We start from the raw sequence: 70,990 nt of genomic DNA on the forward strand, positions 1-70,990 counted from the left end.
GCTTTATCAGAGTTAACTCCAACTGTTTTATTTACATTTTTTCTTTTTCCTTTAATTTTTAATTTATTTATTGTTATATTTAAAAAACTTTTACGAAAATTTTATACTATTGTTAACTGTTTTTTGTTAACTATTAATTTTCTCAGTAAATATTTTACTTTACTATATACATAATAAGTGAGTGACTAATTATAGTTGCTGTTATGATATTCACTGTTTTATTATTCTTTCATTCTTTTTTATTATTATTATTATATAATTTTATTGTTTCTTATTACTATTTTAAATATTATCATAATTATTGTACTAGTATTAAACTTATTTTAGTTGCTATAATTGTTAATACTTTTTTTTACTATTCATTTAATATATTATTGTATCTTTAAATTCATTTTATTACTAATACCATTCTAGTTACCATGATTACCATTACTATTTATTACTGTATTATTATTATTTAGTTATTACTAATACCATTGTTATTGATTAGATATGAATCATCTCGAACTCACTGTTGACGGTCCTGAGTTAACGCTCGCCGTGCTTCCCAGGTCTCAACAAATTGTTCTCTGCCAGGTTCTATTGGCTATTTTTACTAGAAAGATATACATAACTTTGCTTTACTGTTTATATTATTTATATATTTATATTAATGACACCATTGTCTATTATATTTATTATTATTATCAGAGATGGGATCTCGCTTGCATGCGGACTACATGGATTCGGTTTTACGAGTGGCAATGAAGGGCTGCGAAGATTTCTATTCGGTGCTTTTTTTGGCACAATATACTTAATTGTATCTACTTTCTTCCCTCCTTGTGCCAAAGTCACGTGGCTTTGGCAGTTTCCATTACTTTTTTTTTTTTGGCACAAAATCTTACGGTTGCCAAGTTTTTATATAGTCACTTTTTATTATTATTAATTAACTTCATATAATATATTTATTTTTTATTTTATTTGGTTTTAAGTAAAACTTGATATTAATGAAAAAAATATTTTGTTAATACTACTTTTTATTTAGAATTTTAGTTTTTTTAGCTGAGAAATATTATTATACTTATATTATACCTCTATTATAATTTTTTTATTACTTTTGTTTACTTTTAAAAAAACATTTATTAGTGTTATTATATTAATAATTGCTATTATATATTATTAAATGAATTACTTTTATATAAAACTTTACTTTAAAAAATTTTATTATTAATATAATTATAATTGTTATTTTATTTTGTTATTTGCTTCTTATAACATTATTTATTTAGTAAAAAGCTATTAATATTATTCAAATATCACAAAATATACGTAAAAATTTACTTTAATAATTATAAAGAATATATATAAAAAGTAAAAAAAAACACAGCATGGGAATTCCTGAGTACAATTTTATAATTATTTTTAATTTATTTTTTGCATGAATTTATTAATTACTTATTTTTTATATTGGCTATTAACTTTTTATACTTATTTAATTTATTTTTTCTGGAACATAAAAGTTTATAGAAAATACTTATAAATAATCAATTTTTTATAAATGTTAATAATAAATATTATTAACTTTTTATACTTTAAATGTTTTTAATATAAATTTATTTTTATTATGAGTTTTATAATAATTTTTATTTATTTATTATTAACTTTTATATATTTAATTATGCAATAAATTATTTTATATTAATTAGAAGTAAAAAAAATAGTTTATTATAATTATTTTCTAATGTATATTATATAAATTCTTTACTTTTTAAGTTTTATAATACCAGTATATTTTTAATTATTGTAATAATTCGTATAGAATAGTAATGAAAAAAAAAGTTATGATTATATTATTTGAATGAATTATTATTTTTTAATTTTTTTATATTAATTTCTATTTTATAAGTTTTTGAATATTTATATTATTATTAACTTTAGAAAAAAAAAGGTGGTTATAATCAGAACTATAGATAAGCATATATTTAGTAAAAAAAAGTTAATAATAGTAATGAATTTTATATAATGAGGTTTCATTATATATTTTGATATAAACATTTTTATTTTTTTATATCTAAAAATGTTTATTAAATTTAACTTTTTTTATTTTTTTTTATACAGCATTAATGAATTCAGGAAAGTTTCAATATTTACTTCTTATTTTAATATTTATATTTTTTTGTCGATGTTCTAATATATGTTATTTTTTAAAAAAATATATATATTTTTACTTTACATTAAAATTTTTATTTTAGATTAAGTCTTCTTTATTATATTTTATTTATAAATATATTGAAAAACATTATGAAACTCATATTTTATTGTTATTTATTTTTTTTATAGTTTTTATATTGTCCTACACACTTTTCTAATTATATACTATTATTTGATATTTATGTAGTTTATTATATTTTTTAACGTTTATAGTAATATATATAATATATTTGAAACATATTTTATTACTTTTAATAAAAATGTATAATAATAAAATAAAATAACTTTTATATTAGATAAAACTATAAATACGACTTTTAATAAACTATTATAAATCAACACTAAAATAAAAATTATGTATTAATTTTGTTTTTAAGGACTTTTTAATATGTTACAAAAGTTTTATTATAATAAAACTTCTGAGTACAACTTAATATAAAAAAGTTTACAAATAATTTTTTTATCTTTTTTATTATTGTAAAAGTAGTTTTTCAAAAGTATATAGAAACTCTAGTTATTATATTTATAAAATTCAGATTTTGAATTATTTATATGTTCTTTATTTATATTTTTATATAATATACTTTTATGTAGATTTATATTATGAAAATTTGTCATTTTTATATCGAAGCAAAAACTTGTTTAGTAATTTTGCTAAATTATATTTTTTTTATTAAAGAATAGAAAAAAACTCGGTTAATGAATTTTTAGAAAGGCACCAAATTAATATTATTTTTTTTGTGAAGAATAGGAAAAAACTCGTTTCGTAAATTTTAGAATTTCACTAATTGACTTTTTTAATTTTTTTAAAATTTTAATTTTTAAAAAGCTTCTCTATAAATTTATAATAACTTTTATAGGAGCTTATTATTGTTTTTTATATATAATATTTATTTTAGTTAATATTCATCAGAACTTCTTTCATAAAAGAACTTTTAAATAAAAAATAGCTTATGACTCAAAAGTTTTTGACAGATCTATTCGATTTCTAACTGAATTATCCATTTTATAAATTTTTTTTAGATTTATGAATTCAACTTTTTTATTTAATAATAAAGTCGTATCTTTAAAATTTATAAATTTTTAAAGATGCGTTTTACAAAAAAGTTTTAATCTGGATTTTTTTTTAATTTTTTTATAAAGGAAGTTAAAAATTAATATTTTTCAAGTTTACCTTTGGAAATTATAATTATACTAAAAATAATATGATAATATCTTTAGAAGCTAAATAATGTTAGGCTCTTAAAAAATATATTTATATTATTATAATACACAACTTATTACTTATTAAAAGAAATTAGATTTCTAAAAAATCCCATAAAATGCTTATTTACATCGTTTATAAAATAATAAAATTTATATTTAATTAATAACTTTTTTTTAAATTTATGTATTTTTAATTATTTTTAAAGAAACTTGAATTTAAATATATTTGTTTAAAATAAACTTACAAAATAGGTAAACTTGAATTTATAAAATTTTTAAATTTTATTTACTTTAATTCTATAGAATCCACGACTCATTTTATTTTTTTTTTTTTTAATATAATGATTTTGTTTTTCTAAATTCTAATTTTTATTAAAAAATATAATTTTCAGAAGTTAAAATTTCTAATAGCTTATTTACTTTAAGTTTTGTAAAATTATAATTATTTTTAATTTTTTTAAAAAAAAAGATTTTAAATTTATATTAATTAAATTATTTTTAGAAAACATTTAAAATTTTTAACAGATGACCTAATTTTTATTATTTTTAATTCAATAATGCAAAATTACTGTATTGCTCTTTATTAAGATTTTTTAATAATAAATAGTTATTTATTTGCGCAGCTTTTGAAGGAGCTCGTTAGAAATCGAACTGAATTTTTAGCTCAGACTATTTGCTCGTGAATAATCCTACAATAAAAATAAATTTTTTTAAATGATTTTATTTATCGTACACTTTTGTTTGGAATAAAAGAATGCAATATTTTTTTAAGAATTGCTCTTAAAATTTTACATTATACATTATAAAGACTTCTGTTATTCGTGAGTTTTTAAGTAAAAATTCCAAGTAATTTAGTTAATAAAGAAAAGAAAACTTTTTTAAGAAGACTGCAATTTTTTGTAAAGTATGATTCTCCTCTATATTTTGCATTTTGTAATTTTAAAAAATATATTGAAAAAAAAAAACCTTTTTATATTTTTACACAAGGAATTTTACAAGAAGAAAGGAATCAAACAAAAAATTTAGTTACTTATTAACTTCTATTTTGCTGTATTATTTATCTTTTCGCAGAATATTTGTAGGAGACTCGGTACCAGAAATTCTCCTCGGATACTTATAATAGTCGAGTAATTAAGTTGAGCGCAAGTAAAAGTAATTTAAACAAAATCCGGTTTTTATTGTGAAGTATAAAATAATTCAGTCCAAAAGGGAATTTTATCGTGCATGTGCTGATTACGTTAACCGCAGGTAGATGGAGGGGGGGCGGAATTCTGTTTTTCTTTCCAAAGCTTTGGGAAAATCACCCAATGTATATTGTTTTTACACATTAATAAAGTACGAGTAAAAATGAATAAATATTTAAAATTTTGTTTTTAATGCAAAGCAATATGTAAATTATCGAATGAATTTTGACTCTAGTTTAAATAAGTATTAATAAAAGTGAATAAAGAAAAAAATTCTGTTTTTATTGCGAAGCTTAAAGTAATCCAGCGATAGCTTAGAGTAATTAATCGATTGAGGGAAAACTATTTTTGAAGCGAGTATAACCAAATAGCCCGCATATAGTATAAAACTTCCCTATGGTATATGTTAGAAAAAACTACAAAATGTATTTTTTAACATATAGAATGGAAAGTTTGTAGTTTTCTTTGTAACAAAAGTTTGTTTAGCACAATAATGTTTTTAGTATTTTCTATAGCGTACAAATGTTAACCTGCATATACAGTGTATGATTTTGTTTTTTTATTACTCTTTTTGTCCCTATATATAAAAATTTTTTAAAGTTTCAAAAAAGTTATCAAGGTCTTGCTTCCTGATTAAGATTTTAATTGTTGTTCATATTATTAGTCTTTGTTAAACTCTAACTATTATCATCATTGTTAGAGGCAGAACAATGAGCGCGAAAATTGGATAACAAAAATATTTGAGTGCTCCTTAAAAACTAATCAGAGCTATACCAATTAATTAGTTAGTTTGGCTTCAACTTTTTAAGTAACTTAATTTTTTTTTTTTTATATTTGAACATAATAAATTAGGTTAATAAAAGGCAATGTAATAATATTAACTAAAAAAGTATACATCAGTCTCTCCTAAACCAAGTGTTTACGAAAAAATTGTTTTACAATCCTTCGAATTACTATATAAAACTAGCCCTTTATTAGTTTACCTGACTCCAACATTTCAAATAAATTTAAATATTTAATTCTATTTTTTGTACACACTCTATTATATAGATACAGTATCTATTTTAATTTCAGAAGCATGTTATGATGTTAGCTTTATAATAAACTTTTATCGGTAAGCAAAAAAATTCTTTTTATAAAACAATATCTTCAAAAAAATTTTGTACAACCGACGAAATAATATAAAAACTAAAATGAGAGCGACGTTTTTAAATTAAAGGTTTCTACTTTTCAATAGATCCTATTTTATAATTAGATACATACTATATTGAACAAAGCAAAGGTCATGTAATAACACTAGCTTTAAAGCATACAGTTATTTTTAAGTTAAAAAAAAAATTCGAACAAAAACATATAAGTTGTATCACAATTCGATCAATTACTATAAAATGGGGGTCACCGCAGACATCGAGATATTTTTTAAGGGAAAGGACAACCGCAAGGAAGTTGGCGTAGAGAAAATGAACAAGTAATGAGTTGCTTCACGATCGTCAAGGATATCTAAATAGGCTTGATTATTACGGGGATTTTAATCGCTTTCACTTCCTTGCTTTTCAAAAAGGTTTTTCTTTTTTATTTTGAAACTACTTTGCTTAACCTTGACAATATCAGCGGCTTTATACTTTTTTACGTAGAAGACGTAACCCCTTTCATCCTATAGCTAGTAAGTTATAACTATTATATAAGTATTTTAAAGTAGATGACATGATATCACGTAAGATTTAATATTTTCGTTTATTCGTAAAGTATAATTATAGCATTTTTTATATATATAAAAGAATTTAGATTCCATCGTTTTTAACGTCTACGATAAAAACATATTTTTTTAATATATTTATAAGTTACGATTACAGTTGAGAAATTGCTTCAAATCAGCGAATTACGTGATCTAGAAAAGTGTGCTTTCCTTTATATAAATGAAAGAGTAAAAAAACCTCAAAAAGCTGAAACTAATTTAATTATTTTAACTTTAGGTGAGACCTCTGAGCTAAGTTTTTCTGATTATCCAAGCCAGGAAGAAGCGGATAGGGATCTTAATAGGTACATAACGGGAAAGAGCTTGTTTATAATGACCAAAGCTCCCCCCACTTTGAATCCAGTAACTTCTAAAGAGCAACGAAGAAGCTCTTTACAAATATTTATCCGGTTTAGAAACACCAGAAAAAGAAACTCAAATAGAGCGTATTCTAAAAATATTAGCGTTACTCCATTTTTAGATATTGTACTTAAGCTTGCATTAAAGCACAATATTGATCCAACTTTATTCCAACCCAAATTTGTCTTAATAGCTTCTAAGAATCATATTCGTATATTTACGTATGCATTTATCGGTGGACCGGTATGTGGCCCCGTTTTAAATAAATATACGCTGTTTTGCTTGCGCCTGAAGACTTATGCGTACGACCATAAAGTGCACTCTGTAGAAAAAGAGGTAAAAAAAGATAGCCCGGGAAATAATAAAATTACATATTTCATAAGTTATGAAATTTTCGGCACTTCGGAGGCCTCCATGGCTGCCCTACATGGAAAGGATCATAGTGCGATCCAAGCTGAACTTTATTCTAAATAACAATGTGGGCATTATAAAATGTCTAAAGAGAGACTTGATTTCCACTTTCTTTTTTTAACTTTTCTTTTGCTCTAATATAAAAAGATATTAAAAAGCAGTTATAGTTTTTCACTGGTTTTGATAAGCATTCTTTCCTTTCTGATATAAGTTAAGCCCTTAATAAATTTAAAGGTTTTGCACCTGTTTTATTTAAACTTCTGAAGCACTTAGTTTTAACTCTAGTAAATATACGCAGTATATTTATTGCTGAAAATTAAGTTAATTCTTTCGTAACCAATTTTTTTAATACGCTAATGCTTAAAACTGCTGGTGAAAAAGGGTAAATTATAACAAAATTAATTTGTTCTGGCTATTAAACTCACTAAGTTATGTTGACTCGCTCTTTCTTTACGTTTGAAATTTGCTTTTATTTTAAGGCGGCAGAACATAGTAAGTGCTATTATAATATTGTTCGCTCATTTTGTATATTACCAATTTTACATACCACCGTGTTAGGTTACACCTTGCAGCCAACATGGCAAATGCATAGCTTTTTGGCACCTTCTCCAATACACTAAATATTTATAGTATTTGGGGTAGTGTTTTGAAAACAAGAATTTAACTAGCCATTATTTATGCCAGTATTCTTACACTTGAGGCTTTAACTAAGGGTCTCTGATTAATTTATTAGTTAAATGATATTCTAAGCCCCTTGACTTTTAACTCGTTGCTCAATACAATAACCGGCTATTAAAAGAATGTCAACTAGAACAAAATTGAAAACAAAAGATCAATTAAAAAATCGAAGACTTTGCATTTAACACTTAAACATCAATTTATTCGAAATGAAAATTGAAGTTATATGGAATCACTGGGCACAGGTTCAACAAATTTTCCTACAAGTTATTATAATAACTAAAAAATCAGAAAAAATAAATAAATTGTAACCTGGACGTGAAACCTTCTTACCCTTAAAAATAGATGAAGTAGTTTCCCCGTGCAAATCAAAAAATCTGCCCGCGTCATACTTTGGTTTCTTTAAAACTTTAACTTTTCTTATATAAACGTCTTTTAGAGGATAAATCCCTTGCGCCAGCTTGGTTATATCGCCACAAATATCACCAGTGATCAACTTATTCCATAGTTCCTTAAAATCGGTGATAGTCGCCTCTTTAGCCATTTGCTCCATCATAATTTTCCGAATAGCCCGAACTTGAGAGGTTTGAGCGTAAGAGGTCTTTTTTTGCTGATCCTTAGCCTTCTTGGTGAACCCAATGCAAAACATCCTCAGATAATAGTTGTCGGTAGTCTTTACATCAACGTGGGCTTCTATCAAAGTCTGCCATTTTTTAACAAGTGAGCGAAGCTTGTCTGTAGTTAAGTTCATTCCATGATAGTTAAGAAGACAAGTACTTCCTTGAACTTCCTCGCAGATCAGCTTAATTTTTCTATAAGATAAGTCCTCATTATTCTGTAAGTCTGCAAGACAAACTTCGTAAACACGTCCTTTAAGATCATCAGAGGCAATACCTTCCAATAAACATATTATATTAAAAACAAAAAAAAAAACAATAAAAAGAATACGTTTTCCTTGAGATTTTGTTACGAGTGTTTTACCCACAAATCTGTTAGAAAAAAGAGTGGGCGCCCTAATATTATACCACTCTTTGTGGAGAAACGGATCAAACCTAGATGTGTGTAAAATTTTACTCAATATTATAAAGATTGTTAAAAAGCTATACAAATTTAAAAGGTAAAGTAAAAAAAAAGGTCAAAAATCTTAGAATTTGAGGGGTTAATACAATTCTGAAGAAAGTAAAATTCAAAATAATGTAGATAATTGGGAAAATAAGGTAAAAAGTTAAATAATCGCATTACGTCTTTTTTCCTTTTCCCTTTTTCCCTAACTTTTTATTTTTCCCAACGACCATAACGCAGAAGGAGAAGAAAAGACTTAAAACAACTCAAACCTTAAAACCAGTTTTTGAAGCATACCTTATACCTAATGAACACACATGTTAAGTACTAAACCCCCATGTCGCTTAATTATTATATTAGTGGCCCACTAAACTAAATTTGCAAAAGAGAGTTAATATAATATAAGCCTTTTGTGTGAATAACTTCCATAACTGTTGACTATATAGAGCTTATATGTGAAAAGCAAAACTTAAGATAAGTTAAGTAAAAATTTTAAATTAAAAAACAATGGGAATATTTTTTTTACTGTATTCACGAGGGCAAAATGTTCTTTTTTTATTTTATGGTTTTCTAGTGGTAGGTGTGGTACTCCCAAGGAGATTTTTACTTATGATATAAACTTTTAACTTGCTAAATTTAAAATCATATAGCCTAAAACATCTTCTATACCCTATTACATTATTTTTTATTATTATAAATCAGTTTTCCGGATTTAAGACCTGTAAAAGTCAGCAGATTAGATGCGTAAAGCCAATCATACCGTGTCTACTTTAGGTTTTGGGTCGATTTCCACAGAAGCGACTCTTTTTTTTTTGGTTTTCAATGGCTGCATACGTAACCTGTGAAAATTAACATTTGAGAAAACCGTCGACTAAGTTTTAAAATATAGACCTGCTGCCTTTACAACATGCTAAAGTCATAATCACCTCTGCGATCGCTGACAGTAGGAATTTCTCCTCTCGCCTCCACTATTCGGAACCTATGAGGGCAACGTGCCCTTGCCAGCCAAACCTTACATGCCTGTCGCCATATACGTTGACGCTACAACGAGTTACTCATCGTCGAAGTCGCCAGACCTATGGTAACAAAATTCTGCTGCGCTCTCCTGGCCCCTTGACAACGGGTGCCGTATATGGTAAGTTGCTATAAATTTGGGGGACAGAGAGAAGCGTTCCATGGTTGGCACCCTTTACCTTCTGTAACAACGAATAGAAAACCCCTACCATACCAGCTCCGCCACTTAACCACGGTGTAATAGTGATTGAAAGCGAAGAGGATAAGTTGGCAATCTCCGCCAGCCACTACAGCTCAATGCGAACCTCTAACCTGAGCTACCTATTGGGGTGAAGGCAAGAGCTCATGAACCTTCAACCGTTGGCGACGGACTTTTTAAACCGAGCACAGCTGATGAAGTCCCACTGCATTTACGCGTCAGAAGGTAATTGACCCCAATGGCATAACTAATGAAATTTGAGAAAGTGCCGCCTATAGCGATTATTCACCTTTTCTGTTTTGCAATTTCTGCAATGTGGCGATAGTTGTGCTGCTACCCAAGATTCTTTTAAATAAAAACACATATACGTAAAATAGAAGTACAGCACAGAATTAATAATCTAAATGTAAACCAATTATCGACATCATAAACTTAACAGTCTCTAAACCATTTTTAGGAAGGAGTTAAATTAATAAAATATTATTATGACAAATGGTAATTATCGACCTCGACATATCTTCTAAATGAAACCGAATTAAATATGTTTAACCAAAGAATTTTGAATTTAATTTTAACAAACATAAAAAAAATGAAATTGCTTTTTTAATCTATTTTAAGGATTTATATAAATGGTTTGGTTACCTATAATAACATAATTCCGTTCCTCTTGTTCTCACCCTCCTCGTCATTGGAATTATGAAACTCTGCGTGCATCACTAGGTCCTCGCAGCTATCGCCCCATTAGCCTAAGTTCAGCAGCTGGCAAAACTGTGTAGGATGTTTTTACTCCGCCGAACGAGGGTTGTAGAAACAAAAGTAGTGCTACCGGAATGTCATATGAATTTCGATAAAGGAACTCGACTACACAACAACCTTTTTTTTTGGCTTTGTTGATTGGACAACTTGAATCTCAAACATTGGAAAAGCCTTTGTCCGCGTAGGGCACGACTTCCTATAAAAGTATACGCGGTGTACCCCGTTGGACTCTGAAAGCTTTTATCGTCGTTTCCATATGGGCGGGCCTTCCAGTGAGAATGGGCCTCCTACCAACATCTAATGTTCCGCAAGTCTCATTGCTCTCCTCCCTGCTCTTCGCACTCGACATGCAAAAAATTCCTTCCTCTAAAAACCCCCCCACGCCCGCGACCCACTTACGCCGATGACACCGCAGTTTACGCGTCCTTAGTCCCTCAATATTACGGCGACATACCTATAACGTTATTTAGAAACACTTGCCAACTGGTGTCGGCAGTGGGAAGAAACTTTCCTTGTAGAAGAAAACATAGCAGTTCTTATTTTAAGATGCACTGCGCTACCCTTTAGAGTATGAAGATCCTATGGAATTCCCAGGCCGAATAACACGACTAACTTGGCAGCAACGCGGCTAAGGTCGAAGCTTGCGACCCACGCGATCTACCCGCTTCTGCACGCAATAAGAATAATGTATCTGCGCAATTAACTAAAGTGCGCTTGCGCCTTCTAATGGTCTCTACGCATTTGTTTCTTGACCGTACAATAAACTGTCGACGAATATAATATGCGTACGCAATAAAATAAGTTTCTGCGACTAATGACAGTAAGCAATGACACGTTGCACGAGCACGTGAAGCTGGAAAACTTCAAAATTTCGATCGAACAACTAAAAAAACAAAATTGTGATTTAATTTAAGAGAACAAAGTAACAATAATCTAAAATCACAAATTACAATAGGTGGAGGTATTAAAATAAAGGTGTGCGCGCGTGTGTGCGTGTATTGAGGGGGGGGGGGCTCTGTTTTTTCCGCACCTCCCAGACCCGTTTAAACATTTCAGATTTGAACACATTGGCTCTCAAAGCCTCAATAGATTCTTTTAGCATACAATTTTTTAATGATGAGAGTTGCGAGCTCTGCTTAAAGAGTAAAATGCATGGGCAGAAAGTAAGTGAAAGGAGTGAAACTCACAACCAAATGTTGTTAGGCAGCCAGAATATGTTGGAATACTATCTGCGAAGAATAAAGAAGAAATTAAACAACTTATAATTCGCTAGACTAAGCAACACAACAAACTTATTAGCAGAGTCATACCTACTGCCCTCCTCGAGAAAGTACGCAACGATAAAGAAGCGAATTCGTAAACAGTAGGCTATGCCAGGATTCTTAACAATAAGGTTTACGACTATCCACAGTGCTAAAGGATCCACTTTAGTATATGTTGTTGGAGTTAACTTTGATAAATCACGTAATCATTCCACGTGGTGCATATAACATAGTTTATTATACCACCTCTGTCCACTTTTTTTTCATGTGCTAGCACGTGTTTCTACATCTATCCCACAACTTGTACATTTTGTATTTCTTCCCCTGAAGTTATAAATATTCACCCTCTATGAGATGAAAAAATTATCGGACCTCTTCTTTTCTCCGTCATACGTTAAGCAAAAGAAGTATTCGATACAACGTACTGTGTTTTAAAAAAATCTGAACTACCTTTTAAACACTGCAGTAGAGCTTTACGTGACGCAGTGTTCACAGTATTTTTTTTATTTAATATAAAAGTAAAAATTTAAAACTCAAGGGGTCTGGGAGGGCCTATTGGAACTATTAATGTCTAAATAAGAGGTGCGACTACCAGAGGATTTAATCTGTGAAACCACCAAAAGTTCTTAGCTACTATGAATTTTGAAATCTTAACATATAAACCGGTTAACGATTTCGATCTAGATATGTCAAGTATATACCCTTATATTCCTATTTAACTGCCAAAAGGTGACATATACGTACAACACAACGCTCTGCCACCTTACCTTTACCCTACCTGAAAGAAATATAGATTAGAATGAAAAAACAACGATTAAAGAAGTATTAATATGTAATTGATCAATTTTCAGCTAATAGTATAAACAAATTTAAAAAAAAAAAAAACCAAAAAACCTATGGAAATGGCACCTTATGACATACCTGATTCGCTAAATTAATTTCAGGACGGGTATACCATTTGAACTAACACTAAAAGAGTTTAAGCAAAGATCAGAAAAAATCTGACGTCCTACTGTACTCTAAGGTGTTCATTTAAGCCAAAAAACAAAGATAAGCTACCAACAAAATACTAACATAAAAAAATAAGACCTTAAACAGACCAATACAAGAATTTACTGATAATTTTTCTAAAAATTAAATACCACTAACTAACCTTTACGGGTGCGATGATCTCCACAGAAGGAATTAAATAGAAATTTCGCAGTATTTGATGAACCAGCTCATTACTGAAGCTTGACGGTTTCGAGGTAATTAAAATGGCTGACAAACTCTTTAATGAAAAGGTTAACCATCATAGAAGGTTAAAAAAAATAATGTGTAAGCTACAGCCATGAGAATATTATAGTAAACCCCTAGAGTGTATAATCAAGAAACTTTTCTCCTGTCCCTGCTCTATTACTTTTTTTTTGGCTTTTACCTGAAATATCCAACATCCGTAATATTCCTAAATAATTAGCCGATATAACTACTGCATTCTTTCACAAAGCTACAAAAACCCCTCTATGTTCATGTTCCACAAGTATTTCACCTAGACATGCACATTGCATCCCAAATTTTTTAGACAAGCCATTGAAAGAGCAAAAGAGGACTACGAAAACAATGGTTTAGCGTAAGATTTACCCTTCTTTTATTTAATCATTAAATTCTAAAGTTGTTTAATTTCTTTAAACCTTCAGCCGTAGTAATAGTTATTTATTGGATTTTATTATTCGCTTAAAATATTTTAGAGCCCATTCATTCTACGGTGGACCACGTTTTCTCCTAATTTAATTATATATTTTTTCCATTCTAATCCGCAGTCAAAGTAATTATAATTTTTAACTTGCCAATATCGCAACTCATGAACCAAAAAGGTCTAATCGTGGTTTTAAAAAATTTAGCTATTTATTTCTTTCAGAGCCAACCGCCTCACCAGCAAATTCTTTTGACCTTGCTGGCTGCTTACCTAACTAAGCAGGACTGCATTAAGATGGGAAAGGTATGTTAGCTTCCTATTTAATCCACCGCTCGAGCTAATCATTAGCTTAATTAAAAAAAGCTTGTACATTGCAAAATACAGCGAGTCTGTTCATTCTTTTGCGGTGTTTCAGTTTGACGAAACTCTGAGTGCGCTGAACGATAAAGTAGGACAAGCTTATCGTGGGAGGCAACGTCCCCTGCTTAGCAGGGTTCCATAGAAGTAGCCCCCCCCCCGCAGACAGCTGACTGAAAAGAGTCTCTTTATGCGCCAACGTGCTAATTATATACAAGCACCTTAACAATTATGAAAAGTTTTTTTTTTAGGAAGTGCAAATTTGCGTTATTTTAAAGAAATTCCTATATTCTCTCAGTATCTCTTGGAAAAGTAGGAAATTGCTACTTAAACATTTTTTATTTTGCCTGCATTGAGATAACTTTTAACCTAAAGTAGATTTAATTAGGGAGTAAAACTCTTAATTTGGTTATGAGAGGATGGGAATTTTTTTAATTTTTGATAACAAGAGCTCACTTGTTTGTAGCAAAGAAACCTTATAAAAGACAACAATTTAAGCTCCGCGAGGCAGTAGTCAATAAGTTTTACAGCGAGCTGGGCTTTCAATATTTTAGTAAACGTGGCATACACCGTATACTAGTCTATAAAAAATTACTTGTTAATTATAAGGAAAGCGCTTTGAAATTCATTTTTTTATAATCTAGTTATCATCTGTAGTTACTAGCGTAATTATTTTGCTTTCAATACTTTTAAATAGTGAGTTAATACTCAATGTTTCGTATTTAACTTATAAGCAGGCAGAGAATTTGTTATGTCACAAGTTTACTGAATTTTGTTCCTCAATAGCCGCTATTATGTGATGTATGTATAAATTTATACTTTAAAGTTAACAAGGAAAAGTTTTCGAAGCATAATCATCAAGAATGGCTTTTTTTAATAAACTGCACTTATAGTGGTACAAAACATATATGAAGAGAAATGGTAACAAAGTTTATGTTGGTTTTAAAAACAGCTATAATAGAGTTTAAAAGAATTCTAAAAGTTAAATTAAAGCCTCCTCGCTAACATTAATATTAATTAGCTGGAATTAAAAAGGGCTACAATAGCTACAAAAGGGCAATTAAACTATAAAAGTCTCCCAAGTTCTCAAGGAGCGCTAAAAAATATCTACGTCACATAAAAGTTTGAGCCAAAAAGATTTTAAAATCTGAAGATATATTCAGAGCATCACGTTTTTTAAAAAATTTTGAAGCAAACACAAAATGAATAGAAAAAAAATTCTTTTGCTACCTTTTAAGCTTTATCTTAATAAGTTGAGGGGTTACTTATGTCCATACTAGTACATAAGTCAATAGGTTATCCAGGACCCCATATGTAGCTAATTCGAGGGCTCTCGAAAAGTAAAGAGTAGGTTTTACTTAAATTATACCATCAGTGATAACCGCTTAAGAGACGAATATTAAAGTTTTAAAAGACCATCTATATTAATAAAAGACAAAGGTATACTGAAAAAACTTAAAGAATTAAGACAAGTAAGTATTCGCTTCTTTATTAAGTTTCTTTTTAAATTGTGATTTATTATTCAAAAATTAAATACCTTTAGCTTTAAAAAGTAGTAGAAAAGCAGAAAGAAAGGAAGTAAAAACAAAGAAAAGGGATCCTTTGAGATTTTTCAGCCCTATTACGCCAGCCGTTGCACCAGATGTAGCGGAAATTAAGGTACGACTGTTGATATTAAAAACTAATAAAAAGGCAAAGAAAAGTAGACTATTATAACAGCGAGACAGTACTACGCTATTATGCTTGACCGCAAAAGGATTTACGAAAAAAATATCTTGAGCCGTAGTAATTTAGCCGGAATTAGCTTTTCATATACTTTACTAACAAAAACCCTCAATTCGCCTTTCACTTCTCAGTACATATGCGTCGCAGTGTGGCACTCTGTTCATTCCTATCAGCCTCACTTAAGCTAAGCTTAAGAATTTATTTTTAATTAACTTAGCTATTTCCATATTTTTTTAACTATGGACTCGCTCTAAAGGTGTATCTAAGAGAGTTTCTATAGCAACTACTAGTGGAAAGAGAGAAAAAGTCTATTTTATTTAAAAATGAACAAACTTTGGTCATATTTTATGAAAGAAGTCACTCTTTGCATTTAATATAGTATAATACCTTTCTGAAAGTTAAATTTCTTTAAGAATTTTTATTCATTTTTAAAGACCATTAATATCTGTCAATACTAACCTTAAAAGCGTTCATTTAATTCACGATAAAGGCTGCCCGATAGATGAAAAGGTCACTTTCAACCTTACGTTAACACTACACAATATTTATGAGTGATAGAAAAGCTTGCTCAATAATGAATCCAAGTAAAAATTTAATAAAATTTAAGATTTTTTCTAATTTTTTTTATTTTCTAACTTGCATTTATATATCGAATTAAGTATAGAATAACGGAGAATAAGTGGTGGGGTTTCTATAAAAAATACCTACAATTATTTGGTTTCACTTTAAAAAACTTTTCTTTGCCAACCACCGAAACTGGAATTCATATAAATTGCAAATTCTGGTTATTATAAACCTGCTAAGACCTTAGCTCTAAGCATCAGTTAAGGTCCAGGTTAAGGTCCAACAGTAGGAATTCCACTATAAAGTTGAGCGATATAGTCTATTATTCATATTCATACTTTTAATTATTATTATTAATTTAAAGATGCGCAAACTGTTTATTTTATTAGTAATACTGAGTACATATATAGGTAGACCAAAAATACATGTAACCACTGCACTGTGTCTTCAACCTTATTTCCTTTATGGTTTTAAACAAAAGCGCTTATGTCACGTCACGACGGTGGAACACTTAACTAAGTTTTTGTATTCAGTGCGATGCGCAAACACATGCCGTAGCATACAAATTCAGCGCGAGGTCATCAGCCTCAGCAACGTCTTTGTCACACAAGCAGTGCTGCCATAGTCGACGGCACATTAAATGCCAACGCAACGGAACTACAGGTCAGGGCGGATGGAAGACACACACATCAGCGAGTAAAGCACCTCTATCTTGGCTTTGGCCTTTGTCACAACATATGCGCCTTGTTGTCTTCGCAACAGTTTGTTGTCACTTTTAGTTGAATATACTGATTGAAAGGTTCCAATGGCGTAATTTGCTTTTTTTGGTTTGTCTGAAAATACCTTTCTTTTCTTAGCATTAACCGCGGGCCCCATTGAAAACAACAGCTAGCTAGAGTTATTATAATAGCGTTGTACAAATGCTGCAATATTAATGAAGAATTCTTCGTCAAGGCATAGGGGTCGTTTCGTCGGTTTAGTGGACAATACGCGCGCGCCAATGTAATGTGATCCGTATAGCATGCACGCTGTGCTCAGCGGATACAGGCGACTGTGCGGTGCCGACACCACCACTCAGAGCTGAAGTCGGGGACGTTATGCGCTCATTTACTCTAAAAGCGATCGACTTTCTTGATGTTTTGAAAACGCCTCCCGAAGTTTTCATAAAGCTACAGTCATATATTGTTCGCTTTACAAAGCGTAAGAACTAGGCAGAAGATCCTGTCTTAGAAACGTCTGCAAGCGGCGCAGTAAACAGCCTTTTTATTTTTGCCTACTTGTGAAAGTATGAGAAGTGATTGGTGCACTCTTAAAGGTATCGTAAACTTTGCTCGGACTGTGTAAGGCCATGTCCAGGACTGGCTTTGCCTTCTCCAAACTTGAGCAAAACGAAAGCTACACCGTAAATCCAAACTATTCTGGCCCCTTAAAAATTTTCTTTATCTTAAAATTTGTCAATTTTATAATATATAAATCGATAACCCCTCTCAACTAGACTCAGTTAACATTATAGCTATTTATATATCAACCTAAGAAACGTTCTTTTGCAAAAGAAATCTTAGGGTTTTGTGCACTCTCAGGACCGCTTCTTGTCTCTGGTAATCAAAACAAAGGATCTAGTTCTTTTATAATTCCTGCAGCTGTTTTCCTTTATAATTTTAAAAATTGGTCACAATTTTCTTTGCTCTGCTAACTTACGCCTTATAACCCATTTACCAAAATTAACTTCCTTAAAATTTTATAGTATTACGCTCTTCTTGTGTGAGATTTCTTGCATGGTGACCCGTTAACATCATCCCTTTTCCTACTCTTGAGACACCAAACCTTATTTACAAACTGGAACAGGATAAGAATTTGAAGATCAATGGAAAGTGAAGTCTGTCCTTTGTATTACGAGAATCAAAAACAGAGCGATAAGCTTATTTTATAGAAGTAGAACATATTTGATAAAAGACATGGATTCTTTTAATTAATCAACTAAAAAATAGGGGTGAAATGACTTCCAACGAATATATATGCAAAAATGCACCTCTAAAGCGATAGAGATTTTAATTAGCGAAAAAAATAGGCATGGCACCACAGTTCGGAAAAATTCCTTATTACCAACTAACTGGAATCGGTTTTATAAGATTCTGATTTTACTATAGATTGTGATCCAGGGACATAGCAGCTCTTGTTACCTCCCAAGAAGAGTTTATATAAAGATATATATTGACCGCTGGCTATTTTTTAGTAAGTTTATTTTAAGTACCACCACGGATTTATGCTTGCTTGAATTAAAAATCAACCGGCGTGTTTTACATATTGGACGCTTGTATGTTTAACTATTTATACCAGTGAATGGGGTCCTTAGCCCAGTAAATTTTACTTTGCCGCCCCACATACTTCGTGGCTTTACCAAACTGAATTATATATGTATACATAATTTTTTTTGTATACAGCAGGGGGGAGGAGATTAACCTATAAGCCTTTAAATTGAAATCTTAGTTAAAGAAGCGCAAACAATAACATTATCATATTTGCTTAATACCTCTTTAAATTAACAGTTGTTTCACCCTGAAGACTTTGGCACTTATTTAAAATAGAACTTAAGTTTAGGTTATACTGTGAACGAAATCAAAGCTCCTTTGCTATTACACTATCTTGTGTACTTAAGACTAGACGACTATGTTCATTACTACTACTCGATTTCTGGAGGATTAGTTTGGTTAATGTAGGAAGGTTATTTTGTTCAAAATGAAGAACTTTAAGTTGGTTTTACTAGATTCAAACCTAGGCTTTTGTACTATGACTTCTATACGTAAGCGTTTCTACGCTTTAATAAAATGAATTAAACGAGGAATGGCCACAATCCCTCGAAGTTTTATTAGACCGTCTATAAGGACTGAAGTTAGTGTGGTAAACCATGTGCAGCAGCTTTTTAGTTCAAGTTTCTTTTTCGGCACACTTATGTATAATTTTAATGGTCAGTCATTAGCCAAATAATTGTAAAATTTTTAGTTAGCGTTTACTTATTTAAATCCAATGTGTATACATGTAACAATAATATATAAATCCATTGTATCAAGATTGAGTTGTCGTCGTAGCCTAAAGGTTGAGAGCATTGACGCAAAACTCGAGGCCGTAAGTTGGCTTCCCACCGACGTGGCACTCTTTCCTGGTCTTTAATAGATTGTAACAAGGGACACCTAACAACAAAATACAATTTATCACACCAAATATGTTTAAATCAAGTATTGTCAGATAGTCAACAACACCACGAATACTATACATCAAGGAATAGACAATAATAAAGTACCAATAAATTTATATAATAAAAAAAGATCATGAAACGAATAGAAACTAATAAACACGAGGGAAAGACAATCATAAAAACACAAATATTACAGAATTAAAATATACCAAATAAAGCTGTAATTTAACAAAGATACAGAACGGGAAAAAAAATTTTCAAATGCGAGACAATAATTTGATCCCTTTCTTTATATTGATACAAATTAAACAATTTAAATAAATTAACACAACCTTTTGTTAAGGTATGTGATTTTAAAACCTTCATATTTCTTGAGAGATTGCGTATGTAACCTTGCCCTCAGCCTCTTGCTATGCAACTACGCACGAAGCAAAATAAAAGAAAGGGTACAAGTAAACTAATATTCTTGAACATACTCAAATGGGATGCCACATTGACTGGTGCACACTTTAATAATATAATTACTTTTACCAAAAAAAACACAAAATAAGAAAAAAAAAACTAACTAATTGCAAGAATAATCCCACTACATGGAAATCTAAATACTTAAGAGACACCAAGGCCTCAATAGAAGTTAGGACGGACAAAGGGAGTGATTTCATGAATGGGATTTTTTAAAAAAGAATATGCTGAAACACTTCTTAGCTGTTTCTACTCAAGATACCATCTCTTATATGACACGATGTATAACTAAATTTTTGTTAGAATATAGAAGTGCGGTCACATAACACCATAACCGTTTATCACTAACTACATATACCACTTAGAATTTCGAAGAATAGAAACTTATAAACTAAGTGGCTGCAAGATTTAATATACGATAATAAATATAAAAAAAGGTTGATGATCGACTTGCGAAGTTAAAGCCGTCTTAATCTACCTGCTCCACTGATGAGAGTTTTAATACTTACTATACATGCAAATCAGATCTAGGGAAATCTCTTGCATTAAAAATAATTTATTATTAAAGGAAACTACGTTTTTAAGTCTACAGCTAACAACAACAATTACTGCATTACACGATGAACACAGAAGTACAATGTTGCTTATATGATCCAATTACAGTGCGCAGTAATAAAAATTTTTAAAAAAGGGTAGATTCCATGAACCTGAAAGTATGCTCTTTGCATTTATATTAATTTTAACTGGTAGCTTTAATCTATCAAGTTTATTTTAAAATTGTGTATGTATACTCATTTTAATTTAGTAAAAACACGATTTCAATCTTTCGTTTTTGTGGCATCTTTTCAGTGTGTAGGGAGGAACGAAGTATTGATATTAACTGTCTACGGGATAGTTTGCTGGGAGCTTAATGTCTAGAGGGCCTGTGTGTTATTGGAAGAGCCTAAAAGCTTATAGGAAATTTTAAACATTCAAGTGCAATAATACAGACAACTAAACACTTACGACCTAAACGCCGAACATATACACTGATAAGTGAATAAAAATGCAGAACTAACACAGTTAAACGCATAAATACACCTCGTCATTCCACACAAAAGGCACATACAGAAGATGATAATTTTCAAATTTTTAAAACAACAAAGGACAAAATTAACCCCTTCGAACAAGATTACAAAATTTAGAGAGGACAGTTTTACATTAAAATGAATTAAACACTAGCATTCTGGAAGACAGTTATTTAGACGGTGATCATATATCCTTTTTAAACAACATACGAAAGAAATACAATTATCATGGTACAAAAAATTTTGAATTTAACCTTTAACAATCCGAACAAAAAATAATAAGAATTTTAAGAAAAAAATTATACAGGCAAAGTTTTATAGAACAGACACCATAAAAATATACAGAAACTTCTACCTTCAGCGTTGAACACTGAAATTACCAACATATTGGCCGTAAAAAAGCATGGCCGACAATACTAGACCTGGCATTGCATAGGCTTGCCACCTTACTTGGGCGGCGCGCTTATATAAATAGTACTAGTAATATTTATATGAGCGCGCCGTTTTTATGCTTATAAGCAAAGTAAAACAATAAAAAGTATTGGGCTACTCTATTAAAACATTAGATTTAAAATTGGCCCCGTTAATTTAGACAAATTCATCGAGTGCTATACTGATCCATTTTGGGCTGGTAACTATGACTATCTTACCGCAATGGGGGGTATTATAGTAGCAAGCTAATAGATAAAAGTGGTATTTGAAATTATCTCGTGGTGTAATAATTGACGTTAAGCAAAATTATATATAAACAGACGATTAAAAAATTGCAAAAAGTTGGTCAGAGGATTATTATAACGACAATGAAGACAAGTAGCCTCCTTTAATAAAAACTGACAAGTGGAAGTTTTTATCATGTAAAACAAGAGCTACTAAGAAAAAAATGTGAGATAAAGCCCGGGGGTAATACAACCGACATTTTTACTGTCTGTACAAAAGCAAAGAAAATCCCTACTTAATTTACAAAAACAGACATTATAATATACGCGATTATATTAAAGAAATAAAAACCAAAAAAACATTTTAACGCAATAATACATAACAAAAACACAAATTTTATTAAATTAAAAAATGATCCGAAAGTAAATTAAATAAGTTAAAAATTTCAAACAATAAAAAAACTTGTCTATTATCTGTATAAAATTACAGTAAACCAAATTGAATAAAAATTAATCAAAAAAAAAATATCAGCTCGATTTTATGTATATGAAAATAATTATATCCTTTTATCAAAGATTAATGTACAGATCGAAAACATCCTCCCTTTCCAATGTAACAATATTCATGTACTATTTTACATGTATGTCTAGTATATCCTTATAGGTCTTATTTAAAATAAAATCTGTTAATATTGAAAATACTGACTAAACTTTATAACAGTGTTCTATATTACAGCTTGTATATGACATTATAAGTAGTTGCAGTGGACATTTTAATACTTAAAATTATATATAAAATAACTAGAGCATAAATTTAAAATTCACTATTATTATTTGTCGTCAAAAAATATTTAATTACAACAATAATTACTCAAAAAATTAAAAAAAAATTAAGTCACTGTTAAAAGCGTATAATTGTTTTATGACATGTTTTAGCCATTTTTTGGTTGTTTTCATTACAAGTTTAGATATTTCTTGAGGAATTACTAATATTTTAATTTTTTAATAAATAAGAATCGCTTCTTCTTTGTCCACTTATTATTTTAAAAACATGACATGTTATACAACTATACGTAGACTCCTGTAGAGTCTAACTTTTTTAACTGAATTTACGATAATAGCACAACATAAATTATCAGAATAAGAAAAAGGTAACGAGATGCGGAAAAAATATTCTAATTAATTAATAATAATCTTGACATAGAATTTCTTCTTTTAATTTTTGTATGTTGCAACTAACAGTGAAGACTACTGTTTTTCTCTTGGCATTATTGGGGAGGAAAGGAACCCAGTTCATAAGTTTTAACGCAAATTACCATTTTTTTTTTTTTGCAATTTTATGATTATTATTAATTATTTCATTGTTTAGTTGTTAGTATATAAGGTTCACGAAAAATAAACCGGTAGTCGTGTTAATTTTTTTGTGCTTTTTTTGTTTTAGTCACACCTGTATATATATATATTACTCTCTCTATATATATATTTATATAAATTTGTTAACAATTAATTTTAAAGGGTTTAAAGGTTTAAATACCCCAACAATTATGTGCTTTAATAAATAATGATTCGGGTTAATAGTAACCCTTTAGATCACTAATTAAGTTTAGTTTATTTGTTTGGTTTTGGATTGAGTTTTAATCAATTACTAAACCCTGCTGTCAGACAGAACAACAAAAAAGCAGAGAAGCGCGATATACGAAAGAAAATGGTCGATTTTCTATTAAGTGTAAATGTTTATATATGTGGTGCGCTAGTGCAATAATCATACATTTTTTAAATTAAATAACCTTAAAAATGTATCATAGCATTCTAGCAGAGTTGGTGCAGATTTTTAAAAGTAAAAGGTACAACTGTTTAGTCTTAGAACGGTGCATTAAATTTATAATTAGTTCGTGAGTTTGCAGGTCACTCTAGTTAACTTTTTATAACTTTAAATAGTTAAATTGTCTTCTATTATTTTGTGTCTATATTGTATTTGTTTCCTACTGTATTTCACAAGCATAGAATTGTGCATACATATAAGTTCTAACCATACTAGTAATCAAGCTATAATTAAATAACTTATAAAAGCCCATGTAAAACCCGGCCCTAAACTATACTGTTAAAATATATGCTTATAGAACAATAAGTACATATTTTATTAATAATTAAAAGATATAAAAAGACGTGTATAAAGGCCAAGATAGGAACGGTCTAATAAGGAGGCAAGCGAAAAAGACAATAGAAAAATAAAAGGAAAGACAATAAGGAGGAAAACAGGTTTCCCTTTTGTTACCCTTAATCTTTCTATACTATATTTTACAAAAGAAATAAAAATGCAAAATTCCTAGTTTAAGCAATCACTATGTCATCCTTATGTTTATGTGTCAAATAGTATGTCAATAGCAAAATTTAAAACTTAAAATATGATTGGTTGGTGGGGTTAATTTATTAAAATTTTTATATTATAGTCCAAATGCTTTTACTGATTTACCCCTTCACATCAAGCATAAACATTTTTTACAAAAGTAATAGCTTGAAACTTTTTTAAAATTAATTATACTGTTCACTCCCATGATTATTAGCTAAGCTTTTCCCTTTTACCTTAAAGTAAGGAGATTCCACTTTAATGTAGGGGGTAAATTAAAAATTGAAAAAGCGTTTATAATGTAAATATTAAATTAACGTATAGATAATAAATTGTGCCTACATTAATATAATAATTTTCACACAACGTTAAGCTTTTTCGTAGTATTCAGTCTTAATAAAGCTAGCCTAAGCACAATTTATTTTTCTAATTGCTTGGTGACCCCGAATAAAATTTAGCTTGAAGCGTTTCAAGAACTATAGCATATATCTTAGTAGCTAAAGAGGACAAGTTAGTATAAACCATATATCATTATTTCTGTTAACTGTGTCTAAATATACATAAATAACTTAAATAGCAATATAATGTAGGAAAAGAAAGTAAGCGGTGCCTTAAAGTAAAAGAGAACTATTCACTGCTATGCTATTCCTATCTTAAAAAAAATTAACGCACGAATGGTACAATCGTTAAAAATAGCTAAAAAGGTAACAGCAATAGAGAATAAAGTTATCCAAGGTGAAAGTTATTATAATTTGACTTTTACTACATTTATAAGACTGGGCAGCGGGGTCTCTTACATCAATGTATCCATAGTCATAACAAGTAACTCTCAACTTAATCTAGGTTAATTGTAAAATAGGTGACTTACAATCTTAAACATAAACATGAAAGTAAATATAACTATCAGACTCCAATTCAAGTAAAGCCTAGAACATAATACCTGATTGCACTTTTTATTTTAATAAGCTGTAAATAAATACTATTTTATTTGTGCTATGCTTGACCAGGAAGCAGACCTCAAGCCCCTGACACGTGAACTTTTTAAGGATTGTTACTAAAGATTCAAGTGTCAGTTAATTTCTTACGCCTGCCACTCCACCAATTTGTGCAGGATTATCCAATATGAGCCGTGAAGTAAATAAAGCGGAATTAACTGCAGAAGAATTGGCGAAGCTTGAGGAACAGGAGTTTCAGACTGGACCTTTTTCGATATTAACTTCGGCTGTTAAGACAAATTCTCAAGTTAAGGCTTTGCTTTCTAAGACTTAGTTTGTAGTAGACTTAATAATTTTTATGAAGGTTTTAATTAACTGTAGAAATAATAAAAAACTCCTGGCTAGAGTCAGAGCTTTTGATCGTCATTGTAATATGGTTAGTATATATGTAGTGCTATGATCTTTCCCTTATATAATTTATATAAAGGTCCTGGAAAATGTTCAGGAAATTTGGACTGAAACGCCTAAGAAATCTAAAGGTCAACGGCAGGGGAGGCCTGTTAATAAGTATAGGTATTTTTTTTTAATTTCTCTTTGGCGCTTCCTTTTATAGATATATTTTTTTATTTAACAAATAGACATATTAGTAAAATGTTTCTTCGAGGAGATTCAGTTATCATAGTTGTTCAAAATCCTGCCACTATCCCAGCCTAAACCTTTCATTGTTTAAGTTTAATAAAGACCAGCTTTTAATTTAAATTACTTAATGTATTTATAATTTTTTTTTTAACCAGTTTACTTTAAAAATGTAAAATGTATTATAATTTTTTGCTCCGTACTTATAGTAATTAGCCCCCTTATATTAAGAAGAGTTGTTCAGGAAACCCTATTTTAATTCAAGAATTTATAGGGTAAAAAGTTATTTTTTCGTTAAAAATAGAACCCTTTTGAAAGGCTTTAAAGAGTTAATTTATTTTTCGAAAGTTGTGCGATAGTTTTTCGTTGACTGTTTCGCAAAGTATTCTCGCACAATCGTCTGATACTTGTTTATTTCCGTTATATATTAAAGGGGTATCTGTTGCGACCATGTCTCTAATTACCTAAAAAAAAAATTATTTAATTAATAAAAATTCGCCTCAGTAAATTTATTAAAAAAACGCAGCAGTAAAGGTTAAGTTAAATACTATGAAATAATAGGTGTTTATAATTATGATAAAGATGTTTAAAAAATATATAATTTTAATAATTTTTTGACAGTAAACTAATTGGAAATTTGTACTTCAATACTGATATTAACCAAAATCACTTTATTAGTTCAAGTGAGGCCCAATTGTCGGTATCCAGCACCACTGGATAGTATCAAAAGAAATTTAGCATGTTCTAAAGAACGGCATATGACGTGTAGTATAAAAGGCTGCTGATTCGTATTGTAGTAAGCGGGCCGTGAAGGGTATAAAGTAAGTAACTTTAGGACCTGATATTTAAAGTGGGATCCTTCACAGTTACTTAAATTTTCAAATATAACTTTAAGTATGGTAGTTATTTCTGCACACTCGTGAGAAACGTAAATTCAACTTCCGGATTTGGTAAAATCTTTTTCCGCTTATTTAAATAGATTGTTCTTGTGAAACCGAAAAACAGTAAAAAATTAACTAACGTTTTACAGAGGAAACTTTTCTGTACCTCCCCGAATTAAAATCTAATTCGTTAATAGATTTTATATAGGGTATTTCTCTACCTAACCACATGATTTCTTCGATATTAGTACTCTCTCTGAATGTTTGGCTGTTACTAGAACACCATATACAAACTCGTCCGGAGCAAGAGGTGGTAACGAAATCTCCTTAAAAGTTTAGCCAAGTTATTAAATCTATTAAAAGGCGATCTAAACAACCCTTTCTACTAACGTCAGCAGTTTTTAAATTCGCCAAAATTATCTTTTTATCATTTATATTGAGAGTAACGCACCGACATCACAGTTGCCTTAATAGCAAAGCCAGAGCTCTCGCGGCCTTATAAAGTCCATGGAAAAGCATCGCTAAAGCTACCATGTGCGGTGATGCCTATAAGCATAAATGACAGTATACGAATATTTATAAAAATGTTGAGAACTTTACTAGACTGGAACACAAAATTTCTTAGATCACTGCCAACGAGTCTATTAGGGTGAGAGTGGCGTAATCAGCGGGAGAGATTTTTCCTATAACCCAAAATGAAAAACTTTTACTAATGGGGCACAGTTTTATTATTACTTTCCCTTTACAAAAATTTATGAAATACTACGGTCCCTAGGGTCTTTCAATATTATTCTCTAAGTGCAAGGATAACTTTTTTTGAATGTATATTACGTAAAGTAACTTAAAGAAAAGCGCATATGTTAGTGCATCTTCATAAACAAAACGTTTAAATAATCCCCTTAATTAGCTTATCGTCCTTTAATTTTCTACTACGCCAATATGGACGCCTACTCTAATAAGAGAAAAAATCATGCTTCAAGTCCTTTATAATTACCTTCACTGAATTACATTTAGCGTACAAGGATATTACTTTCTGACAAACCTTTTAACTCTGTAAAACGCTCAAATCAACTACTTTTTATTTTTTTTCCTAACGAGATAAGTAAATATATTAACTTATAACTAAAGCGAGCAAGGTTTTTCTTCACTTATAAAGCGCGAAACAAAGCTTCACTTCTTATTCGCTGGCTCTTTGCGTTTATGTTTCATGATTGCTGATCTTTCAGCTTCAATTGAGAGTTTTCTAATAACTTTATATATATTTTTTAATGGACGAAGACAAAACTCTGGGTAAATTTTTTTAAGATTTTACTGAAAGATTTTACCTATTTTAATTTTTGTATATATGATTTAAATCTTATTTGTTTGTATTTTTAAAAGTATTATTGAAATCCTCAGAGCAGCGGTTGCCAAAGGTTATTACTTAATTAAACTTATTTACCTTAGAATCATTTCTTATTTCTTTTTCTAGGCCACTACAGAAAGTGAGGACTGGGATTCTGATTTAATTAGTACTGTGGATGACATTTCTTCTTTTGAGAGTAACTCCCTTAAACACGTGAAGGCAATGATGGTTTTTCTTATTTCAATTTTAGATACTGACATATAATATTATTAAATAGTTGATCTAAGCACAATAGGTTTTTTATATTTTTAGCTTAATACTCCCTTTGTACTTATGTCAAAAAAGTCAGATATAAAGCATAATACTACCATAGATATTATCTTTTTTTATTTTTAAAGAAATCGAAAGTGACTTTGATGCCGGTCAATCTGCATTTTCTCCGTTGTTAGAAGGCTGCTTTAAGAAATTAAGTTTCTGGTTGCTTTTATAATTTCTAGCTTTAAAACATTTTTTTTTTTAAGGAGTTTATTTTTTTGTTAACATTATCATATTATTTTTATAATGAACATGCTTGTCATTAATTTTTTTAATATGAAAATCATTATTGGTTGGCAGATAGAACCGCATCCCCTGCGGCTTACATCGCGTGACGCCCAGTCAAAAAAGAACTTCAACTTGAAAGTCCGTCAAACTACAGGCAACGAAGATTTAACTCGCTCAGAAGAGTTTGGCCAGTCAATTGCTTCGTGGCATTTGACTATTGGTCGGTACCTACGCATTACTTCACTTCTTGCACGGAGAGAGTTTTTGACAGCCTTTCGGTTGGAGGTGGTATATAACAAATTTCTGCCCAATCAGCAGTTAGACTCATTTCATTGGGAGCGGCAGGGTATGTGAGCAAGAAGAAAAAGACTTGATATCCCTCCAGTTTCAATCTTGCAGGGCCAAAGAGAGCAGCAGCGACTTTAATAATGATGATGATAATAATTACAAAAATAATAATGAAAGTATTTATTATAATAAAGAAGATAATAATAATTATAATAGTAGTATTAATAATAATGAGCCTCCGAAGGATAGTGATAGCAGCCTCGACGAACTCCGATTGGTGTTTTCTGAATTATTAATTGTTTTGCTGGCCCGCTTGTCCCCAAAAAGAGCTCCTACCAACCGAGTTTGTTCATCTTTCATTATTATTTCCGCCTTTTTTAGTTCTGAAGGTTCCTCTAGTCGCACCTTGTCCTAAATCAGGGTCCTACAGAGACTCGTCTCTCGGCTCTTTCTTCTCCAGTATCCTTTCACATTCTCTCAAAAAGCAAGACTCACTGACTGCGCCGCGATTGCTGCCGGACAGCTCTGACTTGAACATTTTTTTTAATATGTGCCATTGGAATGGTGGTTCTCTCTATCTTTACAAGCCGCTGGTTATTAGTGCAAGCCACGTGTTGCTGTGCACCCCATCGGATCTTCTCCGTCTTCATCACCCCACCGATCACGTAGTTTCCCGGTTTACGCTTTCTTCGCTTTTGGTCCAACAAGACGGCATGATGGTCCGCTCCACCGCCTCCCTTATGGAGAAAATAAAAAATGTTCTGTGAAAAGTTAGTGCTTATTTATTAACCTTCATGGTAATGTTATTATCCCCTTTTACTAATGAAAAGGCCCAAAATTTTTTTCATTGTGCTGGAGCTCGTCTTCCTCTAATTCAGTACTTTTCTTTCCTTTTCCAATTTTTACATTTAAAGAATGGCAGTATTTAACAAGAGTTACTACCACAAACGAGACAAAAAGCGAGATGCACACTTTTTTCAACGTTTTATTAGCGACTTCACGTGTTAGTGCCCTTTTTTATTATCTTCTAATTTCTTGGACTCTAATTTCAACCGCCCAATTTCATTGGTTTCTAAAGATATCGATCCGAGGTCGGCTCGGTCTTCTCAGCTAATGAGCGAAGTAGCGCACGACCGGGTCTTCTCTTCTGGCACCCCCCTATGAGTTTTTAGTGCACACGGAAAAAAGAAAAGCCGCTACAATTCGTACAAAAAGAATTTTTATGTGCAGAAGTACATCCACTTTGTCGACTGCGCGGGAAGTTCAGGTAGTGCTAATATTAATAAACGCTAAGGAAATTTTGTAAGCAGTAGCTCCCTACACCCGCCAGCTGTCCGCCATGGCCACGTGTTGGATGAAATGAGGCAGCACATGGAAGGCTTTCAACACGCAGTCTTACTGCTGGTCTATGCGGAGGCGCTTGATCTTAACACCTGGGCAGCCGACCTTGCGTCTGCCTCTGCGGGCTTGGCGGCTGGATGTCCCGGGCTCTCTTTCACATGCTTATTTATTCCGCAATCTAAGAAGTCGTTCCGATGCATCATGAAGAAGCTTCAGTATTTCCATTCCCTTAAAGAAATGGCCGCCAACGACAATTCTTTGGTGCTGCCTTTTTTATTTGCCGCTGTTCAAGAGGTTGATCTCCTTTTTTTCACTGTATTTCGTGAGGAAGACATACGATTGTTTAAGAATTTTAAGTAATACTTATAATTTTTTCAGCTCCGCAGTTATGTGGGTGTGCCAGTAGTAATGCTTCATCCCTGCTATCTTTGAAAATTATGAATTCACTGAATGTATTTTTGTATGGCTGGCTAAAGTATTGTATTAATAAAGTGCATACCCCATTTCTATACTTCAATCAGTATTTTGGTACTAACTAGGCATAATTGGGCGAAGTTAGCCGTATATATAAGCAAGGAAATGCATTAACCAATTATTTTGAGCTTGTTACGTACGCATCACTAAAAATAGCGAATGCTTTAACAAGTCAGTTATAATATTTACTTGGCGCTAGTAAATTTCGGAAAAATGAATTGTAATTATTAACGATTTTACTGGTCGTATAATTATTTAATGGTTCATAAAAAAATAGTTAAAAATTAAGAGCCTTAAAAAAAAGTTTTCGAATAAACTTATTATTATAGATTTCTTAAAAGCCAATCAAAAATTTTGTTCTACTTCGTGACTGGGAGAAGCTGAAGCTGAACTTAAAGTTTCCGGGGTTCTCCTTTAAATGCTAAGCACATCTTAACCGGATCTATATTTTTTAATTAGAAAATATAGTAGCTATATATTAAATTATAAAACACAAGAGCTAATTATATTTTTTGGAAATTTAAATTTTAATAAAAAAGTTAAGTTTGTTATAAAGTTCCTTTAATTCTTTTAAGAAAAGGTGAATTGCCTACTATGACCCCGACATAAAAATCAATAAGAATTGTGTGTTCGGCAGTTGAGTATAAGTGTAACCAATAAAAATTAACGTATTTAAAGTTGAGCAGAAGTCAATGCCAGATTAACTAGCCCTATAAAATTCTCAGTAAATTTTTTTTGTAAGTGCCGAATAAATTTATGAACACTTTAAGCTTCACTACACCTGCTTTAGTTAAATTTCAAAAGCTATGTTTGATTACCAGTATATATAAATTTTTTTCTACATAAGTAACAAAAAGGGCAATATTATATCATATTTGCTTTTATTTAAGTATTCTTGTTATAATTTACAAAGATTTATTAATTTGTCATTCTAGCAATCCGATAACACTTTTCAATAAATAGCTGTAACTTTTCAGGATTACTTCCAGTAAAACTTTCAAGCACCTTCAAGCCTTTAGAAGGCGTTTTAGAAAATAAAGAAAAAATAAAAAAAATTATAGTGGGCGACTGAATTTAACCAATTAGAAAAGAACGGAAATTATTATATCAAAAAGAAAATTCTGTTAATAAGAATTATAAACATAAACATTTGTTCTTCAATAGTGCCATAAAGCCTTTTGCCTTTAATAGTACACTATACGAGTTAAACAAGAACTTCTAAAATTCTTTAATAATCTCTATTGACCCTTTTATATCTAAAAAAATTTTAAAGTATGTAAGGCCAATTCTAATAGCCTTCAAATAAAAAAATCTATATGAAACCAAAGAGAATTCTGCTAACTAGAGAGTGAGTTGAGTAGATATTAAATTAAGTTCACTAGGAAGAAAGACGATAAAAAATAAAAATGAGCTTAAAATCAATTGTCCTATAAATTGATAACCATCAAAAAGACGGAATTCGGGAATTACTGAGATGCCCTGAAATTGAACGGAAGAAAAGTCCCCTGCCAAATCAACTTCTACAAACAAAACACTTTCCTTATAAGCGAAGGCTTCAACAACATTAACAAACATGTTATTAAAATTAATGTTGTAATCCGTATTCACATATATACCGAGAGTCTCGAAGGTCGGAGATGTTTTTTTACAAGGTTCGCAAAATTCAGAACCAAACTTTACTATGGCCAATTTATTATAAAGTTCTTAACTCGAAAATATATTCCTAAGCTTAAGTTATATACAATTACGAATAAATAAAAAACCTTTTGCAGAGATCAGGAGCAGCTCAAGTTCATCCTTATTTATAGGCTTCAAAAGAGTGCCTAAGTTGTGTTGTTCCGCCAATAAAGTATTTAACTCGGCTTTACGTAAAGCATGAATATTTTAAAAAGACTAACTCTTAAAAATTACGTTAAAAAACAAAATAATTAGTAAAATAAGTTTTCATTTATTTAATAGCTACTTTAGTAGTTAATAATATGAAAGTACCAGAAGAACGTGGTTTGTAAGCATTGCCGAAAAAGAATATTGTAAGTCGTTTGTAAGAAAGAAGAAATGCTAGCCAAATGGACTTCAGTTTACGCCGAAATACTTCTGGTGTTAAGTTCCACAATGGTCTTAATAGTACCATAACAAAAGGGACGGCAACATTCCAAGGAATGCAAAAAGTTCCTAAGCATATACAAGGCATTTTCAAATTTTACGACACCATAAAGTAAATTTTAAAAATATTTAAAATTTTATTGGCTGACTCTGTAAAAAATAAGCCAATTACGTAAAACTTCACCCTTCACCGAACTATGACGCTATGAAATTTTGATTAGACTTTCAGTAAACCGTTTTACAGTACTTGCGTTGTTCAGAGATTAGGCGTAGTGCATAAAATCGAAAGAGGGTTGTGTCGTTTGTTAAAATTATCTTGACACTAATAAAACAGATTTTTAAAATTGAGGCTTATAAAAGAAACTTGCCTGCGCTAGAAGAAAGTGCGTATGTAAACTTATTTAAACATTACAAGTACGCAGTGGTTAAGTAAGGATATATTATAGTATAAATAGTTCACTTAATAATACAAGTAGTATTAATACACTTTTACATTTTATATAACTCAAGAATTAAATAAGCAATGAGCTTTTCTAAAGTTGTTAGAGAATTAAGTCAATAACACGAATAGACTTAAAAAAAAGTTTTTTTTTTTGATTGAGGCTTGCTTTGGTTATATAGTTCGTCAGAGATTCCTCACAGCTAAGATGGTATTTCTGTTTTAAACTGTGTGTGTACTGTGGAGGTTGACCACTTAGAGGCATACCAATTAGTGTTGTAAATGGGAGGGGGATGTGCACCTTCCATTTCCAAAGGCGTTCGATGAAAGAAGCAAGAACTACAGGAACTTAATACCCCGAATGGACCTAGACAAAATTCTCGTCTCTGACTCATCTAAAGGAATGTAATCGATTTAAAGTACCTAACTATTCTGTTTACTTGTGCGACAGGGGGGAGCCTGAAGGTGGAGGCGTAGCTGTCCTAGTTCTAAAGAAACGTTACTCACCAAGAGCTCTATTTTTTCGACATGGTAAGGTCTTTCGGCTTGGATATAGAGCTCTGTTACAAAGGGAATCGATTTAATTACCGCTTATAAATTACCTGATATGGTTATGCATAAAATTGATGTCGATAAGATTTTTGCGGATTCTTCCAGCATTTTAATAACGGGAGATTTTAACTGTAAAAGCCCTTTATGGGAGAGCAGGAGGGCGAACGCCAATGGCAAGAGGTCTGCCGAAATAGCCAACCCAACGCATCACCCAGTATAAGGGGCTTGTGACGTTTTAGATATTAAGGTAACACAAAATATCTACGTACTTATCACCGTCAATACACTATTTGAACTCTCTTCTGAGCATAACCCCACCTCTTAGAGATAGGAGAAGAGTTGGCCTCGAGTACTTTGGTTAAGGTAACTAGTTGGCCAACATTTCGGAATCACTAGACAAAAGCATAGATTCCATGACGTCCACCGTTGAGAAAGCCCATGATTCAGACGCGGTTGTTGTGCAAATGGGAGCGATAAAGGAGGCCTATAGTAGGCCACTTCATTTAAGAACGCAAAAACCAGCAGTATGACCTACCAGACCATATCAGATCGCTAGTTAAGAGAAGGCGAAAATTGAGGGCAAGATATATGAACTCTGGTTTTTCAGGCGGTATGAAAGCTTTTTTTTCTACAACAAAATCAACACTCCAGTTAAGAGGAATTAAAAGCTCAGTGATGGCGCAATGAAGATCGTTAGTAAAGTTGTGGCTTCCGCGCCCTCAATTAATAGAGGAGATTAAGCAGTAACTGTTAATAAATCACTCCTTTGGCAAGCCATTGCTATAAATAAATAAAAAAACCTTTTTTTTTCATTTCATTTTGTTTGTTTATTTTAAGTGTTGCTTGTTGTGATCCTGAACACCTCAGCGGTTTTCAAATAGATTATCATACAGTTTTTGTGCTTACGATAAACCTGTTATATATCTTTGTTTCTCTATAGTACATATTTCTCGTAATGTAAAGTATGTAAGATCTATAACTTGATAACTTTCAAGATGTTTGAGGAGTACAACACGCACCATATCAAGTGAACAAACCGAAAAAGAAGTAAAAAAAGGGTGCTATGCATTTACCGCAATCTTTTGTTCACTAATTAGTGTGTTTTGGATTGGGTCAACCCCCACATTACAACATATAGCTACTAAAATAGAAAAATCTAAGTTTGCAATTTCGTAACCTATCAATTTTTTTTAAAAGAGTAGCAAGCTTTTATTTACATGAATTCGGTTCTCCTACCTTAAACCTCGATAAAATAGGCCAGTATGAGTTCTCATTCACACACTACTGAGCCCCCCACTAGTTGTTAAAGAACTGCTTAAAAAGATTCGCTCTTGAGCGTTAAAAAGAGTGTATAAGCCTATTTTTCTCTTTTAACACGATCTGGCTTACATAATATATTAATTTTTGATTGCTGCTACCACACTTGTAATTTTTTTGTCAATATTATCAAAAAAAAATTAATTCTTCTTCAGAACTTGGTATATAACCACTTTTTCTAAGGGCAACTTTTTTACTACTTTTTCTATTTTCTTTAAACATGTTATGACTTTCGGTAATGGTATTTTTCATTTTCTATTGCTTCATAAGGTCTTTATGTCATTGACCAACAAAATGATTACCTTTTTTTATGTATTTAGATATACACTTACTATTTTTGCTTTAAAAACACTTTTTTTTACTAAATTTTCTGTTACAACTTCTCTATTCAAGAAGTATAAGCTAAATTATAATATAAATTTTACGAATTGCAGTTTTTGGTGCTTGAACTAGTTAACAACTCTGAACCCTCGAGCAATAACACATGTTTAAGCACATCATCTAGTTCCTTCGCGTTTGAAGCGGAGTCTCAATTAGCATTCAACTACCACACAAAGTGTAACAACCCTAAAGGAAATTATTTCATTGAAGACGGAAGGGCGTTGCGCACTCAGGGTTAAGTGTAAATAGTTAGTAAAATTATGTTTCATGACAAGTATAGAACACAGAAACAAAAGTATCTGAACTAAAAAAAGACCAAGACCAAGTAACCACAAAAACTAGTTGAAGAATAAGAATAAAATTAAGAATAAGAACAAGGAGAAGAACAGGCCAAGGGGCGAGATCCAACCAAAAAGGGAATAAACGAAACCCAAATTTTCCCCCTTACCTGATGAAGTTCATATAAATATGTGAGTAATGTAAAAAATATTTAAGCGGGCTAATCATGAGGGCAAAGGGCATAGAAATAGAAGGGTATAGTACAGTATTATACAAAGAGTGAGTCAGGAGTGCGGTAGTATTGTGCGCGTCATCCTCCTAAGCGTTTTTGCTTTCCTCCAGTTAACGATGATTAGCGTTTCCATCTATCCCTCTCTAAAGTGAGAGGACATGGCTTTCATAGAGTGTATTCAGCTTCTCAGCCCTGTAGTTCGGGGTGCAAAATATCATTGCTTAAAAAACGCGGTGCGTTTGCTAGAAAGCGCAGTAATTTGTTTTAGCGCACTCGCTGAAGTCATGGGACGTAAGTCCAAACAGAAATTACGTATAGCATGATCAGCCTTCGCTTATGCCACGAGAAAAGATTACCTTTAGTTACACAATAGGGGAATATAGCGCCTGAATGGCTGCCTTGACTTTTACCTCCGCCACCTAATTCACGTGCAAACACGATATTTTAGCGTCACTTGATTTTCCATGCCATAAAGATTTTCGACGTTGCATTTTGAAAACTCTGCTATAAATATCTTGATGGAAGTAGCATTTAACTGGTCCTTGTGACATGGTGAGGTTAATCCGAAAAAGAGTGTCACGCCAGTGGGAATCGAACCCACGACCTTGAGTATATGCATCAACTCTCCTAACCGCTGCTACGACAACAACTCTCGATCCCGGTATGTTGGTACCTTGTGCTTTGTCACAAAGCTGTTAACAACTTGAAAGGAGTGCAGGTGACCCCAATATATTTTTTACTGCTTATGCTGAAATATTTTTTTAGCATCCTAATCAACTTAATTTTACTTATTTTTAAATATATCTGAATGTATAATTGTACATTTTTAATGACGTTTTTTTGTTTTTAATGAAGTTAAAAAAAATTTATGCCAACCTGTAAACTTTAAGGTCAAGTATATCACCTTGTTAGCTTGCTAAAGCTTTTTGGTAAGATAAAGTTTTTAAAATATCACTTCATTAGAACGTTCTAAGCTATTGGTCTCTGGAATGGTAAATGAACAGGTTTGAAACTTAATTAATTATTAAACTTTGCTTATTAAAAGCAAATTAATTTTTTATTATTCGGCTCGGAAAAAAAAAAATTACAACACAGATAGAAGTTCAAATAAGACAATTAATTTAAACTTCCTTATTATTTGCTGGTAACATTTTTCTTAATAGAGAGTTTAAAAATACCTCACGGCAAATAACTGAGATCTATAGGTCATTCGACAGCCTTTAGAATATAACTAAACTGAAAGAAAATAAAATTTTAGTTTGTGGTTTAATTTTTATTTACGGAAGACTCCTTTATAAAAGTTAATAGGCTTTAATAGACTATATTATTTAATACCTTTGACTATTTTTTGACTTTTGTTGAGCGTACAGACTAGACAATTTCAGGAACTAATATATTATAAACAAGTTGAGGTAATATGTTAAATTATAACACAAAGAAATATAATATAGAGTTAGTTAAAATTAAAAAGCTGTAATTTTATTTAAAGACTCCCGAGTCGCCTGGGTGGCACAACGCTCATTACCTAACAAACTCTGACATCAACAACGACGACAGAAAAAGGAAAAAGCGCTATGCTCACGACATCTTTTAACCCCTTATAGGTTACTGGTATGTTTACCACTTGTCCTAGGTTCAATTTGCAAGAGTAGGTCTATGAAAATTACCCTAGACGACAGGCTCGTTCTCTGAAACAATCTCTGTTAAGTTTGAGTACCATGTTCTTGAGGATTAGGCAGCAACAACAAAAACAAAAAAAGTGGTAAATTTAGTTACCCGTGAACGTAAAACAAATCTATTTTAAGCCCCCTGAGGTTTGCCCGTTAAAGGTTAAATGTTTAATTAGGATTGTGCCCTCAATTACATGTAACACTAAAAAAATTGACGAGTTTTGCTATAAATTTTTTTTACAATTTCATTGGCTAAGAAAATTTAAGAAATTTGAACAGCGATAATTTAAACCTGTAAAATTATTTACTGCCTATAGATAGGTTTTTATCATTAACTCTGAATTTAAATTAACCATTTAGCATTTTTTTTAAAATACTCACACACTAGCAGTTGTAGGAGAAAAAATTAATTTTTAAGATTTAATCTTACACTTATAAAGTTTTATTATAAATACCTGTTTGAAACCAGCAAATTTTTAAAGTTATTAAGTTACCTTCGTGATACATTCTTTTTGCACAAACTATGTAAAGATAAGTTGTTAATTTCGTAAGTGTCTCTTAAACGCTTTAAAAAGTTAACAAACGCAATGTCAAATTACTTTAATTAGTCTTAACTAATTTTTAGCACGACCCGTGGTTGTTTGAAAATAAGTTGATGTTATTATGTAGCAAAACATCCATTTAAAAATTTTGCTAACGCTACTTTTCTAAAATATGTCATAACTACATCTCATAAAATCAGTTTTCCTAAAAATTGTAATTTCAGTGTAAAACACCTAATTACTGGTTACAAATGCTTTAACTTTCTATTCTTGCATTATGCATAATAAGGTAAGTTAACTCACAATCTAAGGTGGGCTCTTTAATCGCTTACCTCAAAAAGTCTAAAAAATATTGGCTAAGGGTTCTTAACTTTTTAACTATTGTTGTGGAGCTCAAAAGAATTCATTGCTTCTGTGCTAGTAAAAAAACATAGAAAGCACCAAGAAGAGAGAAAGCACAACTTGAAGACCTTAAAAAACCCGCAAAATAGAAAATAGCATTTGTTTCCTCAGTATATCTTTTACTCCTTTCACGAAAATTTCTTTGTTTTAATGAAGGCCCTAATTGGTAAGTTAAAAAGGATAAACTGAGTATCTTCTGCTCTATTAATAGGTCGCCTACAGCTAAACCACGCTTAAGTTCGATGCAATCTTTAACTGAACACTGGATTTTAAGTTTAAGGTTCAGTACTCGTACGCAAATTAATTGAACAGCAACAGTAGTAAATGTTACCTATTAAAATTTGTGTTTTATAAACATGATTTATCTTTTTTAGTGTACTTTAATTTTGTTTTATATATTTTATCGCTAAAAAAGTTTAACATCCCATTCTGTAATATAATTATTTTATGAAAAATACAATTTACTGCAGTAGATTTATTTTCAATAAAAAACTTATTATGTTTTATATATTTTAATGTTTTTTAGGTTGTAAAAGTATTAATTTTAATGTTCCACCGTTATGCAGTATAGGCCCTGCTTGAAAGCTAGTATATTGTTTCTGACTAATAGTTAGAAGTTTACTCCGAACCACTTTTGTTATCGAGCCATTTTTAGTTTTGGACCGCATCTTAACTCACATCATATGGATGCGTAACCCTACTGGATAAGACCTGACTGTAGGCTTTAGAGCCCAAAAGATTTGTCATTTAAATATCTTAGTGGGGCGCCATGTCCATATTATATTCAAATATAGTAAAAAAGTTAACTATCAGATTTTTGTGTTTCACTTTTATCTTACTTCCTTCTTTGTATTAAAGAAGTCCCAAGTTAATTACAAATCCATTCATTTCAGTAAAACAGTGTTTTACAACAAAGGGGAATAGCAGAAAATATGACGTGTATTAAGGCCAATAATTTTTCATCTCTCGGCTATTAAATTGAAAAAATTAATTAGTAAAGACGTTGTCTAATTAATAAAATTTGATTAATAAGTAGGTATATATATATTAACGCTAGTAAAATTTTGAACTCTACTTGGTGTTTTTTAACCTGAAAAATAGTTGCGTTCATAATTTTCTTGTTCTAATCCTCGCGACCATATCGGCATTTCTACTAAGTAAACTGTTTATATTGATTTCATTAGAGCTTCACTTTATAATTCTTTGAACGTACTTGCATGGATAAAACTTTTTTCAGACTGATTAGCTATAAAACAATAACTTTTAGCTTAGCCTAACTGCGCATAACAGAAACAATATTCACTTACTACTATTTTCAAAAGGTTGTTGGACTTTAACAGTTTATAGCTTTTATGTGTGCGCCTAGTGGTTCTTTTGCTAAAGGGATAAGATCGGTTAGTCTTTTAAACATGCAAATCGTAGAGTGAAAACAATGTAATAGTAATTTAACAAGTTTAAAAATAGTGTCTTGACAGGTTTTTTAAAGTTTTTAGGATTTTTAATTCTTAATGTAGTAGGTTTTTTTATCCCTTTCTTCTATAGATTATTAAATCTGGGGAATATTTTTCTAGATAAGCGCGTATTTGATTTAAGAAACATCTATCATGAGCGCTTTATATAACTTATTGGCGGGGAAGCTTTATGGCAACCGCAAAAAAAAAGTGGAGTTTTTTTCTCACAATACCGCCTAATGTGAAACCTTATTTTAGTTAATGGGATCTGCTCTGTATAATTGTTATCTTTGAGCATGCACTTGGACTCTAACTATAATATGAAGCTAATAGTCGGCGGTCTATCTATCTATTCTACTCATAAGCGCATTTGTTTACATTTCTCTAGCCAATTAAAAATGTTAGTGGTAAGTTAATTCCAAATATTCAGCGTTTAAGCGGCCGGGAGCGTTCTATCTTATCCTATACAACAAATGTTAGTGAGTTGTATAAATATACATTAATGCGATACAGATTTCCTTACCTTTTCGCCTACTCTGCCCGTTTGCTTTACCGCTTTACGTGGACTCTTAATGTGAACCTGGCAGCTTTACCATAGGCCGTGCTTGATAAACCCGCTTTCTTTAGAGTGCTTTTTTAATATATTTTTAGTAAATTTAACCTTTTTAAAATACTTTAAGTATTTACAGCGAATGAAAGAAACAAAAGTAAGTTTTTATTCAAACGAAAACGATGCTTGCCCTCAAGCTGGAGAGCCTACCGCCCATTTGAGCTTTAAAGACGGTTTTATGGGTGAAAAAAATGTTTTACTAACAAGTTCTGGACCCTTTCAGAGAGAAAGTGACCTTCATGGTAATGTGACTTTGCTACTTTCTAATACCAACATGGCAGCAAGCAAAAACGAGATAAGAGTCAACCTCGACAATAACACGAGCACAACCAATAGAAACTTTAAAAATTCCTTTTACGATGACAGCAACAGAAATAGCATTGAACCTGGGAGTCAGTATCACAACACTAATGAACTTGTAAAAAGATCAATATTAAAAATTCTACAAGGGCGTTCTAATAAAAATTGGAAAGATGGCTTGAAGTTTATTTCTCAAACGCCTGCAATTCAAACCGAAAAAGAGAGATGTGAATTTCCCGGTTGTACTAAAGTCTACTCTAGTAAGCATTCATGTCGTAGACATTTTAGGACCAAGCACGCAAAGGGACGAACTTTAGATGATCTGCTTCCAGCAGAAGGAAGCGATCAACAGATTCAAAATTCAAGTGAAAAGTTGCCCATCCCCCACTCCGGAAGTAAAGATTTTTCTGTTCTGGATTCAATAGGGCTAAGGCCTCAATTGCAAAAGCGAGTTGAGTCTCTAGAACCTACTAAGCGTCACAGCATAGATACTATGCCTAGTGACTTACATAACTTTAGAGAAGAGTTACTTTACAAAATAGGAAGACAGCATAATAATGTGAACAAGGAATTAAATGCTAGTAACAACCTTAATCAAAACGTTAATTTTGTAAAAAATAAGCGTAATAGTTTAGGATCCCTTCTTGAGGGGTCCGGCCAGAACCTTTTGCTTGAGTCCAGAAGTATACCAGGCCTTAATTTGAACACAGACAGAAGTAATGGAAGTAATGCTAAGAGTATAATGCAAGGACCCTACCAACAATTGCAAAGTCAGACATCTCAAGTACCTGGCCTTGGGAATCTTCCAACTTCGAGTCACCCTTTAATTATAAATTCTTCAGATAACTGTGGAATTTTTAAACCCACACAAACTTTAAGACGGCGGCCGTTATCATTAACAGAGGCTTACCAGACTGAATCCTCTCCTGTTTTCTTGCATCCTGAGGATGGAATTTCTCTTACTGATCTATGTCCTTCTATGTTACCTCCTGACTTTTATAATAATTTTAATTTATTATCTAAGAGAAATGGTAATTCTCCTACGGGTCGACCTGGTTATAATTTAGCTATTAACGGTAGTTATAATGTTGATTTAAATATTTATAATAAGAACGATAACAAAAATGATCGTAGGTATAATGCAATTAGTGGTAACTATAATAGCAGTGCAGGCTTGGTTTTCGCTGATTTTTGTAATATAAAAAAAGGGAACAGTGAGAGAGGTGATAGTAATAATAAAGGAGCCGTACTTAATTTAATAGGTAACATTAGTAGTTACGAAATCAATGGTATAAACACTAGTGACTATAAAAATAAAAAAGATTTAACTTTTGGAACTAGCAATTGTACGTATGATAACAGCCAAATCAATAACGATTACAATAGAAACTGCGAAAATGAACTTGCTTACGTCCAAAGTCTCAATACAAGCGTGGATGAGTGTAACAAAGCTTTTACTGAATTTAAGCTTGAAAATTTAGATAAAAATCGCAATTTAGTACATGAAGACGATAAATATATTGACTGGGGGAACCTTTCTTCTACTCTCATGGCGCCATCATTGGAATTTAGTAATGGTTTAACGAATCCTTTTAACACTCAGCTACTTGGACAATCTGCTAACCTCGGTTCGCGTGCAATCTTCCCTTTTTTAGAAGGAAACAGGCAATTTTTAAATATTGATGGCTACTTCCCGCCAAGTTTTAAACAAGTGTATACAAACCAAAACTCAGTAACTTTTGGAAGGCCTCTTGATCAATCTCTACAACCTTATAATCTATAAGTTAATAAAAACTAATTTTTTATATATACTTCTACTTGAATTGTTCTTAAAATCGCGTTTTGCACGTTTACTACTTAATTTATTGACCAAATTATTTATAAAGTGACTTAAGCTCTACGTTAAACAAACTCTGTACATGTGTTTTACATTATTGCAGCAAGATAACCTTATGGATACCACAATATTATATAAGCGAGGTAGAGCTATAACGAATTTTATTATAATGATATTTTTTTAAGAGGATAAAGTCTGCTAGCGTTATTATATAAGTGAGCCTAAACTTATTATATTTTCCTACCTTAAGTAATGTTAAACATTTTTTTTTCAAGCGAATAAAATTTATTAATTTAAAAAAGAAAAGACTTTGATTACGTAAGCAGGAAAAAAAAATTAAAGATACCGTTTCCATCGATTTCTTTACTATTCTAACTGTTTATTTATTTATATTTTTCTATTTTTTAAAAGCTTAAATATCATCGGAAACCTACGACTTTACGATGGTAACTTAGATAAAAATTAACCCGGCTATAAGATGACAACTTCTGAACCAATTTATTTCTCCATGAACTTTCATTTAGCCAAGGTAAATTGAGTTAGAGCTTGTACTTAGCGGATTACTAATAAGCTCATAACGTCTGAAGCGCCGTTGTTATCCTTAGTTAAACATTGAACACAAAAAAAAATTCACAAGTATGCTTTTTCTTAACTTAAGTCATAATTTTCTTTTATTCGTGTATAGAGGGTATATGCGTTTAAAGAGATCATTGCATAGGGCTTACCAACATAATATGCTCTTATTTTCTAAAAAGTTGAATGGAATTTAATAACTAAGATTAAAATTTAGTTTTAACCATAAGAGTAAATAAGCTCGAGAAAAACTGCAGTTTTTTCTGTGACAGGGAAAGTTTTATTTGTTATAATGTCTTCTTCTACAAGTACTCGGGATTTTTAAACAGGTGTGTTTACCTGCGAGTAATTTGTAATGGAGGAAAGATAAATTTTCAAAGTAAATATAAAATGGAAAAGAAAAAAGTTCTGGTTAGCAAAAAAATATTTGCTTTAGCCCTCAATGTAAATAATAGTAGTGAATTCGTTTTTTACGCAGTTGCAATGGGAAGGGATACCACTGCTATTGCATGACAACCATTACTTTTAATCTAATAATAAAGTTATAACTTTTATTTTCTTAAAAAAAAGATTAAGCCAAAAAAAGGATAAATTTAATTTAGCCGATAAAGTTATAAAACCAAGCCAGGTTAATAAACACGATTCTTCAAACATATTTTAAATAATCCATTTTTTTAAATAAAACCTTAAAAATATATATATATATATATATATAAACGTAGCTTTGATAAACTTTTTTTTGCTACCCTAAAAAGCTATTATTTTATCTATATATAGCAGCCAAGTGCCTAGTGCCTACGGCTCCCAGGTATTTATTGTAAGGAGTTAGTAAAATTTTAATTTAAGAAATAATAGAGCATATTTTAGAATAATCATATACTATTTTAGACTAGTTTACTTCAATAAAAGTTTTAGGTCCTTCCAAATTTCTTACTGGAATATTTTGAAGGTTTGTGGTTACATCTCTGCAAGTAACAACGTATCTTGCAGGACTATGTACCTCTTTGGTGGTAAAGGTTAGTACTGCATACGTTAAATTTTTTCACCACGCCAAAAAGTGGGCAGGAATTCATTTGCAAGGTTGCCCGCTGGCTATTATAATGCTTATCTGCAATTTTTCTTGAACACAGAAATTTTGTAATATGCAACATTTCACTATTTGGCGTGCATTAAGTGAAAACTGCCCTAAGGCTCCTTGCTGCCATCGAAGACGCAAATATTGCACTTTTTGCCGATGTAGCCCTATTTTCTGTTTTAAATCTCCCTCAATACTTTGCATATGCCTCAATACTTTAGTAAATAAGGTGAATGGTACGATAGTTGGAAGTTAAAAATTAAATTAACATAAAGAACAAAAATCTTTTCCTCTTTAAATGAAAAAAAAACATATGACTAAGATTTGTTGCTAAGTGATGCTGAGCTTCCTAGGTGTTTTGTGGCACAGTATCTTGTGGTAATTATTGAAAACAAACTGACGCGGGCGAAACGTATAGGTTACCCATTATAAAGCGAAAAGGCTGATTACAGCACTACATTCTTGCCTTAATCAAAAGAGCGAGTTTAATTTACAAAGATGAGGTGTCATTATTCGTTGTATTAAACCTACTGTCCTTCTAAGCCGTTTGGATGTTCAGTGACGCCCCCTAGTATTGTGCGAATGCTCAACTTCACAGAATATCATTATAGGACCTATAAAAGAGTACAATAAAGCGATGACCGTTACAACTTTTAAAAGGGTTAGTGAACGTACCAACATGTTGGTGGGATCTTTATTTGTATATAAAGCAAGGGCTACACAAAGTATCCTAGTCCTAGATACGCTTTCGCAGTAAACAAATAGTGGTCTTGGGTTAATAGCAAATTAATAACCAATTTGAGATAAGGTAACAAATACAATTTATGTTGGCAGTTTATTGTTAATGAGATATATAAATAAATAATTTTACAAAGATATTAAGCACTAACAGCATACCGACTTACAAATCCTTGCTATGTAGGTTATGAGATGCTTTGTTTTAAGTTACATAGCTATATTGAGAAATTTTATTTAACTTAATTATACGGAGTTTCAGTTGCTTTAAATAATTTGAATAGATAAGAAAACCTCAAAGTCCTTAACTTTTATAAGGCGAATGAAAGTCCGCTACTACCTGTCAGGAATCCGAAGTAAAAGTAGATTTTTGCTGATAATTAAATCTATTCTTAAAGACCCTAGAGGTTTTCAAGTAAGGTGTTTACACAATAGCTTGCATATCTTGCATAGCGAAGGCTCGCAATTTCTTAAAGGGGTCGATTACTAGCTTACAGTCTATACGTTTGAACGTGTAGATAATTAGTGAGCCACTCATGATGAATTGGAAAGAAAATTTCTACTGAAAAAAAATATTTGTCTATGCTGATGAATTTCATTCAGATGCTGCTTTAATGAGTAGCGCTTTTATAGTTCCACTAATCATTATAACATATATGTTTGGGCTATTCGGTTGATTAATTGATCTCTTGGGAATACATCGGTATTCGGCACTTAGCAGTAAATCAACGCCTTAAGAGTTTGTTCTTCTTTTTTAAGAGCTTAGGCGATTACTGGTCTGATGGTTAAATCCCACTTAACTCCGTCTTACAGAAAAAAGTTTAATTGTATCAAAGTAAATATGCGACGAACAAGGAAAAAGGTTAGAACTTTTGGCTATGGTAGGATTTAGTCTCGGCTTTCCGGTTGAAATTCCAAAAGGATTACAAAGTTTACCGACTTTTCTTGTGGTTCAAGAATAGCTTTCCAGCAAAAACGTTCCGATGGTTGTAAGGATTTTGGTAATATATTTAAAAGCCTTAGTACGAAGTTATTAAGTTTGGACTTCCATTAACTCAATAAAATTAGTAAGATTTTAAATGAAGATTTTCAAGTTATAATCAAGTATCACACTAGAAGCAAACTTATTTGTGTAATTCTCCGGAATGAGAAGTGTAAGGTAGAATCAGTAACAAAGTTATCATATATTAGTTTTTAAGACAAGAATAGCAATTGATTATTTTTAAGAACAACACAATAATTTAGCTATGAAAGTAGGTAAACTGAAAGTGGAAGAAATTCAGCTTGCTCTTAAAATACTAAAACATAATGTCATTCGATCTATTTTAAAGTTTTTACCCAAAATTTAATAAGGAATTTTTTTGGCACAGTAAATATTAAAGTGATTATAATTTTGAAGTTTTAATTGAAAGAGATTAGTTCAATAGCCCTGTTTGGGCATGAGGAATTTACCTTGATATATGAATTCACTAGTTATAAAGAGGTAAGAACGTGTGTATTCAGATAGAACTCTAATTTCAGTAGTAAAGAAAGATCGAAGGTAGAAAAAATACGTAAAGGGTTTCAACTTTTTATAATACTTACAAGATAATCAAGTGAAAAATTAAGTATGATTTTATACTACACTTAAAAAATATTACTAGAACTCGATTAAGATTATCCTGAGGGGAACTTTTAAACGGGTTAGAACTTTAGTAACACAATATAAAGTGTTATGAAAATTTGATTTAACTTAGAAATTAGCTAGATTGAGGGTCGAGCTAGAAAAGCCTAAAGATCTACCTCTCAATTGTAATACGAAGTTTTGACACCTTTCTAACTAAAATACTAGATTGATTCTAGTAGGCATCAAAATAAGAATATAGTGAACAAGGTTAAAGTTATAGGTGCTAAAAAATTACTTGGCACAAAAAGATTAATTAGTTGAATCTACCTATCGTCTCTATCAAACCGTGCGTAATTTAATAACTTTGTGCAATAACTAAAAAAATTGAGAAAATAACAGTATTATAACTTGTTTAGATGGGTTTCAGTGAGTTTTCGTTTATCAAAAAGGCAGGATAAGTGCTTTTGCTGGCCTTTCGATTCCGGCACTCGGCAGTGTGCTTGAGTTTTCAACAATCTATGGAAGTGAAAGGAAAAAAAAATAAATTTTTACAATTTCTTTTTAGTAATTAAAGCTATCTTGCTATACAAACCAAACCCATTTGGCAACTGCGCAGTTAATTTTTCCGTGCGTAGTTAATTATCAGCTTTAACTTATTGATCTTTCGTTCATAACTGTATTTCCGTAGCCATGTGCTATGATAACCTTTAATACTAAGTTAAAACAAGATTATCTAGCACATTTCCTTCAGCACTAAGGTACTCAAGTTAATAGCTACTGAACTAATCACGCAATACAAGTTTCTTAGTTAAAATCACCAATTGATTAAAACTTTAAACGCTTAATAGTAAGAATACTTGTGCATTTTTTATACTTGTATTGCTTGAACAGCTTAATACAACTATAAATTGGATTTTTATTTCCATGAAAAAAAAGTTCAAAGTAAAATATTGGGACCTTTAGCTCATTCCGCTGAGTAAACTTACAAATCCGCACTAGAAGATGTTACTAATACTCTTATCTTATTTGTAAATTATCTTGCAATTCTTTTATTTCATCATCGAGGGCTCGCCGTCAAACTTTTGGTTTTTCAATACTTAATATTTTTGCAAGTTGAAATTATTACTGTATTAAACAACAGGGATATTGCTGTTTTATTTAAGCTTAATTTAAGTATACCTAATTGTTTAATACATCTAGAATATTCACAAAGTATATTAATAAATATTAAATATAGTGTAACTCATTTAAAATTGTGGGGTACGTTTCTTCGAACTTTTTAATTATTTATAATTATATATTTTTGTAAATAGTGTAATTATATGTTTTATGTAAGTTTATATTGAATTATATCTTTGTTTTATATATCTATTAAGTTCACAAAATGTTACTACCATATTTATTAAACATAGCATAACATAGAAAATTTATTAAAAACTAAAGTGGACGGATATGAAAATTACTATAAAGAAAAATGAGGATATGTATTTTAATCCTTTGGGAAAAACGGACAGGTCGCATTTTGTTTTTTTCTTACCTTTTTTTTTTAAATATTTTTATTTTTTAGCAGATGGATACTTTAGATAACTTTTGTAATATTATAAAAATATCAATATTCGATTAATTTAATTTATTTTTAAAAATTTTAAAAACATAATACTTTTCAAAAAGATAGTATTATTAAGTTTATTGTTTTTGATTATATTATATAGTATTTTTTAGCTCTTTTTATTGTATATTATTAGATCGACTGTCCTTCAAGAAACGAGATTTTTTCGTCAAAACGGCCTTAACGTTCGCCCTGCACGACTTGTGTTAACAAAGTTTCTTTATATAATAAATGAAGGTAATATTAAATAATTAATGAATTTTTATAAAATTTTCAACCTTTTTTGTTTTCTTTTTGAACATTTAAATATCTTATTTTATTTTTTTCTATCTAATGATGCTTCTGTTTTTAATATTTTTCAGATTTCAAATTTTACTTTTTCTAATTAATATTTCTTCAAGTTAATACTACTTCGGAATTTTTTTAAACAAGATAATTTTTAAAGTTTATTTAAATTTCTAATTTTTCTTCCACTTTTTTATTAATTATTAAATTTACTTTTTGAAATTTATATAAGAGTATTACCTTTTATATACAAACTCATCTTCTTTTTTTCTCAATAGGTCATCGTTTTTTCGTAACAGAAGCGACTTCACTATTTTTCGACATAACTTTATTGTTCCAATCAAAAAATGCTTCGCGTCGGCGACTCCTTTACCTTGCCATTAAGGAACTCACTAATGCGGAGCACATCTTGATGGCAACTTCTTGTTTAACTAAAGACATTTCTGGTTATTTATGTTTATTATGTAGCAATTTAGCTTAAGTTGAACATAATTGGAATTTTTTTAAGTTTTAGTTTAGTTTAATTTAATTTAATTTATATATTCAATGAATTTAATTTAATTTTAATTTAGTTATAAATCTGTTAAACTTTGTCAGTGGTATTCTTATAGTCTATAACTTTTTAAAATTATAATAATTTAAACTTAATTAAGAAACTGTTACCTTTATTAGTAGTATTATAATAATTTTTCTAAATTATTTTGTATTTTTAAATTAATTATTATATAATCTTAAAACTGTTAAATTTCGTTAATAGTATTTATTTGAATTCTTTTTAATTATAATTATTATAATATCAATTATTTATCAAACTTTTTTTTAATGATATTTCCTAATTTAAACTGATTTACTTATTGGTTTATTGGATGTTTTTTACCACTATTCTTTGTTATAACGTTTACTAGAGTAAATTTTCTTCTTATTTTAGTTTTGTGTGTTTAAATAAATTTGTAAGCTGCTTTGCTCTTCTCGCTTTAGCCCTGTTTTTGCTGGCGAGTAGCAAATATTATTTTGTTTGGTACTATTTCTTTAGCACACTTCAATTTTTCAATTATAATTTTAAATATTATTTAGTGATGAGTTACGTTAAGTTTTCATGAAAAATTAGAATTAGTAAAAAAGTTTTAATTTTATATACAAATTAAGAAACCTAATAATTCTTCTTTCCGGTTAATAACCGTTACAGTTATTTTTTTATAAAAAAAAGAAAAAGTTTTGAATTTACTGAAGTAAAATTTACTTTTTTTTAAATTTTATTAAAAAATAGAAATTTCTTAAGTTATAATAAAAAAGCATAAATAATTAAAGCAGCAGTTAGAAATTTCAAAATAAAAATTTAATTAAAAATATTTACCTTGTAAATTTATTTTTATCGTCCATTTTTATATAAAAATAATATTAATTTTATTATTGTTCTTTCAATTATTATTTTTGTACTTTCTATAGTATTCTCTATTGATTATAAAATTACAAGACTATTTCTATTATAATTTAAATCTTCTATAATAATTTTCTATGCGAATAATTTTATATTATTATTTTTTATTTTTTAAAATAATTGAACTTTTACATCTATAATATTATAAACAAGTTTTTTTATTATTTTATATACTTATAATAGTTTTTATTTATTTAATTTTTGTTAATAAGAATTTTTATGTTAAATTACTTATATAATAATATTATTATAGCAGACTTTTATTATGTTTATCAAGGTGTTCTAAAGAGGGAAAGACGATAACTACCGAGCCTCTGCGATTAGGGCTTTGGTCACCATTACCAATCAAAATGATATTCAAGGCATTGAGAGGTTTTAATTTGTCTTGAAAAGTTTTGTTCTAATTGGTGTATTATCATATGTTTATAGGTTTCTTAAACAAGCCATTGTGGATAAGAACCCCTCCGTTCCTAGCGCCGCGCTCGTTTCTGCTTTGCGCTTGGCCAATAAAAACTTAGTAAAAAACTATTTTATTATTATTAAAATTATTAAATAGTTAAAGTATATATATACTTTTATTGTTATATAGTTTCAAAAAGTTAAAGTTTATAAAAAAGAAAAAATTTTATAAAAAGTTTTATTTTAACTTTATTGCCTAAAAAACTTATTATATTTTATATTTATAATACTATTGAAAATTTATAACGAAAATATTAAAAAAGGTTTTTTTCTTAACGGTTCGCTTATAATATTGCAAGTTTATTATATTTAAAAAATAAAAATGTTTTATATTTATACCAAAAACTTGAAGGTTTTATTATTAACTTTAAAAGGAGTAAAAGTTATGATACAGAAAAAATTAAATAATTTTAGGATATAAATCTTTTATCTATTCATTAATACTTTTAATTAAAAACTAAAGATTATTTACATATAAAATAAAAATTTTTATGAATATCAAATATATACTTTTTGCTTTTCTGAATTGTTCATTGTTATTGTTATTTTGTTTATTATTAATTAACAAAGTAAAAGTATTATTTATATGAAATACATTTTTGCTTCTAACTAGTTTATTATTACCAAAAAAAAGTTTTATAAATTTTAAAAAATATAGACACTTTATGTATACGTACCACTTTACTTTTACGTTTATTGTAGTAAGGAGATTATATTTTATTGAAAATAAAAAAAAATTATATTTTTGAAGGTTATAATAAATAAGAATAGCTTTTTTTCTTCTCAATTCTTTACTTTATATATAATTAAAGTTTTTATTGTAAATTTGTTTCTTAAAAGATATTGCACTTATTTCACTTTTTATATATAATATTATATTTATTTTTATTTTCTTTGAAATATTTATAATGTAACTTTTTCATTACTAGTTAATAACTTTTATTTTATTATTACTCATTATCATTCATTAATAATTATTATTATTAGCAATAATATTATTCGCTAAAGTTTCATTAATAAATATGAATTTATTGTTTGAATAAGTTATTATTATAATATTGCTTCCGTATTATATTTTTATTTATTATTATTTAAGAATATCTTTTTTTGTTATTTATAATTATTATTATTTTCTACATCGTCTTTCTATTTAATTGCGAATATTAATCTTCTCTTTATAAGTTTTATATATTATAAGAATAATATATATTATATCTTGGATATATTTATTATTTAAGTGTATAAAAGATTATTTGCAGAGTAATAATATACATCGCATATTACTATTTAATGAATATATAATTTTTTATAAAATGTTTTTTCTTGTACTTTTTTTTTATCGCTTATAAATATTTTATTTATTCCTTTTTTTTTTTATTAAAAAAAAAGTTAAGTTATTATTAATATTTTATTATTTCTTTCTTTTGGTATTAAATATTTTTTTTAATATTTATTTTTTATTATTGCGATTATTTTTATTCTGTTGACTTTTTATTTTTTTGGATATCCTATATACTATAAGTTATTATATTATTGTTTTATATTTATTATCAGTTATTAAATTATTTATGATAATATTAGTTATAAATATTTCATTATATTATTTTTTAATAATCCTATTACTTTTTTATTTATATAACTACAACTTTTATTTCTTTTTATTATTATTCTGTTATTTTATTTAATTATTTATAAAAATTATACAAATAATTATAACTTTTTATATCTAGATATTTGTTTATTAAAAAAAATTTAAAATAGAGATTTATTATAATTATATTATTAATATAATTATATATTTTTATTTTACTTTTGTAGCGTCAGTGATGCTAATTCGCTACGTTGCAAAAATACTTGAAGAAACTGACGACCTTGAAGACAAGTTTTATAAAAATGTTTTATTAATAAAATAATGATTTATACATTTAATAACAAAATCGCATCAAAATAAAAACATTTTATAAAAAAGTCATAAAATAGTAAATATATTATAATCTTTTTTGTTAAACATTTAACAGTATTATTATTATATTTTGTAAAAATATTAAATTTTGTCTAATAAAAAAGAAATTTAATTTTTAGAAGGGAAACTTAAACTTTTCTTATATATATTGAAGTCCATCTACAGACTAATTAATATAATTTTTTATATCACGCTTTATATAAAACTTAGGGTTTCTTAAGTTTTATAATGAAACCATAAAGATGTATTATAAACAACTAAAATGATAAAAAGTAGATTTTTTTTCTGGCTGAAGAAGTTTAAAGGAAACGTTTTATGTTAATTAAACTTTTTTAAATATAATTTTAAATAAATAATATTTTATAATAAAGTTTTTACTTATTTTTCATTAGGAAACATTTTAATCGATACCTCGAGTACTCCTTAAGAGATGCGAACGAAATGGGGATGTACGAGTCTGCGGTACTTACATATAGTTATTGCTCTTTTTCCTTTTCTTTTAAAAGTTTATTTAAAGAGGACAATATGCAACCTCCCAAGAGTAGAGGGTAGACTGCTTGCCATGACCGTTACCGTGCTTCAGTTGTTTCTTATGAGTTCGCAGGATACCCTCCGCTTCGCCGCTGTAAAAACTCTAAACAAAGCCGCCACGCGGTTTCCTCTTGGTCTCGTTCTGCTCTGCCCTTTTTGTTTAATCCTTATTGGACATTCTTCAGCAGTGGCCCCGTGCAATCTCGACCTGGAAAACGCTAATTCAGGACGATAATAAAACCGTCGCGGTATTGGTTATCACAACGCTTCTCAAGACGGGCTCAGAAAGCTCTATCGATAAGCTGGTCCCACAGGTCGGATAGAATGTCTAGAGGCCAACTATTCGGGCTCGCACATTGATTTTATTGGTTCAGATTCATCCGCTTTTGGAGCCCATTAATTACGATTTTAAGGCTGAACTGTGCGGTGGTTTTGGAGAGCTCGCCTTTAAGTTTCCGCAGCACCACGCTACCATCATTCGCTTTTTGGCAACTAGCCTACGGGATCAAGGTCTTAACCTCTGCCACCCGTTATGGAGAGTAGTTGACGCCACTATGCCTTTCAGGCGGCCATGTGTTCAAGTCGGCCGTGGTTGACACGCTAGTGAAGCCCATTAACGCACTACCAGACGCCAAGGAATTGGGTCTTCTCCATCTTTGCGAGTTCATTGAAGACTGCAAATTTGCGCTTCTCTGTACACGTATACTTCACTTTCTAGGCAGTTCTCCTTTTGTTCTACTTTCGGCACTTTATTAATTATCCGCTATCGGTAGGCGACGAATGCCCCTCCATGCCCCGCCCATCACAGGTGCATTAGTTTTTTTGTTACTTTTTTTAAGTATAGTCGTATAAGGCGCTTCAGTATATCAGATATATCCACAACCGCGTGGTTCTGGAGAGCGCATGTGTTCGAGCGGCTGCTGTTCTGCGCTAGTACTCCGCTCTCTTTACTCTAAAACCCCCTTACAACTCTTTTGCTAGGCGAATTTTGCTGTGAAGCATGACGAGCTTGTTGAGTCAATCCTTGTTCTTCTCTCCTGCTGCAAGTACCACACAGATGATGAAGTTCGTAGCCCTCTTCCCCTCTCCGCCGCCCCTCGCGCTTCTCTTGAGCCCTCTAGCGCCTTGCCCTCCTCCCCTACCTCTGCGCAATTATTCTCATCACGCCCGACGCGCATCGGGAGTCAGCCCGCTCTTATATTCCACGTCTTTAGGGAAGGGTGTACGAGAGGGAATGGGCGGATGTTCCAGAACTCGAAGCCCTGGATTTTTTTCAGCGTTCTCGAAACGTTTCTCTTAGTCCACAGCCCCCATTCGGTTAATAGTAATGCTAACGGAGAGCGAAACAGAATTTGTTGTTCGCTGTGTCAGACACGTGCTTGACGATCATCTCGCGCTCCAGTTTTTAGTCACCAATACAATTAAGGACGCTGTATTAAGGGACTTGACGGTTCATGTTAGTGTGGAGACACGTGTCTCTTGCTGTGTAACGGTCTCTGTGCGTGTATATACATAAGTTTTGGTTTAGAGCAATGAAGACTTCAAACAAGTTTTTGTCCGACCTGTTTCCATTCTTTCTGGTGGAGAGACCAAAAGCGTCTTTGTCGTTTTAGCGCGTGCTCCTTCCGATGCCACGTGCTTTTCTGCTGTATTTACCAACACATTAAAGTTTGTTTTCTTGGAGTCGGGAGTCGGGAGTCGGGAGTCGGAGGCCTTGAGGACGAATACAAAATTGAGAATCTTCACGTGACTGTGGCCGACTATGTACACCCTGAGGAGCTCCACGACTTTTCTACAGGTGTCTAGTTGGCCTTACATTAGCCTTCTTGATTAGTTTAATACACGCCGTCAACAGCTTGGACCCAATTAGACGACGCAGCAGAAGTTGTCCATGTGGTTCAACTACCACATCTTCGAAGTCTGGAGAAGACAACGGTCTCTCTTTCCAAGCAACTTGGCGCTGTGAAAAAATCTTCGAGATTTTAAAATCAATGCCTTCTCTTTTTAAAGTTTAATTTGTAAAGGGATGTATTCCTGCGACAATACCGACAGAGTGTCCCCAGAAACCCATTTTCATGTTATTCTATTGGTCGGCCGATTTTGTGGTGCTTTGCCCAAGCTTTTTTTTTTTTTGCTCCGCTATTTGGGGTCACTTAGTAACTTCAGGGGATCTTCTCGTCCTGGTCAGAGCCAAAATGGCTCTTCAGGCAAACTCAGGCGTTACTATACAGTTGGCCATCCGTTCCATCTCTTCAGATCTTTCTTCAACACTTTTCACTGTAAAAAAGATTTACTCACACTGATGCTATTTTTTTTAAATATTGAATCTTATAATAGGAGATAATCAAAGTTATACAGGAAAGTGGCGGGAGCAGTTAATTTCAAATATTTAAGTATGAACTATTTTATTTTCGTAAATTCTAAACCCACGTGAGAGGAACAAGATAAATAAAAAACGTTTTTCTTTCCCTTTTGTTTATAATAAAAAATTTATTATAATAATTATTACGGACGATAGCTTCGTATATAGAAGAATAATTTAGAGTTATATTAATTCTTCAAATCAATAGGGATAATCAATAGAGATCCATTTTTTATTTTCAATATGCCCTTTTATAATAACCATCTAATTTTTAATAATAATTAATTCTTGTTGTAAAAAAAGAAAATTGATCTAAAAGAAGCAAAGAAAAACGTAAGGAGTGTAAGTTTTTAAGCTTTTCAAAATTTTTTATAACATTAAAAAGGTTATTACTCAATAAAAGTTAACTTAATGTCATTCGCAATAATTTTTTTTCTTCTAATGGTTTACTCTTGTTCAAATGCTATTAGATTCCTGTTGAATTCACTTAAAATTTTCCAAAATTTGTTTTTTCAAAACCAGCTTCAATTAACTTTTTACCAAAGCTCAAGTTAATGTGATAATCTCAGCTATCTATATTTAATTTTAAATAATAACAATAATAATTAAAAAAAATGATATATATATATTGTATATTAAACATCTGTTTAAAAAAAATATATATCATATTCTTCTCCATTTAAATGTTTTTTTACTCAAAGACTGTCGTATATAAACGATACTTGGGAGACTGTGCGCTCAAGTCAAAAATTTATCAAAACTATGGTTATAAATTGTTTAATAGTAACTTTTAAACAGTGTTTAGATTGGTCAATTTCTCAGTAATAAAGGAAAAGTTGATACTTACATATATATAGTTTAAATAAAAAAAGCAAAGGTTCAACGTTGATTTAACATATTAAAATTATAATAAATCTTTTAACGAAATAAAGGTTTTTATGAAGTAGCTTGTAGGTAAAAAAAATTTACCGGAATATAAGCGAATGCATTTATGAAAATGAACCGACTATAAAGTTAAGTACAATCTTGCTCAATAAGTTTAGAGGTAATACAACAACCTTTAGACCGTATACACCTGGGAACAGGACAGGAAACCTTACGGGCATAAAGTGTGTACAAAACTTGACGAAAGCCACAAGATAGAGCTAACAGTCAGAGCCGAAACTAAGCGTTCGATAAAGTACTCTCATAATAAACATCTCAGTTCCTTAACAGTATTTTTAATAGTTTATTTATTATTGTAATTTAAACAGATAAGTTTATTGTAAAACAAATGACATATTTAAAAAAACGTTGGAAGATAAATAAAAATAAATAAACTAATAAATGTAAAAATATCAATTTTTTTTAAGTAATAACTTAAGAGTCTCTTTTGGTTATCAAAGACTTTTTTATTAAGAAAGCATAAAATTTATTATTACCTTTTTATTATTTCTTCATATGTTAATGAGGCGTTTCCTGGTGCTCGAAACCAGTTAACAACTTCGAATACGCGAGCTCTCAAACAGGTTTCTAGCCGTCCACGAGTACAAGTAAAAGTATTACTCGGCAACGCGAAGTATTAGTTGGGCCGTTGACTGTCCCTTGCGAAATCCAAAACGAAACTTAGGTAAAATTTCACGAGGGTCCAAAGCTGCCTTCAAGCTATTAATTATCGCTGCTTCAGCTATCTTATAATGGGTCGTAGGTTGCGATGACTTAGGTAAAATCACGACTACCACCATTTTCCTACGCTCAGGAGAATAGCTGGTGAACATCGAGTTGACCAGGCAGCATAGATGATTCATAGCCGTCTCTGGAAGTTGTTTTAACATAAGATTAGTAAAAACCGCTAGAACCGGGAGCCTACCTCTTCGTTAGTAATTTGAAAAATGATTTTAGGAAATCAGTTGTATCAGCCGAGATAAGACTATACACAAGGGAGCGTTATCAATGCTTGAGGGAGTAGATGGCGAACACTTGGCAATTAGACGATCAGCAAGAAACTTAGTTTGTTTCCATCGCTTTCGGATACGGTATCGCCGTTGTGAAGTGGTGGCCGAGTCGAACGCTTGCGATTTCTAACTCGCTTAACAAATTTTTAAAAGGCGCGACCGAGGTCACCGGCTTCCGAATATTTCGTTTGACTGTTATCCCATTGGCAGTTTATATGCCCCATGAGCTTTTTCTTGAGGAGGGAGAGATGGCGGTTAAGCGCTAGTTTGTTTTTACGCCTTAAAAGGTCATAACTTTTCGGAGGAACCGCTAACGCTAGCATATTAATGCCTTCAGTTACTCAGCAAGGCTTTAAAGTGGTACACAACTTTACAGGTCGTCGTTGCTTTGCCTGTGAGCTTCTGTCACTGCGCTCTTAAATTCGACAAGCGCACTGTTTAGTCTACCGGAAGTTCTTATTGGTGTCATAAACAGTGGGTGCGCCTTCTGGAACAGTTCGCTGAATTGGTTTAAGCACATGTAAGATAGGGAAGATGTCTTTATTGCTTCCTTTACTTCGTTAAATTCGAGCAGGGGAGGCAAATGATCCGACGACAATTTATTCAGCTCCTCAATAGCCTTTGGAGGGCTGGCAGCCCTAGGACTCTCAGCAGTGTTTCTTAGTGTAAACCTAAGATGTAGGCGTTTCCGGTTTGCCACCCGGTTGTTCCACGCAGGAGGTTTATAGTTAAAATCTCCGAATAGAATGGCTAGAACGTCCTGCACTTAAAGAGCTTTAAGATTGGACTAGTTGAGTGGTTGGCTAGGCGGTTATAGATTGCAATCACAGCCATTAGCCCCTGCCTAGCCAGGATGATGGTAATACCAACTGCCTATATTTTTTGCAGAGCTGGTAATGATACTAAACTGTGTTGATTGCTTCCTTTCATCCGGTTAGCTACCCCTCCACCACTGGTGTAAACCGATCTTGGCTATATGTCGCAAAGCTGTAGATGTTAAAAGGGAAATAATCTCTAGTTCAAATAGCTTTGGTCGTTGCGTTCTGGGTTTATGCCCCAGTACTAAGGGTAATGGGACTATAGTCAACATAAGTGTCCTCCGCGTGGATCTGAGCCACTCGGAGGGGTCAACATACTTGCTTAAATCGGGCTTTTCTTATTTACCTGCTTAACCCCCCTGGGATTAAAAGTCTTGTGGTAATAGGGTTTTATAATACAACTGCGAAGTTCTCTCTCCGTATTTTTTTTCCAGTTACCTCATATTGTTGTAATTTTTTTTTAATATTATCTTATTTCCATTATTTATAATAAAAATAGTTTAAGTAGGCTTTAATAATTTACCTTGTCATTGGAAATCTGGTATTTCTACAAAGTTGAATGATAGAAACAGATAGATATTCGCAAAGGCAACTCCGCCCGCAATCTCTAGGTAGATTTTTTTATCTATTAGAACTCTTTCAATAAATATCTATTAATTATAAATATTTATAAAGATAAACTGGATATCTCCAATATCACACCACTGAGCCCTGAAGTAATTAGCCGGCAGGCCACGATTAATATCGGTACTATAGGCCACGTCGCCCATGGTAAATCGACCTGCGTCAAAGCAATCTCTGGCGTTCAGGTTTTGATTTAAAGCTTTATTTTAGCTATTATTTTTATTTCCTTGGTCATTATTTATCACAGACAGTTCGTTTTTCAAGTGAAAAAATCCGTAACATAACTATAAAGTTGGGATACGCCAATGCTAAAATTTACAAATGCGACAACCCTAAATGTCCCCGACCCGGCTGGTATTAGCCTTTTAACTATTATAATATTCCTGCTTTTTTTTTCATTTTTTAAAAAAAAAATTAAATTTGTTAAGCTATCGTTCGGCTCCTAGCAATAAAGAGGATACTTTTTCTTGTGATCGAGAGGGTTTAAAATATTTTTTTTATAGCACTTTAACGCGTATTGGAATATTATTTTTTTAAGGTTGCAATGGCTCCTTCCAGTTACAGCGGCACGTCTCTTTTGTAGATTGTCCCGGTCACGACATTCTTATGGCTACTATGCTCAACGGGGCTGCTGTAATGGATGCCGCGATGCTACTGATTGCCGGAAACGAGTCCTGCCCGCAGCCTCAAACTTCCGAGCATTTGGCCGCCATTGAAATAATGAAGCTTCGGCATATTTTAATTCTTCAGAATAAAGTTGATCTTATAAGAGACAACCAAGCTATTGAGCAGTTCCAAGAAATTCAGAAATTCGTGGCTGGTTCTTTTAGAGCTATCGATTTAATTAATTTTTTTTTAATTTTTTAATTATTGAGAGTGATCCAATTTTTATTGTAACTAGGCACAGTTGCGCAGGATGCTCCCGTCATTCCCGTATCGGCTCAGATGAAATTAAACATTGATTGTGTTTGCGAGTACATAGTACTTAATTCTACAAATTACTTTATTTCATGGTTCACGTCATCCTCCATTTTGTTCAGTGCAACAAAATTCCTATTCCCGTACGAGATTTAACATCCGCTCCCCGGCTAATAATAATACGTTCCTTTGATGCAAACAAGCCGGGTTTTGTATATATTATTAAAAATAAAATTCATGTTAACTTTAGTTATTGAATACTTTAGGAACTGAGGTAGATGATATTCAAGGCGGTATAGCGGGAGGTTCCATTATGTGCGGAGTTCTGAAAGTTGGTATGGAAATTGAGATCCGACCTGGCATTGTTTCCAAAAATGAAGATGGCTCTGTTCGCTGTCTCCCGCTTACTTCAAGGATAGTGGCTTTGAGAGCAGACGAAAACGCTTTGCAGTACGCTATTCCTGGAGGGCTTATAGGTTATTACTATTATATTTTAATACTTTTCTGTTGTCTAAAGTTTTATATTTTGACTTTTTTTAATAATTTTGCAGGCGTTGGCACTAAAATTGATCCAACTTTGTGCCGATCGGATCGAATGGTAGGACAAGTTCTTGGGATTAAATCACACATGCCGGCTATATACACGGAGCTCCAGCTCAGGTTTTCTGGGCCAGCGTCATACTCTATATTAATTTAAAAAAAATATAGTTTGAAATTATTGCCGTCTTTTCTTTATGTTGATTTTAAAAGATTTATTTTGAATTTATATTTCTTTATAATTAAGCTTTCACTTGCTGAGGCGGCTTCTCGGGGTTCGCACTGGTGCTGATAAAAAACAAGCCAGAGTCACCCAATTGCAAAAGAATGAAGTTTTAATGGTAAACATCGGATCTCTTTGCACGGGCGGAAGAGTCAGTAACTTTAAGGTTTTTTGCATTTTTTTTATAAAGTAAAAGTTTCTACTCTTTTTACCTGAATGTAAAAAAATTAAATTTTCAAGGGCGACATGGCTAAGATTGTAGTAACCCAGCCGGTCTGTACAGAACCCGGAGAAAAAGTTGCGCTGAGTCGAAGAGTTGATAAGCACTGGCGGTAGTTTTTTATTATTTTTTTAATATTTGAAATTAATTTTTTTAAATTTTTAGATTAATTGGTTGGGGACAAATTCAAGCGGGAAAAGAGATAAGCGTTTCCAGTTATTAAGGAAAAAAAGAGAAAGTGAAAAGCACAAGAAATTTATTTCTTTTGTCTTAAAATTATCGTTACACAGTAAATCTTATAATCTTTATGTAATAAATCAAATTTGCTACCCCTGAAGAGAACAGATCTTTTTTTTTAAGGGCGTCTTCTGTAAAAATAAATTTACAAAAGCATTTTGCGATGCTGCATTTTTTGCCATCCGAATGGAGCGAGCCACTCCTTCTCCCACGCACTTCCCTTCGGAGAAGGCGCCCACGTAAAATACTGACGTTGAAGATAATCTTCCAGTCTCTCGCAGAATTCTGCAGTCATTGAAAAAAAAAGTCATAAAAACTTATTCGCAAGGATCTTAACAAAATACCTGAATTGCGGATTTTTAAAAGTTCTAGTAAAGCTTAGTATAGGAGAAGGGACGTTGATCAGCTCCTTTAGATTAATTTGGTCCAACACGGGATCTACTGTGGCCTGGAGAAACTCGCGCGATTCTTTATTGCTGAGATCAAGATGCATCAAGCCGATAAACGATATAAAAATCGACGATAACGTGGTTTTGGAGCAGTCTGCAGTCAAAAGCTATAAACATATATATTAGAAAATGTTAATTAACTTAAAAATTAGTATAATAATTTATTTTGCATATGAATTATTTTTAATTAAATAGTTAAAAACTATGCAGGCACTGCTGAGTTGTAAAACTGTTTACCAACTTGTACATTTTGAAGGCTACATTGTAGGGAAAAAAATAATATAATATAAAAAATTACTTTCTGTACGCGATCAATACCCAAATTTTTAGCAATTGCTTCTAAAGTTTCAGGTAAAAAAATATAACTTATAATATCTTCGGCGCACGACTCAGGAAGATTAGGGTAATTCTGGTTTAAATATTCTGCAGCGTGTAGGGATACAGCGTGATTACCTAAAAAATAAAGTATAATTTTTGCAAATTAATATGAGTAATATAATAATAAATTTTGTAAAAAAAAGTATTTAGTAAGTTTGAAGTGCCAATTCATAAATATTAAAAAACACCTAAAGGCAAGCATAAGCCAAAGTTTGATTTAAAAATTTCAGCTAATTTTTCTTCGGCTAAGTCAGGATGCAATCTATTCTTTAAAGCAAATAATTCTCGCTGGACTTCTATAAGGCCGTGGTCGCTCTATATAAGCGCTTGTTATAAAGCTTCACTATATAAATTAATAATACGGTACCCTAAGTTTAAGTCTCTCAGCCTTTTCTTCATAAGCTCTTATCCTTGCATAATTACCAAACTTGTATTTTTTTATAACTTAAAAAATAAAAAATTAGAAAATTTAATAATTAGATTTACTAAAAAGCAGATCATAAACAAGTGGCTAAAGCGACTTATGGAAAAAAAACTATACAGCCACCTTCTATGTCAACTGATGAATGAGGCCAGGACTGATCTACTTTTTTAGCAAAATTACGAGAATAATAACCCAAAAACCGAAATAATTTTTTTCTACAAGCACTAAAAAACATACAACGACTACTATAAACTGCACGAAAACAAATAGTCTTCGTTTTACTCAGAGGACCACTTTGGAGGATTTTCCAATATTATCCACTTAGACGGGCACATGGCTCAACTTTTGCTAAAAGAAAATATTCTTTTTCGGTGACACACCCTTTTTTGTGAATTGTAGCCTTATATATGTTGGGTCATATTTATACTCTTGCACTTAATACTTTAAGTTATATATAATAAAGAAAAAAGATCTTAAAGCTTTTAGGTGAAACATATATTATTAAAAATTCTCTAAAAATATTATGCTTTCCAAATTGTTATAGGGAAATGTGAGAATACAGCTTTCCTAATTCACTTCGAGTTTTTAATCTATATATACACTCAGTTTCTTTTTCATTTATGAAAATAAACAAAATTGTAAAGACTATAAATAGCAAACAGTAGCGAATCTTGAATTGTAACATTTACTTATAATTATTAAGAGGGCACGTGGAATAGTTAAGACTATCTTATAAAGGAACTCGGGCTAAATTTTCTTTATAAACCTGCTTAAGTCTGTCTTCGCTGTTGCTTCTTTTGAATGTTTCCTACCTCAAAAAATATCTACAATCTTTTTAGTATTTACTTTAAACTATGCTATGAGCTTTGCTATGCTAAATAGCTTTGTTAATTTCTGTTCTTTCTACTTAATTAAATAGAATTTATTTAACACTGAGTCAATTAATGGTACCCCTACATCTCTTACAAGAAGTCGCTGAAAGGATTTTGTTTACAATATAAACGCTCTTTTTTAAAAATAAAAAGAGCTTTTACTAACAATCGCTTCGTTTATATAATATTTAGTAATTAATAAATCGTCATCATTTTCTGTTTAGTACAGTAAAACTAGCAAAAATTCGTAAAAAGTTAAAAATCCTAATTTACGATATGAACAATCTTAATTCTTTACTTCATATGAAATATTGATCTTGTCAAAATAAACAGGAAGGAACTTGGTAGCTTTAATTACTTGTTTTTTATTTAGCTTTACGTTATTAACCGATTTAATTACATACATTGGATTAGTACAATACTTGCTGTTTTAATGGGCGTTGCAACAGTCTTTAAACTCAGCGTTTTTCTTAGGAGCTCATTAAAAACTTCTTGACCTGAGAGCCAAACCTTTCAGTTTAAGATGCACTAATTTCTATTATAAAATTTGTGGTTCCGAAATTTCATCCTTTGAATAAACTTCTACGTTAATGTTGAGAAATAAATCCGGCGAGCACTTCACTTGTACAACGTGAACTCCAGAAAAAAGCTCCAAGCGAGCATCAGGAAAAAGGATGGCAGCTTTGAAAAATAGAAAAATTAAAAAGGTTAGGGAATGTATGAAAGCTGACTTCAAATACTTTTTATAAAATTATAAAATTGCAACCGTCACGTCAATCATACCTGAAGGTACGTAATATTTCCAATATTTATAGAACTTTCTAACTATATCAACTTTATTCACTCCATCTTCCTTCGAAGGAGAAGTGATGTAAATGGTTTGATTTTAAAAAGTTAAAATACAGGTTATAGAAGTTAGAAGTGTTTAATATATAGCTCTAATATAGTAACAATGACTAATACCTGGAAAATCTCAATTATTTCCTTTTCGAGTGAATTATTATCAACAATTTTGTGACCTCCCAGTGGCTATAAAATAGTAATAATTTTTGTGGACTGATAAAAATTATCAAGTAAAAATTAATTTTTCAAGTTAAATAAGTTCAAAAGGCTCAGCATACCGAGCAATTTTTTAAAGAAAAAGATAATTTCTAAAATAACCAGGTTTAACTTTGCAAATTGTGCCAGTCGATCCTAAAACCTCTATTTTTTTTATAATAGAAATGAGTTCGATGTTTAATATACTAGTTTATATATTTACCATGATCCTTGAGTAAAACTATCCATATAGGTTCTTTCTTTAAAGTTGGCTCGTTCTGAGGGTATATTTTAGTTTTACGCTTCTTAATTTAAACCCTAGCTACATAGCTACGACTGTAATTAACGGGTAACAGAAAAACAGTGGGAATTCTTTTACCGTGGAGAAAAACTTATCATATAGGCAATTAGTAGAGAGCGAAGTGGTAGTGAATAAGGGAAATAAAAGAGAGGTCACTTTTGTCTGCGTATACTTAAGGTGTTTAAAGAACGAGCAAGCAACAGATATCAGTTACTATCGAAATAGAAGAACCCGTACCGAGTCGAACAGAAATATTTCCAATGCACATATTGAACGAAATATTCGGTTTAAGCATTGGTCAGTCTTCGAAGCTGCTACTGCTATAGATTCGATTCCTCCGCAACTCCCTGGTAATGGTGCTTCGGGCCATTCTCCCGCCTGGAGATCAAATTGCAAGGCTGAGCTTTTTCGCTTGCACTTCGTAGGGTGCGCACTTATTAAGGTAGATTTTAATCGTCTTCACAAATTTTAACTAATTTTGGAAGAAATGTGAATAATTTAAGTCCCCTTGTGTAAACATAAAGGGTTTGCTACTGTGGTACTCTTTAATTTTATATTATAAAAGCACCTTAAATCATAATTCCCACATATTTACGTATTCTACACAAAGTACCTCTTTTTAGGAAGAGTAACGTAATGTTATTTGTCTTTTTATTAATAATACTTGATAAGACACGAATAGTGTAATAAAAAGAAAAATCCTTTCTCTATACAACTTCACTACTACCCACCATCACTTAAAAAACTTCTGTCACAAAAAACAAATGATGACATTTCGAGCAATTAATAGAGTTCTAGGACTGTTAAATCTTAACTATAGTTTCAGTACTTGTTTTTCCGGTCACGTAGAAAATATTCTATAGTAATATTGTTATTTTAATGTATTAATATAGTTTGTTATATGGGTCAGTGCTAATAGAAATAGTGAACTACTGGTTTATGCATTCTTCATATTTTCGAAAAAGGTTGCCTCTCAATTTTCCTGCGAAAAGCAAACCTTATTATTAAACTTTATAGTTAAATTGATTTTGCGCACTCGGTATTTAATAAGTAATTATCTATGTATTTCATTTGTGCGTAAATGTTATTTTACTTTACAAGATTTTTATATAAAGACAGTTTTAAGTTTTATTTGCTTGCCCTATATGAGGTCTTATTATAGTTGACTAACCATCGCATATTTACTTGGATTTTATTTGCAATTTACCTTAATAAATAATGATTGACAACTTGAAAATACGAATTTTAAACATAGTATGTAATACTTGCAAGAAATTTTTCTTTGAAAGCCTACAAGTTTCTATTGCGCTTAAAAACATAAAGGGTGATAAATTTACTAAGGTAATAGGGGTTTTTAAACAACAGAAGAACTTTCTTTGTTTTAATACCCCGGATTTTAATTTATCAACTAAAAAAATGGCCATTTATTTTTCAATTTATTTTCATAAGTTATTTGATTATTTTTAGTGCTATCGTCCCAGAGTTTTTAGCGGTTGAATAGGGTCTTTATTTCTGTTGCTTGACGAAAGCTCCTTACGTAAGTTATTTAAAAAATATATTTTGAATGGAATGAGACTATAACTTTAAGAGTCAGAAAACTAGAAAGGTAATTTTTAAAAGCTTTTATTAGTTAGCCTCTACCATCATTAACTTTTACTTTTAAATTATAGTTTCCACTTCAGTTCATGTATTTATTCGAATTTTAACGTTACTATTCCAAACAATAAACTGGTCTCTATTTTGTCGGGCATTATTATAAGTATTGTGTTACTATTGAAGAGAGATATTGTAAGGTACCATTCATAGATATGCTATATGTAAATACATCTTTTTATCTACTTTTATTTAAACGCATGTCAGTTCCGGTCGGGAAGCAGACAATCTATACTCCCTATAGTTAGGCGGGGTGCTTGAGCGAGACCAGAAGTTTAACTCAACCCGCCAAACTTTTTTTTAACCCTACCTCTGGAATTTTAAACTGCTTACCGCGAGTATTTGCAAACGGCGGTAGCGATCTTCATCTAAATTTTCATTTGCTAGTATACGGCATCTATACATCGATTCCAGCTCCGCAAAGTAGAGCGACATTTCGCACAAATCATATGCGCTTCTCATGATGAGGAGCAATTGGCTTGTTACACCAAAATTGAAAACACTGGCGAGTGGTGAGTACACATGCATCACTGGTTGCGCAACAACAACTTGCCCTCCAGTCGCCATAACTTTACGTTTTGAACCTTAGAGCCTCTAGGGCTGCAGTGAGTTTTGCTCCTCACTATGATGAATAGCAACTAGATAGCATTGTAAATGCTGGCAGAGCAGGGTGGACGGCTTAGAAATTGACAAGGGAAGGCAAGGTGTGCACATAAAAACGCATGGTGAAAGGTAGTTAAGAATAGAATTTTCTGTGGGTCGGTTAGAGAGGGTAGTCGACTGAGCGAAGCTGCGTGCCAAACTTGGTTAAACGCGTTCTCGACATTAAGAAAAAACGTACGCTGTGGCTTTCGAAAATTTTGAATGCGCGGGTCACATTCTGATAGAAGAAGGGGCTGCTAATTGTAAATGGCTTTCCGATATCTAAGCTGAAACCCCGGCAAGACCTCACGAGCTTGACGTCCACTGTTATGCGGTGCAGTAAAGAAATTTTAAAAACTTTGCTATCTTTTCTAAGTATTAATCTTATTGGACAGTGACAGCATCTGTGCAACCTAATCTAAACTAATCTGAGTTTTTGTGAGTACCAAGAAACAGGCAAACGGTGAAAAGTTATGCTTAGAGTCTCTCAAAAACTGTATTTTATAAGAATGAACAATTAACTTTATATAACACAACAGTTGATGACGAGAAACTAACAAGGCTCCCGAAAAATCCTGGGACTAATCCTCAGATGCCTTCTTTTAATAAGGATTTATATCATCCTCAGTTAGTACAAACCTTTAAAATGATACGTGTCAAAATTTAATGACATTCGGCCATTTAGTTATAGAAATATTTAAATTTTAGTGATTTGACCTTTGCTGGTTACAAAATCATGATAAAAAACGTACGTATTTCGAGTATTAATTAAGCATTGTTTATTGATGAAAAAATTATCGTCAAGCGCAGCAATTGCTTTAAAATATGTTATATGGAATCTACTCGTCGAAAATAACGATTTGTCGGAGGTTTGCAAGTTTAAACGGGGACGTACGAACACTAATGATGCTAAACTCTCTAGAGGCGCCCGAACGAGGCATTTACTTTGGGAAACATCTAAAAATTTCACAAAATTGTCGTTGATGATTGTAAAGCTGATTGAGTTGGCTGATATCGCAAAAAAAATTAATGAATCGTGTCAACTATATTTTGTACAAACATTTGGCCTGAAAAAACTTCTCAAAAACATCAACTTGTCGAAGATTTTTGGATGCTGTTTTAAGCTTTTCAAACTTAGTAAAAAGTATTTGTAAAACAAGATGTAACCCAGATCTATCATTACACTTCAGAGACTAACAGCAGTCACTTGAGTGGAAGCAAAGAGTGAAAATCTCTCAAAATAATCCGAAGGCGCAAACAGTCTTCTGAAAAGATTGTGGTCCCCAAGCGCGTAGTATAATATTAATCGACTATCTAAAAAAAGGGGGGGGAAAAATAGCTATTATTATTTAATGCCATTAATCCAAATGAGGAAGGAAATTACATAAAAAGAGATTTTTCCTCAAGGTCGTGCCTCGTGTCACAAGTCGATAATTACGCTGGCAAAATTAAATGAACTGAAGTTCTCCGCGCTTACCTTACTCTCTAGATCTATCCCCCGGCGACTATTATCTCTTTGAAGACTTATAAAACTGTTCCAGGTCAAAAGATTTGGGTCATTCGGAGAAGCCATCGTCGAAACTGAGACCTATTTCGAATTATAAATAAATTAAACTATATATAGGTATGGAAATACTGGAAGACTTTGGACTAATCGTATCGCTCTTATAAGACTGTTACATTATAAAATTGAATTTTGAATAAAGTGTTGTGTAATTAAATAGTTTTGAAAATTTTCAGGCAACGTGTTACATCTTTGGAGATTCCGAAAGTAATAGACAGGAATGCATGCGGGTACACCCTCAGGACTTTACGATCCAAATCTGTTGGGAATAGAAAGCGCCCATGATATTAGAATTAAATTCTTTGAATAAGGTGACTTCTCAGGAATCTTCTAAAATGCAACTGAATATCAGCTAAAAACGACTATGGAAGTATTCTGTAAAATTGATAATAGACTAGTATCTAGATTACCTCTAAGGGACTCCACTACCTAAAATCTACGTTTATGGTAGTTTCTTAAGCAACTATTCGTTTAATTGAAGTTGCAGCGTTACATTTCACCCATATATTGCCTACTATTGTACAGACCTTTTCTCCCACGTGGGAGGGTATTTCTTAACATATCTAGTGTTGTAATTAGTTTTACTAAAACCTTGTTGGCTGAAGACCAACCAAAGAGAGCCTATTATTCTTTCAAGGTCAAACAACCTATTACAGGTAGAAACTAAAAGGGCTGACTTTTATCTAAACTTACACTTTTCGTACTAATAAGTTCACAACGTTAGCTAGCTATTTTTATGAGGTTTAAAAGAAGCCTTGTCAGTTAGGGGTTAGATTAAACTTAATCTTATTAATAGTTTTTACAAGGCGTCTCACTGGACTTTATTTTATTCCATTTATTGACACCTCGAAAGATAACTCCGGCGCTTCATCCTGACAGGTATCGAAACGATATTATTTCGGGGAGTCGCGTCCTTAAGGGTAGTTTCTCAACCTTATTTTACATTTTTTCTTTACTGCTTTATTATAAACTTTAGTGGTGTACAGACTGTCCCTCATATAATGCTTGGAAAAGACGTTGCCAGCGAATAAGTTTTTAAATCACTGACAAATGTACTTTTATTTAAAAAAGTAAAACTACATCGAACCTTGCGTGATATTCCCCCCCCCCACCCCGCTTTGTGTTATACACAGTGATTTATAAATTCCCTGGACTTTTACCTTTTAAGTCTAGAATTCTCTCAAGTTTAAGATTTAACATCGGTACTAGCCTCTCTACGATCTCATTCGGACTACTAACTACCATAACTCTTATTATATACTTAATATAAACGGGGCTGCTGATTTAACCTAGATAATTATGTCTTCAACGAACCTCAAAATTGCCGTTTACTGGGCGCGTAGTAAAGGGTAAGCGCCTTAACTGGCTCAACTTGTATCATTACATAGTTCACGTGCGACCACCAGTGAAAGTTGTTGTCAAAGAAGGCTCTCAACAATTTTGCCCAAGCCGTAAAAAGCGCTTTGCTCCATCGCATTTCTAGCATTAGCTAGAACAGGCAGCAAAATAGCTCTGTAGATTTTGACATAGCAATCGGGGGCTTCGTAGCGGAGTAAACGGTTTGTTTTTGTGCTTTCTTCGTTGATACGTTTGCGCTTAATTGGGTCTTCATCTCTTATCTACTACCTATCCTTAATTTAAGTGAACTATAAACCAGACTAACCTACGTTTAGTAATGCATTAGTTAGTAACTAAGTGAGTTTGAAAGCCACGGGCGTACTAGATGAACTCGAATAGTTTAAATACTTGCATATCGAGTCATTCCTAATAGCACTACTGGCATTGATCCTCGATGCTGATTAACTAGTTTAAAAACTATAATTAGTTTTTCATTTTAGTATTTTTCTAAGTGTGAGATGTATTAGAAATTATGATAGCAAGATTTAATAGGCCGCCATCAAAGAACGAAAAAAAGAGTTATGTAGGTGGGAATCGCCCACGACTTTGAGTTTGCGCGTTAATGCTCGTAACCGCTGAGATACCAAGACAGCACCTTACATCCGGTGTAATGTATTTAAAGTTCTTAACCTGTTAAAATGCTAACTAGAAAATATTTAGAAGTATTAATGTCTCTTTTTTTATATTTAACAATTCTAGCATAGTGCAATAAAATGACTCTCAAATGATAGTGCTACTATTACTTATGTATTGATCAATTCTCTATAGATACCACTTTCCCACTTTCTCATGTTTTTTTAGGTGAATTTAATAAGGGTATGACCAGCCGCAGAGAAGGGATACTGCCGTAAGGATTGAATGCACCTAGGTTAACAATGCATTTCATCAATCATCATACAGAAAGTTGAAGCTGTGAGTTTCAAGCAATTTGGAGCGGTGGCCCACTAACAAGGATATGATTCTCGCTGATTCACCATTTTATTGTGAGCTTTGTCTGTTGCATATTTAACCTAGCTGCTTGTATTCTAAAATTTTATAAAATAACCCTTTTAAAAGGAAAAACAGCTTCCATTTTACTTGTTAATTCCTCTTCTCACCAGAAGACAGACTTATTTGTGGTAACCTTCCTTCCAGGGATTCTGCGTTTAAACACAACTGTCAACCTGTGTCTTGTCATTTTCACCTATCGCATAAACGTGAGACTCTTTTCTACTGCCCCGGACTTTACTTTAAAAAAAGGTTCCTACAGTAAAAAAAAAAAAATTAACTGAAAGTATATAGTATCTCCAAGTGATGTAGCTTTTAGTTCCTTTTATATTTAAAATTTTTATAAAAATATCTAAAGCTTCCACCTTAGTGGTCTTTCTTCTTGTATTGAAGAAGCCATATATATCTTATATGTCGCGCTCTTATTTATTTAATTATTTATTACTTTTAATTACAAAGTTGCGTTGAGCTTTTAA

General features: G+C 31.3%; 5 protein-coding genes and 4 long non-coding RNA genes across 11 annotated transcripts in view; 6 read left to right on the top strand and 3 right to left on the bottom strand.

The window, feature by feature from the left end:
* Nucleotides 1–4,089, top strand: part of LOC135144477 (uncharacterized) — a 10,471-nt gene extending 6,382 nt beyond the window's left edge. For both annotated transcript variants that reach the window (XR_010283160.1, XR_010283161.1), the window contains exons 5-7: nt 491–576; nt 691–770; nt 4,020–4,089. This is a non-coding gene — a long non-coding RNA (uncharacterized LOC135144477). The remainder of the gene's footprint in view (nt 1–490; nt 577–690; nt 771–4,019) is intronic.
* A 1,942-nt stretch (nt 4,090–6,031) lies between these two features.
* Nucleotides 6,032–7,135, top strand: LOC135144479 (uncharacterized). Its single transcript, XR_010283163.1, has 3 exons — nt 6,032–6,141; nt 6,192–6,243; nt 6,554–7,135. It is a non-coding gene; the product is annotated as an uncharacterized LOC135144479 (long non-coding RNA).
* An 851-nt stretch (nt 7,136–7,986) lies between these two features.
* Nucleotides 7,987–9,084, bottom strand: LOC135144472 (small ribosomal subunit protein eS1-like). Its single transcript, XM_064076508.1, has 4 exons — nt 9,007–9,084; nt 8,713–8,816; nt 8,077–8,658; nt 7,987–8,024 (listed from the first exon to the last, which is right to left on the bottom strand). Exons 1-4 carry the CDS (start codon nt 9,057–9,059, stop codon nt 7,987–7,989), a joined length of 777 nt encoding a protein of 258 aa, XP_063932578.1. The 5' UTR covers nt 9,060–9,084.
* A 16,120-nt stretch (nt 9,085–25,204) lies between these two features.
* LOC135144478 (uncharacterized) lies at nt 25,205–25,766 on the top strand. Its single transcript, XR_010283162.1, has 4 exons — nt 25,205–25,345; nt 25,403–25,474; nt 25,526–25,611; nt 25,677–25,766. It is a non-coding gene; the product is annotated as an uncharacterized LOC135144478 (long non-coding RNA).
* A 5,704-nt stretch (nt 25,767–31,470) lies between these two features.
* LOC135144455 (uncharacterized) lies at nt 31,471–32,698 on the bottom strand. Its single transcript, XR_010283146.1, has 5 exons — nt 32,536–32,698; nt 32,310–32,408; nt 32,163–32,249; nt 31,989–32,099; nt 31,471–31,559 (listed from the first exon to the last, which is right to left on the bottom strand). It is a non-coding gene; the product is annotated as an uncharacterized LOC135144455 (long non-coding RNA).
* Nucleotides 32,699–40,467: 7,769 nt separating this feature from the next.
* LOC135144473 (transcription factor mef2A-like) lies at nt 40,468–42,607 on the top strand. The gene is made up of 2 exons (XM_064076509.1): nt 40,468–40,542; nt 40,595–42,607. Exon 2 carries the CDS (start codon nt 40,607–40,609, stop codon nt 42,605–42,607), a length of 2,001 nt encoding a protein of 666 aa, XP_063932579.1. The 5' UTR covers nt 40,468–40,542; nt 40,595–40,606.
* Nucleotides 42,608–52,845: 10,238 nt separating this feature from the next.
* On the top strand, nt 52,846–55,404 carry LOC135144474 (coatomer subunit gamma-1-like). Its single transcript, XM_064076510.1, has 11 exons — nt 52,846–52,866; nt 52,922–53,074; nt 53,121–53,249; nt 53,310–53,445; nt 53,501–53,653; nt 53,709–53,743; nt 53,806–53,868; nt 53,917–54,733; nt 54,791–55,040; nt 55,102–55,214; nt 55,273–55,404. The coding sequence occupies exons 1-8, from the start codon at nt 52,846–52,848 to the stop codon at nt 54,316–54,318; spliced, it is 1,092 nt and encodes a 363-aa protein (XP_063932580.1). The 3' UTR covers nt 54,319–54,733; nt 54,791–55,040; nt 55,102–55,214; nt 55,273–55,404.
* Nucleotides 55,405–58,422: 3,018 nt separating this feature from the next.
* Nucleotides 58,423–60,852, top strand: LOC135144462 (eukaryotic translation initiation factor 2 subunit 3-like). Of its 2 annotated transcripts, none has more exons than XM_064076495.1 (13): nt 58,423–58,498; nt 58,549–58,660; nt 58,725–58,858; nt 58,921–59,027; nt 59,102–59,154; nt 59,212–59,493; nt 59,575–59,654; nt 59,714–59,798; nt 59,858–60,067; nt 60,143–60,251; nt 60,376–60,517; nt 60,592–60,683; nt 60,737–60,852. In XM_064076495.1, the coding sequence occupies exons 2-13, from the start codon at nt 58,609–58,611 to the stop codon at nt 60,792–60,794; spliced, it is 1,404 nt and encodes a 467-aa protein (XP_063932565.1). In that variant the 5' UTR covers nt 58,423–58,498; nt 58,549–58,608; the 3' UTR covers nt 60,795–60,852. The 2 variants fall into 2 exon arrangements, with proteins under 2 accessions (XP_063932565.1, XP_063932566.1); XM_064076496.1 differs by having other exon boundaries at nt 58,430–58,498; nt 58,558–58,660.
* Nucleotides 60,853–60,897: 45 nt separating this feature from the next.
* LOC135144475 (large ribosomal subunit protein mL44-like) lies at nt 60,898–62,394 on the bottom strand. Its single transcript, XM_064076511.1, has 7 exons — nt 62,342–62,394; nt 62,183–62,283; nt 62,003–62,079; nt 61,824–61,950; nt 61,556–61,710; nt 61,153–61,364; nt 60,898–61,093 (listed from the first exon to the last, which is right to left on the bottom strand). The coding sequence occupies exons 1-7, from the start codon at nt 62,392–62,394 to the stop codon at nt 60,898–60,900; spliced, it is 921 nt and encodes a 306-aa protein (XP_063932581.1).
* Between the last annotated feature and the right edge of the window lie 8,596 nt (nt 62,395–70,990).

Source organism: Zophobas morio, unplaced genomic scaffold (genome assembly GCF_036711695.1).
Source record: "Zophobas morio isolate AGI-343-1 ecotype UQ-CSIRO unplaced genomic scaffold, CSIRO_AGI_Zmor_V1 ptg000101l, whole genome shotgun sequence".
In the NCBI taxonomy this organism is placed as follows: Eukaryota; Metazoa; Arthropoda; class Insecta; order Coleoptera; family Tenebrionidae; genus Zophobas; species Zophobas morio.

What these genes read in the sequence shown, in the direction of transcription:
- LOC135144474 (XM_064076510.1), top strand. Translation starts at nt 52,846, where the DNA reads ATGGGGATGTACGAGTCTGCG. An exon ending in TGGGGATGTACGAGTCTGCG is followed by an intron (nt 52,867 to 52,921) that starts GTACTTACATAT and finishes GTTTATTTAAAG; the next exon opens with AGGACAATATGCAACCTCCC. An exon ending in ACGTATACTTCACTTTCTAG is followed by an intron (nt 53,654 to 53,708) that starts GCAGTTCTCCTT and finishes CGCTATCGGTAG; the next exon opens with GCGACGAATGCCCCTCCATG.
- LOC135144462 (XM_064076495.1), top strand. Translation starts at nt 58,609, where the DNA reads ATGATAGAAACAGATAGATATTCGCAAAGGCAACTCCGCCCGCAATCT. An exon ending in ATTGTGTTTGCGAGTACATA is followed by an intron (nt 59,655 to 59,713) that starts GTACTTAATTCT and finishes CATTTTGTTCAG; the next exon opens with TGCAACAAAATTCCTATTCC. An exon ending in GAAGAGTCAGTAACTTTAAG is followed by an intron (nt 60,518 to 60,591) that starts GTTTTTTGCATT and finishes TAAATTTTCAAG; the next exon opens with GGCGACATGGCTAAGATTGT.
- LOC135144475 (XM_064076511.1), bottom strand. Translation starts at nt 62,394, where the DNA reads ATGTGCCCGTCTAAGTGGATAATATTGGAAAATCCTCCAAAGTGGTCC. An exon ending in CTGAGAGACTTAAACTTAGG is followed by an intron (nt 61,951 to 62,002) that starts GTACCGTATTAT and finishes GCGCTTATATAG; the next exon opens with AGCGACCACGGCCTTATAGA. An exon ending in TTTAAAAATCCGCAATTCAG is followed by an intron (nt 61,094 to 61,152) that starts GTATTTTGTTAA and finishes CAATGACTGCAG; the next exon opens with AATTCTGCGAGAGACTGGAA.
- LOC135144472 (XM_064076508.1), bottom strand. Translation starts at nt 9,059, where the DNA reads ATGGTCGTTGGGAAAAATAAAAAGTTAGGGAAAAAGGGAAAAGGAAAA. An exon ending in AACAAAATCTCAAGGAAAAC is followed by an intron (nt 8,659 to 8,712) that starts GTATTCTTTTTA and finishes GTTTATTGGAAG; the next exon opens with GTATTGCCTCTGATGATCTT. An exon ending in TAAGAAGGTTTCACGTCCAG is followed by an intron (nt 8,025 to 8,076) that starts GTTACAATTTAT and finishes AATAACTTGTAG; the next exon opens with GAAAATTTGTTGAACCTGTG.
- LOC135144473 (XM_064076509.1), top strand. Translation starts at nt 40,607, where the DNA reads ATGAAAGAAACAAAAGTAAGTTTTTATTCAAACGAAAACGATGCTTGC.